Source organism: Trifolium pratense, linkage group LG2 (assembly GCF_020283565.1).
Source record: "Trifolium pratense cultivar HEN17-A07 linkage group LG2, ARS_RC_1.1, whole genome shotgun sequence".
In the NCBI taxonomy this organism is placed as follows: Eukaryota; Viridiplantae; Streptophyta; class Magnoliopsida; order Fabales; family Fabaceae; genus Trifolium; species Trifolium pratense.
In genome coordinates, this window is record NC_060060.1 from 1,780,363 (window position 1) to 1,852,444 (window position 72,082).

The 72,082-nt window shown below is 31.2% G+C and overlaps 4 protein-coding genes, 2 long non-coding RNA genes and 1 pseudogene across 8 annotated transcripts; 4 read left to right on the plus strand and 3 right to left on the minus strand.

The window, feature by feature from the left end:
• The first annotated feature begins 630 nt into the window (after nucleotides 1-630).
• Nucleotides 631-10,702, plus strand: LOC123910931 (ultraviolet-B receptor UVR8-like). The gene is made up of 11 exons (XM_045962225.1): nucleotides 631-875; nucleotides 963-1,107; nucleotides 2,406-2,516; nucleotides 2,921-2,981; nucleotides 3,548-3,666; nucleotides 4,668-4,753; nucleotides 5,574-5,775; nucleotides 8,347-8,400; nucleotides 8,923-9,036; nucleotides 9,256-9,312; nucleotides 10,217-10,702. Exons 1-11 carry the CDS (start codon nucleotides 844-846, stop codon nucleotides 10,418-10,420), a joined length of 1,185 nt encoding a protein of 394 aa, XP_045818181.1. The 5' UTR covers nucleotides 631-843; the 3' UTR covers nucleotides 10,421-10,702.
• Nucleotides 10,703-11,188: 486 nt separating this feature from the next.
• Nucleotides 11,189-11,686, plus strand: LOC123910932. The gene is made up of 2 exons (XR_006810343.1): nucleotides 11,189-11,446; nucleotides 11,550-11,686. It is a non-coding gene; the product is annotated as an uncharacterized LOC123910932 (long non-coding RNA).
• A 4,755-nt stretch (nucleotides 11,687-16,441) lies between these two features.
• On the minus strand, nucleotides 16,442-21,024 carry LOC123909585 (annotated as a pseudogene).
• Nucleotides 21,025-21,174: 150 nt separating this feature from the next.
• On the minus strand, nucleotides 21,175-31,519 carry LOC123910933 (wax ester synthase/diacylglycerol acyltransferase 4-like). The gene is made up of 5 exons (XM_045962226.1): nucleotides 31,165-31,519; nucleotides 27,727-28,305; nucleotides 26,674-27,030; nucleotides 25,934-26,071; nucleotides 21,175-21,756 (listed from the first exon to the last, which is right to left on the minus strand). The coding sequence occupies exons 1-5, from the start codon at nucleotides 31,348-31,350 to the stop codon at nucleotides 21,601-21,603; spliced, it is 1,416 nt and encodes a 471-aa protein (XP_045818182.1). The 5' UTR covers nucleotides 31,351-31,519; the 3' UTR covers nucleotides 21,175-21,600.
• A 26,247-nt stretch (nucleotides 31,520-57,766) lies between these two features.
• On the plus strand, nucleotides 57,767-59,946 carry LOC123910934 (60S ribosomal protein L30). The gene is made up of 5 exons (XM_045962227.1): nucleotides 57,767-57,917; nucleotides 58,020-58,125; nucleotides 58,680-58,781; nucleotides 59,588-59,656; nucleotides 59,741-59,946. Exons 1-5 carry the CDS (start codon nucleotides 57,897-57,899, stop codon nucleotides 59,779-59,781), a joined length of 339 nt encoding a protein of 112 aa, XP_045818183.1. The 5' UTR covers nucleotides 57,767-57,896; the 3' UTR covers nucleotides 59,782-59,946.
• Nucleotides 59,947-63,807: 3,861 nt separating this feature from the next.
• On the plus strand, nucleotides 63,808-67,629 carry LOC123910935 (RHOMBOID-like protein 9, chloroplastic). The gene is made up of 7 exons (XM_045962228.1): nucleotides 63,808-63,965; nucleotides 64,621-64,924; nucleotides 65,088-65,298; nucleotides 65,944-66,109; nucleotides 66,606-66,776; nucleotides 66,942-67,093; nucleotides 67,197-67,629. The coding sequence occupies exons 2-7, from the start codon at nucleotides 64,627-64,629 to the stop codon at nucleotides 67,405-67,407; spliced, it is 1,209 nt and encodes a 402-aa protein (XP_045818184.1). The 5' UTR covers nucleotides 63,808-63,965; nucleotides 64,621-64,626; the 3' UTR covers nucleotides 67,408-67,629.
• Nucleotides 67,367-70,704, minus strand: LOC123910939. Of its 3 annotated transcripts, none has more exons than XR_006810349.1 (3): nucleotides 70,110-70,704; nucleotides 69,455-69,518; nucleotides 67,367-67,708 (listed from the first exon to the last, which is right to left on the minus strand). It is a non-coding gene; the product is annotated as an uncharacterized LOC123910939 (long non-coding RNA). The 3 variants fall into 3 exon arrangements; XR_006810347.1 differs by lacking the exon at nucleotides 67,367-67,708 and adding an exon at nucleotides 69,274-69,363; XR_006810348.1 differs by lacking the exon at nucleotides 69,455-69,518.
• Between the last annotated feature and the right edge of the window lie 1,378 nt (nucleotides 70,705-72,082).

The following is a 72,082-nucleotide window of genomic DNA, read 5'->3' on the forward strand; positions in this document are numbered from 1 at the left end:
GCGCGCCAAACAATCTGGGGGTGCGCTAAGCAATATGGGGGCGCGCTAAAAATCTGGGTGGCACACTAAGCATATGGGGGTGAGCTAAGCAATTTGGGGGGAGCATTAAGCAATCTGGGGTATTTATGCATAGTGCATAAAACTTTGCCCGTTGGATAAGTTTAAACATGGATGGTGCTCTGCAACATGGAGTAGCCGGATGTGGCGGTGTCTTGCGTGGTCAACATGGAAACATAGTGGGTTATGTCTTGCAAGATAGAGAGACCTCAACAATACAGAGCTCCAAATGGATTCCTTGCCAGTGGTGAGAAATCTTGGGGGTGATAAACTTAGCAGCAGTGAAAGAAGTAGTTTAGTTCGCCGTATACGAAGTTTACCTCAAGCGGTGTGGAATGTTAGAATCCTACATGTTTATCGAGAGACAAATAGAGTTGCCGATGCCTTAGCTTTTGTGGGATGCAAGCAAGATGCATTTACTTTGTTTGATGAACCTCCTTTAGGAATGGACCAATTGTATTCTTATGATTCTTCGGGAGTTTCTACCCGTATTATTTCCGTGTAATTTTTTTTGTGCCTAGCACTTTTTCAATGCAAAAAAATAAAATTTATTAGTAGTACTTACAAAATTCTGTTCCATAAATCACGGTATAGATTATTTTTATTTCATAAAAGAATTTATAAAAAAAAAAAATAGAAAAAGAAAGATAGTGAGGTGAGTGAGGGTTTTGGTGTGTCCTGTTGTTTTCAAACATCATCATCATCATCATCATCATCATCATCCTCATTCACTACAAACTCAACTCAACCCTTTGTCTCTGTCTGTCGTTCTCATCCTCTCTTCTCATGGATTCCTCCAATTCCCATATCATTGCCTGGTATCTCTCTTTCTCTCTCTCACTCTATTCATCTTCTTCATCTTCTTCTCACTCACTCACACTTCAAAAATCCCTTTTTTTTTGCAGGGGATCAGGTGAAGATGGACAATTAGGAATTGGTACAAACGAAGATAAAGAATGGGTTTGTACTGTCAAAGCTCTTCCTTCTCAACGTGTTCGCTCTGTTGTTGCTGGTAGCAGAAACTCCCTCGCCATTTGTCATGATGGCAAGGTAAAGCCTCCACTTTTCACTCACTATAATACTCTACAGTGTTCCACTCCACTCACCATAATACTAACAATACTAATCAGCTTTTAATTTTTTTGTGATACCCCTCCGGCTTTCAGGGAGGGACTCTGGTAATCGGAGTTTGTCATGATAGTTTATGAAAAAATAGCTTAAGAAGATTCAATTTTTGTTAGTGAGAACTTATAAATTAACATAAAAGCTTATTTATTTGCATAAGTTATATTTCATAAGCTCAAAAATAACTCAATCCAAACAGGCCCTCAGGATTTGATCTCGGGTTGTCCTGATCATATGTCCTTTGATGGAACTCATTAATCACTTGAGCTCAATTTAGCTATTTTTTGAGTTTACTATGTTTGTAGTCTCTAAAAATTACTACATCTATTTTTTGAGTTTAATCCCTTTAACAATTTTATTCATTTTTATTAAGGCCTGCCTATAACAATTTTGTTCATTTTTATTAAGGCATGTTTGGATTGGCTTAGGGGTACGGTTGAATTGACTTATTTGGGCTTATTTACTTATATAAACACTTGTGAGACTGTATGACAGAGCTTATGAAAATAACTATTGACATGTTTATAAGCTGTTTTCAACTTATTTATATGCACTCCACGATAGGTTATGAAAACAACTTATAGGTTGTATGAAAATAGTTTGACTTTATTTAGCATTTTGTTATAGGAATAGCTTATACATAAACACTTATATGATAAATTGTTATGTTATAAGTGGTTAATTAAGTTGTTTATCCAGCAGAGCCTTTGATCTTGTATATTGACATAATAAACACTTGTGAAGTTGTGATACTGTTTGGGAAAGCTTATAGAAACAACTTATGACTTGTCCATTGGCTAATAAGTTGTTTTCAACTTCTCTGAGATAGCTTATAAAAATAGGATAAAGCTTATAGAAAAAACTGACTTTATTTTATGTATTATAAAAATAGCTTATACACAAGCACTTATATGATAATCGCTTATGCTATAACTGCTTAATTAAGTTGTTTATCCAAATATGGTCTTAATCCTATATTGGGTTCTTTCGTATAAATGCTGAATTAAGTTGTCTATCCACATATGACCTTAGTCCTATACTAGGTGGATTTAGTCGTACATAGAACAAAAAACAATTTGTTTTTATAAATGTTGAAGACTAAAACTGTTTAAATTTTTTGTAGGACTAAAGTTGAAAGGATCAAGAGTTTTATAGGGACTATAATCATATTTAATCCTTTATTTTTTTTACTCGCTCTCTTATTTTGTTATTGCTTGGTGTAGTTGTTTACTTGGGGTTGGAATCAAAGGGGAACACTTGGACACCCAGCTGAGACCAAGACTGAAAACATTCCTAGCCAAGTCAAAGCACTTTCCCATGTTCACATTGTTCAGGTATTTTTTTATTTTATTTTATTATCTTGCTTATGTTGTTGTTTTCTTTGGTGTTATGTGAGGATTTGATTACTGAAAAGTGAACAATTCACTTTAGAGAGTAAAGTAGCAAATCTCAACAATTGATGAGGAAATCGGCTGTTGGTGGTATTACCAGCACATTTTCTCATCAATTGTGGAGTAGGTTACTTTATCGTTGTCTAAAGCACTTTTGTTAAATGAATGGTAGGGCCATAGGCAGTTTATGAAGTGTCACCCACTATGGCAGAATCATTGTTTGTAATCCCATATTTATATGGCTGAATTTTGGCCATCCGCCTTAATTGAATTGTTCACTTTAGATGAGCTAAATCTGTTATGTGAATTGATTATTGACTTGTGGTTTGTGTTTGAAATGATGTTAGGCGGCTATTGGTGGGTGGCATTGTTTGGCTGTTGATGATCACGGCAGAGCTTATGCGTGGGGTATTCATATATTCACACCATCATTTTTTGTTATATCCTTTTCTTCTCTCATTCTCTGATAGCCTAGATAGTCAATCACGACCAATAGCAACGCAATCACGGCCATCTCGCTACATGTTATATTGCTATCCCAATTTTGGGATCGGCCGCTCCGTGCCTCTATCAAGGATTAACTACCTAGTTGACAATACAAAAGATGTGTTTTTTTCTTAGAAGTGACATGATCCACCAAACTGACAATTTTATCAAACACAATATGGTCTTCTCATTTTCCTCTTCGACTATGTTATACACTTTTCATTATTGTCTTATCATTAGTTTAATGATCTTTTAGACAAAATTAATTGCATTACACATTTTGAAGAATGAGATGAGCGTTGGATATACATATATTACAGATATTTTACTTTTGAAAAATCAGAGTATCAGTGAACTTCTATTGATCTATATTGAGAAAAGTATTGCGAGTGAATACTCTTCGAAAATCAGAAAGTGTGTAAATATATTTTATTTATGCATAATGCATATATTATCAGAATGCTGAGAGCAAATATAATTGATGTCAGGTGGAAATGAATATGGTCAGTGTGGTGAGGAACCCGAGCGCAAGGATGACAATGGTCGACCTTTGAGGAGAGATATAGTCATCCCTCAGCCTTGTGCTCCTAAGCTTTCTGTTCGACAGGTAACTCGTGTATTCCAATGCCATGCAACGATGGAAACAAAAATGATCTACCTTTGTTTTGTTTCTGAACAAATATTTAGTTGCATACAGTTTTTAATTTCATCATTATTTTCATGTAACTAGAGTTAGTATGTAATTCTTCATCTACCTTTATCTATTGAGATTTCCTCCTTTATCATATGTCTTTTTCAAATCAATGCAAACTTTGTGTAGTCTTTTCGATTCCTCCAATATCTCAACACCAGTCTTTATAACAAGAATATTATTTCAATGATCAATATCCCCAGCATAAAGCCCAATAGATTTTCTGTGATGCGAGTCTTTTGTCTTAATCTCCACTCAACTGCTCTCTCAAAGCTTCATAGTATGCACACTAGTTTAATCCCGTTATGATTTGTGCAATTTTGTATGCCGCATTTGTTCTTACATAAAGAGTATTTCTCCATCCATTCGACATGTTTTCCACTTCATAATCTCGTTAAACAACTTTATGAGCTATCTTATGCATATCTATCCTATTATAACTTTGACTCTCCTTTATGGTGTCAACTTTTTAAGAGTTCAAAGAATTAATTTATAACTCATGAAAGTTTTACTTGTTCATTATTGTATATCTGTAGATGGTGCATCAGTGTTGTAAAAAAAAGTCGCTATAGTGATGCTATAGCGTAGCGTAACTTTAACAAATTATTATTGTTCTGTGATACACAATCTAGTACAAAGTGTTGTCAATAATGGTTATAGCAACTTTATAGCACTCTAGCATAGTGGAATTTGAGCAATCCGCTTTTTTAATGATACGCTATTGACATTTGACAACACTGATTGAATTTGATTCTTTCTGTTTAGTCATTATACAATAGATATAGTACTGCAGCGTTTGGTTTTCTAATGGAACGTCTGCATCTCTTATAGTTATTCAATTACAAATCATATGTATATTTGATATCACGACTTTTCTATATTATTGTTTGATATTTTTGTAATTGCCTGCGGTGCAGGTTGCTGCTGGAGGAACTCACTCAGTTGTACTTACACGTGAAGGGCATGTTTGGACATGGGGTCAGCCGTGGCCTCCTGGTGATATGTAAGGTTTTATTTTCAGATAAAAGAAATAAGTTATTGAAATAAAGAGAATGACTTACAAGGAGAAAGTAGGATATGAAATTCTTCTAAGCAGAAGAACAGAAAACAAACATAAACATGCTTAAAATCATTTATGTTTTATTAAGAAATGAACTTGAGCATTTTTAGCACTGATATTAAAAACTAAGAGCAGCTTTTATCTGTGGAAAAGCTTCCCAATCCCTACTGATAGGCTCTATTTGGTTAAGCAACTTAATTAAGAGCTTATAGCATAAACACTTATCATATAAGTGCCTATTTCTATAACAAAATACAAAATAAAATTAAACTGTTTTCATAAGCTATCACTGAGAGTCTCACATCCCAAAAAGCTTAAGGACATGTCATAAGTTGTTTTTATAAGTTCTCCCAAATAGTCTCAAAGTGCTTATGCTAGTAGATAAGGTCAAATAAGCCATTCCAAACAAGATCATATTTGTTAGTCAAACTCTTTCTATAAGTAAAAGATGCCAAATGAACAATCTTATCGCAAATCAAGATACATGCCAAAAACGCCTTCTCAAAAGTACTGATAATTCACTACCAACTAAATGCCAACAATCTTATAGATTGCACAGTGCAACACCTTTTTTCTTTACTTCTCCAAAAAATTAGTTTAGGCGGTCGAGTATTTTTTATTTCCGGTCTTTACATAACTATACTACTATAATCTAATTATGAATTTATTTTACATATTAAGATAGGATGCTTATCTGTTCATTAGTTGACTAAACAGCTTCTGCTTTATGCCAATTATAATTTTTTTTTTTTTATTCTTACAGTAAACAGATTTCAGTCCCAGTTCGGGTGCAAGGTCTTGAGAATATAAAGCTTATAGCAGTAGGTGCATTTCATAATTTAGCTCTCCAAGAAGATGGAACTTTGTGGGCATGGGGTAATAATGAGTATGGACAACTCGGAACTGGAGATACACAACCAAGAGCACAACCTATTCATGTGCAAGGGCTTTCTGGACTTAATTTGGTTTGTATCTCATTTTCTAAAATCTAAGCTCATGTGGATTTCCGGTTCATTGTCTCAATATGCATAATCATGTGCATGTATGATTGTATAGTCAAAGTTTATTCCTCTAACTTCCATTTCAAAATAGTTCTCTTGCTTGATACACTCCCTAGTTTGAATTCGAGTTTTCTATCCTAGCTAGGAACATGAAATCTAGTGTTTAACTTATCTACCTCATGGCTGTCGATCCAAGGTAGGAATCTTATCATGATACCCTTGATCCTAAAAAAACAAGGTTTTGAATTAGGCGAGGTCAAGATTGGAACAGAGAAATAAGAGTTTTATGGTATAAAGTGCTTTTGCATTCTGCAAACATATAAAAGGAAAATGGGTGAGAATAAATGCTTTTAAGAATCTTGCATGAGAGATAATAAGAGATCACTAAGCACTGCCTTTGTTTACAGATAACTGTTAAACCTTTTTTTTTTGACACACGATAACTGTTTAACCTTAGTTGTTCAAAACTTTGTAGAAGTTCAATGCTACTCATCTGATGCTTACTAGAATTCAACAACACAGTAAAAATATAAACTGATATCTATAAGTGGAAGTATTAAGTGAAAGCCATAATAACGATGAAGTATGGACGCACCAATTTGGTACTACATATTATCAAGGTTGTCAGAACCGGACCGGTCATCGAAACGGTGAGCTTACTGGTTCAAGGTTCAATTGGTCGGACCGGGGTTCAACCGGGTCGGACCGTTTTTAATTAAATATATATTTTTTAATTAATATATAATAAAAATATATAAATAATTGCTCAATATTCCCTAATTTCACACATTGAAAAGATAAAATGTCATAAATATAAAATAAAAAATTTAGTACATTAGTATAAAAGAAAATACATATATTTTTTTTAATATTTTGTATATAAAAGAAAAAAACAATTTATTTTTTACAAATATAAGTGGGCTGTTTTAGACTTTTAGTATGCGTTGGTACTTGTACATTTTAAGGGCAAGCCCACTATCTCAACCCTAAAATGTTACTAGAAAAAATGAGTAGCAGTGTTAAAGCCAATAATAACAGCCGCCACCCTCTCTTTCTTATCTCATACATTCAACTTCTCAGCAAGTGGCCTCCACCCTTTCAATATTCTCTCATCACTCATTTTCTCTATTTCACTAGTAATGAATACAGATCATCCTTCTTCATCTTCTTCTAGTGACTACATGTTTCTCCTTCTTCTTTGGTACTATACATATAAATGAGAGATTTCCATATGTGTATGAGAAACTCAATCTCTATTGCCCTTGATTTCTTTTTTTACCATAAAACGCTTCCAATTCTTTCTTTTATTTTCTTCCCATCAAAATCAGTTCTTTTTTTTTTTTCAAAAAAAAAAAAAAAATCTGGACTCAAAAAAACAAACGCCAGAACCGCTAAACCGTTCCGGCCGGTTCGCCGGTTTTTCCCGGCTCGGCGCCGGTTCGTCCGTTTTTCTGCCGGTTCGGGTGCTCCCCGGTTTTCAGGCTTAACCGGACCGGATTGCTCCCCGGTTCACGGTCCGACCGGTCCGACCGGCCGGTCCGGTCCGGTTTTGACAACCTTGCATATTATTACTACGTGTCAAATATGTCCTACAAATGTAGTTCTTAATATAACAGGCTTGTTTAGGAAATATTTTGAACATTTCTCCAAGAGGGGCTTACAAAATAGCAAGTTTTTCGTTACATGCTGGCCACCTATTGATAGGGTGGCAGTGGTATATTGGGATAGTTTGCTTCCATGATTCAACATTATTGTCAAAAGTCGCTTACAAAAATCTGTGTACATTTGGGTATGCTGAAATAGAATTACGAGTTTGAGGTCGATTAAATGAGTAGTTCACAAAACATTAGCTTCACAGTTGTAACACTTGACTCTACAAATGCATCTAACATTTCAACGCAAACCCATATGCAAAGGAGGTGAATGATGTATTGAGTCTTATTCCCCTTGATCTCAACATATGTGAAGTCACGAACAAACCATCTTTGCAAGCAGGGATGAATCTACTTGTGGTAAATTGGGGGCAGCTGCCCCCCCGCCAACAGATTTGATTTTATTTTTTTTGTTAATGCTTGGATCCTATCAGTTATTTTTGGTAACTGATATGATACCTCAAGTAGTGCTGCCACTAAAGTCTGTTAGTGATCTTTGTCATGTTTTGCATTCTATCTGCTATTTTTGGTAACACGAACCCGAGTTATGTTTCCCCTCACTAAGAATTAAGTATTGCGTCTACAAATTAATGATCTTTCAGATATGTTGATGGAAATTAAAAAGCATATTGCATATCCAATGGTATAATTTTTGTGTGTGCTTGTGATTTGTTTTTGTGAATTTCATCATGTTTGAATTGTGACGCTGTTACACTTATACAAGATGTCACTGGTCGTACTGAAAGGGTTCGACGGGTTTAGTATTGGAAGAATTTAGGAATAAACATTAGGCCTCTGGTGGTGTTATGTTGTTATTTATGTTGTTCATTCATATCTAAAATAGCTTATCTAATTTGTTTTCTTAATCTGTTTGAAACTGTAGGTAGATATTGCAGCTGGTGGATGGCACTCTACTGCATTGACAGACGACGGAGAGGTGCTCTTTCTGTTTTTCAGGGGATTCTATTATGTTTAAATATATTTTCAAGAAATCCATGTAGAATATTTGAAGCACGTGTTTAACTATTTTTATGATCAATTAAAAGTTTTAATTTCCTATTTATTCTTCTGAAACTAATATCATCCGATGTGCGTGGAATAAGAAAAATGAAGTGGCATAGATTTTAGGTGGATTTTTTTCCCCCCACATTCTAATGTTTTAAAAATCAGACTATAGATCGAACCACTGAGACATGAGTCATGGTTTAATCACGGTTGAACCGGATGACAAATAAATAAATAAATAAAAGTATTAAAAAAGTGCATAAAATAAAAACCGGTTGAGCCGTGGTTGAACTGGTTCAATCCAGATCAATGTGGTTCAGCCAGACTACAGTTCAACCGCGATCAAACCATCCAGTGAACTGGTTGGTTCCCGGTTTGGTCCGTTTTTAAAACATTGTGATTTTCGAGAGTAGACTATAATGCTATCTTTGCTCTTGTTTTTTTTCGTTTTCAGGTATATGGCTGGGGAAGGGGAGAACATGGTAGGCTTGGATTTGGTGATAGTGATAAGAGCAGTAAAATGTTACCTCAGAGGGTTCAACTTTTAGCCGGCGAAGATATTGTTCAGGTATTATCTCTGCAACTATCCATCGCATGATCAAATTTTAACCGAAATATGCTGCAAAAGTATCATAGCTAGGAAACAATAGTCACTTTCATAGTGGAAATGATTTCGTCTTCACGACTTTTTTTCTTTAGCTATTCTTACCATCTCTAATTAGCTTCCATTGGTTACATGTTTATGACTAGTTTATGCTGAAATATCTGTTTATTGGTTTGATATCAGGTGTCTTGTGGAGGTACTCATTCAGTTGCATTAAGTCGAGATGGTCACATATTCTCTGTAAGTAGTTGTCTTACCATTTCAATTTTCTTTGCCATGATTTAGTAACTGATAGGATGCCTTAGTTACTGATTTACTGCAAGTCCGTTTTTAAAATAAAAGTGATTATTAGATAAATTTAGAGATTTTTATGTGAAGCTGCGAGATTGATTTGCGTTTGTTTATAATAGTGAAAATTACTTGCTTAATCCTCTCTCATCTACCACACTCATTAATATCAGTGTTTTTTCTTTTTTAAAGCTACTAAAATGGCTTCTCATTTTAAACAGAAAACAATTTTTTTTTTAACAATAACAGAAAACTATTTTTTAGTATCTGATTAATTTAAAAAGCTTGAAAAAACACAATTAAGAGCGTGTTTGTTATGGCTTTTTTGTGAAAAGAATGTGTTTGTTACGGCTTTTATGTGAAAAAACAACTATTTCTTTAAATATAATATTTTTAAGAGTTTTCAGTTGTTTGTTATAATTTTTTTTTTTAAGAATGTCAATCTGAAAAAAATCTTAAAACTACTTCAAGATATTTGAGTAACTTCTCATGAAAATTATTTTCGATAGATGATTCTTTATTAAAAAGTGATTTTTCTTATGGTAAACAAATACAAAATAACTTTAGCTTATTTTAAAAATGTCTAAAAATTAAGTTCTAAATTATGGAATATCAAAACCATCTTTTGATAATCTGAACTTGCCCTAAAACCACTATACATGATATTTGAAGTTAAAAAAAATAGTTTGAAAAGTGATTTTTCTCTCGTATAATCTGTAACAAACAGGTTTTATATTGAATATTATTACCGATCTTCATTATGTGAATTTATTGGTCAATGTTATATTAGCCCTTCTGAGATGTATTTATTTTCATTATTATTTTAAAATATTTATTCTAATTTTGATGTTTGCAGTTTGGTAGAGGTGATCATGGACGTCTTGGATATGGGAGGAAAGTTACTACTGGTCAACCAGTCGAGGTACCTATAGAGATCCCTCCTCCACAGAATCTCAATGACGGCGAAGCCGAGGGAACTTGGATAGCCAAACTCGTCGCTTGTGGTGGCCGCCATACTTTGGCAATAGTAGAATGGAAAGAAGACGAATCTAAAGATTGAATTTAATTATAAATAAATTTGAAACTCGGAAGTAGATTAGGCTAATGACATATTTGGAACTCAATCTAGGTTGATATGAGGTGTGTTTGGAATTTGGATAAACAACTTAAACAAGCGGTTATTGAATAAGCGACTATTGCATAAGAGCTTGTGTATAATTGGCTTCTAGGATTGAAGAGCTTATGAAATTTGAAGCTAAATTTCACACAAACTCTGATAAGCCATTTCTAAAAGCTATCATAAGAGTTTATGAAAATGAGCTATTGTAAGTTATTTTTGTAAGCTCCCTCTAACAGACAAACTCATACATAAGTACTTATAAGCCATAAGCTTAAGTAAACTCAAATTAAGCTCTTCCAAACAAAACTCATGATACATTAGTTTTCCTATGATCTAATGATGGCACATACATGTTATTCATCAATTTAGTATTCAGTGTTTAATGTCCTTTAAATAGTGCAGTAAAAAAAGGGAAACAAAAAAATTGAGGGACAATAAAGGGATTTAAACAATGTATTATTTTCTTTAGATTATAGTAGATAGATATTCATTTTTTGTGAGTTTCTTTTTTCCTATCATAAAATGTTATAAAATAATGGAAATTTCGTTAAAAAAAAAAAAGAGAGAAAGCGAATGAATTCTTAATAATTGGTAAATTTTTTAGATATTTTCTCTCCCCACCCCCCATGAATCTTTTATCCCCCTTGAATTTCCAATTTTGTCCTTAAAAAAAAAAAAAAAAAAAAGAGAAAGCGAATGAATTCTTATTATTGGTAAATTTTTTATGTGACCTCTTTATTAAGTGTGCTAAAGGAACAAACACAACATATTTAGTAATAATTTTTTATAACTTCATAAGTTCTAAAAACTATTTAATTGATGTAAGGAGATGACAAACTTTATAAATTATAAAGTGATAAAACCATTTGTGAGTTGTAAACAGGGAAAATATGGTTAAAATTTTCAAGTTTATTTATTTTATGATTATCTTTCATTTTCTATTTTTTGTTGCAACGAACGGTGTGGGTAAGCTGCTTTTATCTTTGTCAAATTTATTTATTTCTTTACTTTATCCTTAATATTTTGTTTCTTTTTAGTTACACTCTTCTATTCTCTTTTTTCATTTCAGGTTATAAATGTAAAATAAATGATGATTGTCCAACAAATATATGTTTGCTTGGCAGTAAGCCGTTTTGTAAGTACCGTCGTTGTAAATGTTTAACAGTGTGGAGCCAGTAAGATTTTAAGCCTATGTGATTATGTAGATGTTTTCTCTCCCCATCCGTGATTCTTTTATACCCCTGAATTTCCAATTTTGTCCTTACAAAAAACTTCGGTTTGTAGAAACCGAAGTTTTTTTTTTCCTTGAAAACAAATTTCGGTTTATAAAAACCGAAATCTGCTTTGAAATTGTACTAGAAAAAATTTAATTTCTGCGAACCGAAGTTTTTTACAAGGGCAAAATTGGAATATTGGGAAGTATAAAAGAATCACGGGGGTGGGGAGAAAAAACATCGATTATGTATTTGGTTTCAGACCCAAGAAAGTCCACAACATCTTGCTAGAATATTACATGAGAAGTTATTTAGTTATTGTGTTGACACCTGATTTTTTGATTTTTTTTCTTTTCATTTTCAAATTTAAAGAACCATGTAGTTATGACTTTATACTCTAAAATGATGATAATGAAATGAAACAAAGAACATTTTTACATATACAACTCAGGCATATCATATATTTTTGCAAATCCTACCCAATAATTTCATGTTGATGTCATAATATTTTTTTTTACACAATGTCATAATATTGTTAAACATGTTTTCTCACACTTCAATTTACATATATTTTAATTATTTTAAGAGGCTTTTTTCGCTTTGAAAAGATATAGGAAAGTAAAATGTCACTACCAATTTATTGTGACCTCCTGTCCTGTATTATAAGAAAAAAATCATTTTTTTTAATCCTAAATTATAAGTAAAAATAGTTCACTTTTATCATTTTAAAAATTTATTATTACTTATTCTCATGAAATTTAATGCAAATTGCATTTAATTTATTATCTCCCTTCTTAACCAATTAAAATTATTTTTACATCATTCAATGAAACTTATTTTACAGAAAACACAAAAAATCATACTTCAAAATATTATATTTAACTTTTTTTAATAAGTGTGATTTTTTTTTTACTTATAAATAATATTTAGGACAGATGAAGTATATAACTATGTAGGTCTTAATTAATTTTAGTGTGTGATCTTCAATTCGCAGATTTGTTTTTGACTCTACGAACCAATAACATTGAAACACCAATAAATATTAAAAGATTCAAACTTTAAAAAATTCCAAAAAAAAAAACAAAAAAACAAAAAAAGTAACTTTTGTTGTTAGAGAGAAGATCGAAGAAGAAGAAGAGGAGGAGATTGTTGAATGTTGATGAAGATAATGAAAGTTGGTCGCACTTTCTTGTCTCATTAAAATAAAATATGTTCAATTTTTTTAATTAAAAATATCATCTTTATTACATGGCATATGCCACATCATTTAATGAGTTCATGTGACATCAGACATCCTATGTGTTCAACTACATGGCAATTCTGTTTTTCCAATCAACAAAAGGTTCCCGGTGTGTAAGTAAATAACATAACTGAAGAAGAAAATAAGTACAATCACAACACAAGAATATAAATTCAAAGCCGGAGAAAAAACTATGACAGTTGTCTAAACAGACAACTAGAAAATTATTACTATGTGAAAATTTAAATATTCTGCTTCCATTATCTATACCGACAACATACACCACCATAAAGAGTACACACCACTTGGATCTGAACCATTCCAAGAATTTCTTCAAGTCGAAACCTTGCTAAAAGATTATGGTGCAACTCCCATGTTGATTTTCAGGAAGTTCTTTAGCTAGCCATCGACACATCTCACCACACACATTGCATCAATGTCAACAAATGTCCGTGTGTTGTTATGAATTCGCTAGTAATAACGTGTTTTTTTGCATGGTATAGCGGAACTACCATAAGTACACGCTTTATCTTCTAGATAAGATCACCATCAACTTTCATAACAAGGGAGACATTGCTAGCATTGCCACAAAGTCTTTTTCAAATACTACTCCACCTAGAAAATTTATCTCTACATGCCCAAATTTTCCACACTTGTCGACCTCCGTACGTGTTGGAAGTGTTTCTTTTTAGCATATTCTTGTGTAATCCTAATTGCATCAATACATCCTTGGTTTTTACTTTCCACAAATCAAAGTTGATTCTTCCATCAAACTTCATAGCGCTTGAATAAGACATAGCTACACACATCATAAACCATGCATGCACCTGGTAAGTTCCCAGGAGAGGTGTGTCAAAACAAACATGCTTAAATACCAAGTCTTTCCTTATCCAGGACCTCCCTAAACAACACTCACAGTACCACCCCTTCATAATATCATCCACACTTCTTTTCTGATGTGGATGATCAGACAATGCTGCAACCACAAAGCATACGAATAATTGTGATATCTCATCGAAGGATCAGATAGATTAACTACTTCGTCTTCGTTGTCCTTGAGTTCATTCATGCAAGAAACATTTTGTATTGGTGAACAAGACGCTTTTGTCCGAGCAGACCAATGGACAACAAAACTCAACATCGATCATCCTTCTTGCATATTGATGGTCAGTTTTCTCTAATCTATATAAGAAAGTTGATTGTTCTGGAAAACTCACAAATAACCTTACTTCAAATGCTGCTATGTGTCTAAAGTAAAGGTATTTAGTGTCCAAAATTTGTGTAACTAAACTAATATTGCTGCAAACCGGGCCATATTATGAGCAAACCAAGCCAATTTTTAAACTAATGAGAGAAAAAGTTGTTTTTTCGCAAGCCATGGTTACATGGAAACAAATCTGGTTGCTTTTCAAACCAAGCCAACCAAGCCATTTTTTATATCAAATGTCACATGTCATTGTCATCTTTTCAACTTTGTCATACATTTATCCAATGAGTCATAGTCATATTCAAGTCTTTATTTTCCCACCAAAGAACAATTTGAAATTTACATAACATATTTCATGAATCATAGTCTTTATAACTTTTCCATGATAATATTTTTAAGTCATGTACGACATATACTATCACTGATATAATTTTTTCAGGGGTAAGTTATAACTGACATAAATTTTAACTATCATATGTGGTATAAGCTATCACTGATAAATATTTCAAAATAATTATCATATGTGAGACAAGTTATAACTAATGAAAATTTCAAAAAAAGTATTTTACATGACATAACTTATAACTGACATAAATTTCCAAATAACCATTATATACGGGATAAATTATCACTGATAAAAATTTCAAAAAAATTATCATATGCGAGATAAATTTTAACTAATTTTTTTTTCAAAAAAAATATTTTACACGGGATAAGTTATAACTGACATAAATTTTAACTACCATATACGAGATAACTTTAATATCAAAATTTACATTAATCCATACTTAAATATTTATAATGTACTAAATAAATCAAACACGGTTGTACAAAAATAAAAAAAATAAAAAACTGGATAAAATATGCTATCAGATACAAGATAAATTATAACTGATAAAAAAATTGAAAATAATTATCATATATACTAAAATCATACGCGGGACAAAATACGATACTGATTCAAATACGAAAAAAATTATTTACAAGTACAAAATATAAAAATTGGTAAAAAAATAAAAATATCTTTTCACATACGGGATAAATTATAACTTATAAAAATCTAAATTTTTTAATTTTTTTTTCTTCTGCAGAATAAAAATCTCAAAATTGCTATTATATATACTAAATAAATCATTAAATATTAATGAAAGTTTTCTGTTTTTTTTTTCAAATGACTGTCTTAATACAATATTTTATTTTCTTATTTTTAATTAACAAAGTGTAACTTAATTTTACTAGTCGACTTTTGATAATAATTAAAGGTCAAAGACCGTGACCAATTTTAATTGGCCATTAGAGTGGTTCTTACCTTTCTTCAAGCAATACACAATTAATGCATAAATTAAATATGTTTTACAATACTATTCATATTTTTTCATAATAAAATATTCATCTTTTGTGAGTTTTTCTTTCTTATCATAAAATGTTATAAAATAATGGTAATTTAGTTATAAAAAGAAGAAGAAGAAAGCGAATATAAATTCTTATGATTTGGTGAGTTCTTTTATGTGACCTCTTTATTAAGTATGCTAAAGGAACAAACACACCGTATTTAATAATAATTAATAATAATAATAATAATATTTTACAATTTCATAAACTCTAAAAACTATTTAATTATTGGTGTAGAGTGAGGACAAAGTTTATAAATTACAAAGTGATAAAATCATTTGTAAATTGGGGAAATATGACTAAAATTGGCAAATTTGTTTACTTTATGATTATATTTCGTTTCCTATTTTTTGTTGCAGCGAATGATGGGTGTAAGTTCCTTTTATCTTTATCAAATTGCTTTCTTTATTTCTTACTTAATATTTTATTTCATTTTAGTTACACTCTTCTATTCTCTGCAGTTTTCATTTCAGATTATAAATGTAAATCGAATAATGATTGTCCAAGAAAAATATGCCAGCTTGGCACTAAACCGTATTGTATTTACGGTCGTTGTAAATGTTTATCTGCATGGTGGCCAGAAAATTTTAGGCCGACGTGAATTTTGTATTTGGTTTCAGACCTAAAAGAGTACAAGAGCAATCTATTGAAATTAATCAACCAAATAGAAAGATAAATATATAACATCTGGATATATATGAGAATTGATAAAGTTTTTTACAAGTTTGAGAGGAAGAGCACCTCTTTATATATCCTAAATAATAGAACCGTTGATGACTATATAAGGCAAAAGATAATATTTAATTACAAATTAAACTAATTTGACTAATTGACAGCTAATAACATTAACTAATACTAATTACAAATTAATTGATTTGATCAAGTAATATCAGTAGGTAAAACAATCATTTAGAATAGGATTTAATTTATATGCACTGCAGTGTCAAATTATTTTACACATGCATCTAATAATATACTGATACATCATGTATGGTATTTAGAATATATACATATGACACTTAATCAAGTTACAAGATAAACCTTATATAATTTATTTGGACAGAAAAAACTTAATATATATATCAATAAGAATGTAGTTGTTTATATAAAAAAATGTAGTGGAAATATGTTTTCTTTGATTTTATTTTGAAATCTTTCTTGCTGCTGAAATTATCATCTCAAGTGAGCTTTCCATGCATGATATGAATTTTTGCTTGTCAATGAAGTCTTTCTCCAATCCAAATGCAATTCTTAACTTTCCCATGTAGCTCATGATGGTTATGATTAGACTCTGCAAGTCCCAAAAAAAAATTTTTTTTTTATCATAATAGTCAAATTTCCATGCTTCAATTCATTGGAATAAAAAATATTGTCTAAATAGTTAATTTATTTGTTCCTCTTTATCAAAGTATTATGAAAGAGGTTCAAAATTTGATTTCTTCTACCAACAAATTTATCCCACCATAACAAATTGAGCACTAATATAAACATTTTTCCGAGCATAGATCCTCTTCTAAAAATTTCATTCTTAAAATGGATAAGTGGGATGATCAGAGTTCACCTTTTATATATATAATGCAATATCTTTCTCATTGGTAACACTTAAAAAAAAATTGGCCACACTTTAAATTACATTGATCACACTTAAATAATTGGTCACACTTTAAATTACATTGATTGGGCTCAAGTGATATTTCTCTCATTGTACTAAAAAAACACACTAACATTGATGGCAAACGCATGTGAAATATTCTAGATTTAATCAATCATCGCTTCTTAATTATGGTGAGATCTACTCCACTATTTGATAATTTGGAGGTATTTATCTAACAATCAATAAGAACAAGTACGTAGATTTGTTTGTGGTACTCACAACTAATTTGTAATCGACATTTATTTCGCATGCATATAGTTTGTTTTCATTTGTTGTTGTTGGGTCATGAGGGATCCGAGGATCATCACATTGAGCCTTGAACAATTACATAAGTGGGTTGAACACCATATCTTAACTCAAAATCTTAAGGCATTATATTTATGGTTTCTCAAACGAAAGCTATTTCATACACTTGCTCCGCCGTGGTAGCAATCAACGGGACTTGCCACCTGACTACCTTTGTAGTGAAAAAGATGCATATCTACATACTTACCTCTGGTGGGCCTACAACCATAAAGTATAGTCCTTTAACCGGATCATTTGCCAAAGCCATTTGCTCCACTGGCCCAATTATGTTAGAAATTGTTGCACTTGAATTTCTAATGTGTTGTATACAAATCTAGCTGTAGCCTAGTAGTATTAAAAATATTCAACTAAAACAAAAAAATAAAATTCAAAATAATTGAAGAGACACATGATTAAAAACAATTATTAAAAATTGTGGCATTCATAATGAGACAAATGAAGCATTACTCATTCTCTTATACAATGAAATTTATTTAGATCTCATACCATTCTGAAAGTGCGTCACACATAAAGTGAGTTCTATATAAATTTCATCCCACGAAAAATATCGAATGTTCCAAAAGAGTGTTACACTGAATGTTAGTAGCATTAGTTACTAGTTTGTACAAGTATATATTTGTCAAAAAATATTTTTTGAAAACGAAAAAAAAAATTGATCAAATATTTAATGACGACATCAATATGATTAGTTGTACTTTTGTAAGCATGTAGTAATGACATTAAACAAAACATAGACCTACCACCTCTGGGCCTCTCAGTTTTTTTTTACCATATTTAACACCATGCCACTAAGAGGTGTGGCCAAAGAATTTTTCTTCCTATTGATTTCTCTATGAGCTTCCCAAATAAACTCAAGTGGATTTTCAATTTTTTTACCACTTAGCTCAGGAATTGAAACATGCAAAAATGCAAATTGATTTCCCCAAATAGAATATTTATTATTGTTCTTAATGTCAACCATCTCCTTAACTGACTTATAACCACTAATGTTTCTTGATTCATTTGGTGCATATATAATCGAATTCCAAAGAAAATTAGGCCAGCTATCACATCATTTGTGCTCTGCAATTAATTTTATGACAAAGAAAAAATTAATAGGCTAGCTAAAGTAACAAAAAATAAAGTAAAATCGTTGACATTTTGACAATCAATAGTGAAAGAAGACCACAATTGCATCTTACATTCTTACCTAACCAATGAGACCACAATTGCATGAACCTACCACAATATCACAATTTGAAATATATACTTAAGTAGAAATAAATATTAGGTTTTTTTTTTACAAACGAAATAAATATTAGGTTAAATTACACATTTGTCGCTTTCAATATCGTGAAAGTGCAGTTTTGGCTTTCCATTTTTTTCCCGAGTGGTCATGGTGTCGTATATTATCCTCTTTGTGGTTTGATAGTGCCCCCTTTGAATTTTCTACAAAACTTTTTTTTTGAAGGAAATTTTCTACAAAACTTATACTTAGAGAAAATTATTTATTGATGTGACACTCAACTCTCATAGTCAGCATGATTTTTTAAAAATAAAAAATGCCAAAAATCAACCATGCATGTCCAGAACGAATGAAATCCTTAATTAGAGTTTCAAATTTTTGTTAGTTTAATTTTTGACGTTTCTGGCCGCTTTTGACTGCCGTAAATGCTGGAAATTCTTGCAGTGATATTCAATTTGATGCATATATATAACATTTTGTTTATATCGATAGTGCATATCAAATAAGCTCTTCAATAATACTTAGTTAATTAGAGATATCATCATCACAAAAAAAGAATTTAAGTAGAGATATGTCACATACCACTCCAAGTCTTGATTTCACTTCTTTGATGCAATTCATAGAGAATGAGACACTTGAGATATTAATTTTTCTAAGCTTGATATCATCCCCACAAGACCTAATTGGTGTCACATCATCTTCATTCAAACTACTTTTTAACATACTCCATCCAAAATCAAATATAGTGTTGAATACTTTAGAGAAAAGTGTTGGAAATGATCTCTTAAAAAATGGTTTGGTATTAAAATTTGATTTAAGTCTTTGACTTGATGGAAGTGTGAATGGAAGAGAAGGGTTATCAGCTCTTTCTAAACATGAGAGAAGTGCTCCCATTAGAGAATAACCATCACCAAGTGCATGATGAAATTTGAACACTAAAGTACCAGCTGCATTTTTTGTTGGATATTTAATTATATGAATTTCCCAAAGTGGTCTATTTTGTGGTAAATGTTCCCTTGCTATTGTTGACATATATTCATCAAGATATTCATCATAGAGTGATGGTTTGCAAGTGGGAAACTTAGGAATGTTTACACGTTCCTCTAGCTTCACATCAACTTTCCTCCATTTTTTCTCTCCATTTTGGTCCTTAATCTATTCAAGAAGCAATAGGTGATTACTTTTTTCCTTTAGCATAATTTAATGTAGAATAATCACATAAGTATATTTTAGAGAGTGTGGTGTTACTATAATACTCTCTTTGTTCCTTATTACTTGTCATTTTTTGACATTTTCCACCTATCAAAGACAATTAAAAATTTAGATCAAACATACTTTCTTTCATATTGCATACAATTAAAATTAGGAGTAGTTCCCGTGAGCATGACTCAGTTGGCAGATACATTGCATGTAGTATGCAGGAAACCAACAATCGAATTATGGTATTCCCACTTATTCACCTTAATAGAGGTGAAATTCTAGCTACTAGGCTACACTTAACAAAAAATAAATCAGAAAGAGTAACATTTTTTTCACAAATTGAGCATAGCAAATTTTTCCTAGAGCATTACCTAAATCAAGAAATGGAGGACTAATTAAGAACTAAATTTGAAAAATATATTTTACTAAAATTATATTTAAACCTTAAAAAGTAGGGTAGACTATGCATGAGTGAAATGAGCAAGATTTGATTACCATGATGGAGGAGAAACGTGTGTTAATATGTTGAAGAAGTGACATGGTTGGTTTGTCATCTATTGGAATCTCAGATTCTAAGACACCTAAAATACATACACTAAGTGAAGAGCTATTCAAATATTGCCCTGTGGGACTCACTGGCTCTTCAATTTCATCATCAAATAATATTATCTTTTAAGTTTTGCTATAGGTTCATGATTTAATTTGTTATATAAAGTGAGGTATATATATACATGGGAAAGGAAGAGTTAGCTGCATAGATAGTTTTGTTGGCATTTATAACTATTTTATTGGTTGGTTTGGTTTTCTTTTTAATGGTCCACACAGCCAACTTTGTTGGTAGCTCAATTTTTATTACTCTAATTGTAGTGAAAAAATAGAAATACAGCTTTTTTTTTTGTTTACAAAATGTGAAAGTCATAAAACTACTTTTTTTTTTCTTCTCAATGTGAGATACACATTACTTTTTTTACTTTCTGAAAATCATTTTTGATGATAGAAGTGCTGAGGAGTGATGTTAACCAGTGACGCGTCTTCTTACATTTGCAGGGACGAAATTGATTGATTTTGAAAAGACAGTCAAAATATTTGTTGCTGTTTATGATCATTGTGCAACGATTTTATTGTTTTCTTCCCCAATTTAAACCCTAATTTCACAATTCTATTAATAATCTGAAATGCCTAATTAAGAGACATTCATTATATATATTTTTAAAAACTGATGCATTTTCAAAGGTGTATTTTTCTTACACACATCATTGTCCCAAAATATTAATTTCCAAAGCATTTTTGCTGGCTGAAAATAAACCTACTTAAAACTTGATGTAAAATTAGCAAAAAATGGATATGCTAATAGTACTTTTCCAAGCAATATGATGCAAACTTAGCCCAAAGAAAAATTCAGTATTATAGGTCTGGCCCATTGACAAACTAGCATTTGAAAGGAAGGAAAAAAACTACACATGAGCTTTTTTTGACATAAACATCCTTAATGATCGCACATCTTCGTCCTTATATGCTCAAATCTGTCAAAATAAACTACCGAAAAACTCAGATAAAATATATTATCGGAAGCTTGCTTCCAATAAAATGCCGCATTTTAAATGCCACATTTTATGGAGTATGGAAGATTAATCACCAACATCCTTTTGCTTCAACTTCTTAGACTAAACAATGTATTCCTTTTATTCTTTTTCTGAAGTCTTTCTTGAAGCTTTAATTATCATCTCAAGAGATTTCTCCACACAACACTTCATTTTTTGCTTGTCAATGAAATCTTTCTCAGCACCAAATGCAATTCTTAACTTTCCCATATAACTCATGATTGTTACCGTGAGACTCTGCAATTTCACAATAACAAAAAACCAAAATATATGATAAAAAAACCTCAAAAATAAACCTTTTTGATTAAAAATGTGCAAATAAATCATTTAGTTGCTAAAGTTCACTAGGGATCAGACAATTTGATGTAAAATATACAATTAAAATTTCAACGTGATATTTTTAAAGTGAAAATCCTCGATCAAGTTAATCTTTCAAAAAATATCGGCAACACAATAACCAAATTGAAGATTTCAATTTTAGAAATCATTTTAGCATTTAGTTTATTTCTATGACCAAATTGTGTGACCTATACGACTTCATAGACGAAATTAGTGATTAACAAAAAAAAAATGGAATTTCTTAAGAAGCATATTAAAAAAAATTAATAATATTAAACATAAATTTGAAGATTTCAAATGTTGTTATACTAAGGGGGTGTTTGTTTCACTTCTTAAAATAATATTCCCAGGATACTGAGGCTGGAAATAAATAAACCCACGTTTGGTATATTGGAACAAAAAAAAAAGCCTTGGAATAAAAAGTACCCAGGAACCTCAAACTACCCACTTTCTCCCCACCTTCTTCTCCAATTTATTCCCATGAGATGAGGGCTGGAAAATTTTGTTCCCAGGAACCATGAACCCATGTTCTACTATGAAAACCCATTTTTACCCTTTGATTTACCCGCTCAATCTTCCCTCCAAAACAATTTCCACGTTGAAACAATTGCTTTATATTCTACTAAATTGTTTGTTCATCACCAACTTTTCCAATTTTTTCCTGGTTCTGGGTTTCTCCTTGTTGTTCCAGGTAATATGACCTACTTCTTTTAAACTCTTTCAATTTTTCCACTCTCAGATTTGTATGTTGTTGTTTGCTACTTTTTTTTCGATAATTTGCTACTTTTTCCACTCTGACGTTGATTTTTTTTTTTTAATATAAATTAGTGTGGGAGTATGGTGAAAGAAGCAAGGAGTGGAATAAGGGAAATATGGTTTTAGTTGATTATTGATATATTTTTCTTGGAACAGAGATGACTATCATTTGTTTGTTTGAATTTTTTTTATGAGATAAAGATACCAATAAATTACACAATTTTAGGCTAGAAAAAAGCAAAAAATCAAACAAATTTTAGACATTGATACAAACAGATTTTGAAAATAAGGTGATAATCACGAATAGATTTTGTAGATCCCCAAGGTAATATGGTTGGTTTCATTGTATATACAGCAGGGGGTATTTTGATAATTTTAATATTCATTCCCAGGAATATACATCCAAAACCAAACATAGTTTAGTTATTCCTTGAAATTTTTTAACAAAAAATGTCCAGGAATAAAGTTACTAACCAAACACTTTTTTCCCTATTTTCCTGGGAATAAGGTTCCCACTTTCATATTCCAGAGAAAGATAAACCTGGGAATCAATTGTGTATCCATGAAACAAACGCCCCCTAAATGTTATAAAAAATGATAATCACTCTTCTCTTCTCTGTGTTTTTTTTTTTTTGACAAATTCTCTTCTCTGTGTTGTTCAAACATATAAAATACATTATAAAAAAATTCATATAGAATATATCCTATTAGAAAATATCTTTCGATGCATGCAATGTCTAGGATGAATGGTAAAAAAATGTTTATGTCTATTAAAATTGATTTGGAGAAGGCTTACGACCGTCTCAATTGGAATTTTATTGAAAATTGTCTTTCTGAATGTAAGTTTCCTCCTAAGGTTATTAACATCATTAAACATTGTATTAATTCTCCCTCATATAAAATTCTTTGGAATGGTGAAAAAACTGATACTTTTATCCCTTCTCGAGGCATTAGACAAGGGGACCCTCTATCTCCTTACCTTTTTGTTATATGTATGGACCGTTTGTCTCACATTATTGCTGATCAGGTAGAGGCTAAGTATTGGAAACCGATGCGAGCAGGTAAATCTGGCCCTCAAATTTCACACCTCCTTTTTGCTGATGATCTTCTTCTTTTTGCAGAGGCTTCTATTGAACAGGCACATTGTGTGATGCATTGTCTAGAGCTTTTTTGTAAAGCATCTGGCCAAAAGATTAATAATAAAAAAACTCAAGTTTTCTTCTCCAAGAATGTGGATCAACAACTTAGGGAGGATATTTTGCATCATACAGGATTTGCTCAGGCTACTACAGTGGATACCTATTTGGGAGCTAGTATTGCACCTGGGAGGACTTCACGGGGAAAATTTCGTCATATTATTGATAAGATTCAAAACAGACTAAGTGGATGGAAACAACAATGTCTGAGTTTTGCTGGTAGACTCACTCTATCTAAATCTGTTCTCAGCTCCATCCCTTACTATCATATGCAATATGCTAGAATTCCTAAGACTCTGTGTGATGAGATGGAGAAAATACAAAGAAGCTTTTTATGGGGGGATACTGATCAACGTCGCAAGCCACATCTGATTAATTGGGAAGTTTGTTGCCTTCCAAAAAAGAATGGTGGTCTAGGCATCAAGAGCCCCCATCAAATGAACGAGGCGTTCCTTATGAAAATGCTCTGGAACTTGATCACTAATCCCAATGATTTGTGGTGTAGAGTCCTCTATAGCAAGTATGGTAGGAATAAAGACCTCCGATTCAGCATAAATTCTCAACCTTATGATTCCCCTCTTTGGAAAGCCTTAACAGATATTTGGGATAAATTCCAAGAAAATATGGTTTGGAAATTAGGCGATGGCAATACAATCAACTTTTGGTTGGACAAGTGGATTCCAGATGGTACCTCGCTTATTAATTCTAGCAGCCAAACTATCATTGACACTACTCTAAATGTGCGTGATATTCTGAATCCGGAAGGGGACTGGAACCAAAGCTACTTGAATGAAAATTTGACAACTAGCATGACCTACCAGATTTTAGCCATTCCACCCCCTAATGAGTTGGATGGTCGAGATATGATAGGGTGGGGAGGAACGAACACGAAGCACTTCACGATTCAAAGTGCTTAACAACATACAGCGTGGTCATATTCACTCTATAGAGGGGGAGTGGCAGGCCATCTGGGCTTGGAGAGGACCTCATAGAATACAAACTTTTATGTGGATGGCAGCGCATGAACGTATCCTCACAAATTACCGTAGGAGCAGATGGGGTATTGGTATTTCTCCTTTATGCAATATTTGTGGAGCAGCAGACGAGACAGTCATCCATGTGCTACGAGATTGCATTAGTGCAACACAGGTATGGCTTAGATTAGTGCCTTCTAATCAGAGTTCTAATTTTTTTTCTTTATCTTGCAGGGATTGGATATTCAAAAATATAACCAACAATTTCCATGGAACTCATGACCTAAATTGGACTTCGACTTTCATGGTAGCATGCTGGAACCTGTGGAACTGGAGAAACAAAGAAATTTTTGAAGAAGGTTTTCAACGTCCAACTGACCCTACCTATGTTATTCTCAAGATGGCAACAGAGACTGACAACTGTCTCCACAATATGTGGAGTGATAATCAACATGAAACTACGTTCATTGGATGGAGAAGCCCTAGGGAAGGGTGGGTGAAACTCAATTGTGATGGATCTCATAACGATAGACTGGAACTTGCTGGTTGTGGTGGTTTGTTGAGGAACTCAGATGGCACTTGGCTAAAGGGTTACTCACGAAAACTAGGAAATTGTGATGCTCTCCATGCGGAAATGTGGGGCATGTACCTGGGACTAGACCTTGCTCGTAGAGAGGGGATCATGCATCTTCATGTTGAAAGTGACTCTAAAGTCTTGATTGATATGGTGACAAAGAAAAGCAACTTTAAAGGAAACATACCCACTTTGGTCAGTCGTATCAGACAACTCTTGGAATTAAATTGGCAAGTTCATTTGTCACACATTTGGCGCGAAGGAAACAGAAGCGCCGATTGGCTTGCTAATTTCAGTTACTCTCTAAGTTCTTTTGATGTTCATTTTATCGAGTCTCCCCCTAGGGAGCTTCAGAGAATTCTTTTTTACGACATATCTGGGGCTTGCATGCCTAGGAATGTTCGTTTAACTATGTAGTTTCATTTCCTTTGGGCGTTAGCCCTCTACTATACCAAAAGAAAATATCTTTCGATGAAATTAAAGGAGATTATGAACAATAGAGAAAGAGAATGACATTTAGCAAACAAAATGAATAGCATGTACCAAACAAAATTAAATTACAAGCAAACACATACCTCTGGTGGACCAACGACCATAAAGTATAAACCTTTAACAGGATGATTTACCAAAGACATTTGTTCCACTGGTCCAATGATGTTTGAGATTGTTGTACTTGAATTTCTTAAAGTACTGTGTACATATCTAGCTGCAGCCTGAAAAAACAATTTATTACACCAATTAAAAAATTCAGAGTTTCATACTTGTATTTTTCATTTACATGTTTATTTAATTAGTTTTTTTTTTATAAAAAAAAAAATAGTTTTTTTTTTTGAAAAAAAAAAACCTCATTTATTGAAGTTCTAGAGACCACAAAAAGGTTCAAATAAAATATGAAATTAAATATAAAGACTCGAAATCCAGCTCACAAATTGTCTAATTTGAGAGATATTCTCTCCGGTCTCATATATAAATAAATTTTTAGTTTGTAGGTTCATTCAATTAGTAATGTATTTGGTTAATAATTAATATTAAAGATCAACTATATTAATTATTGAATAAATCTAAAAAGTGAAAATTTGCTTATATATAAAATCAGAGGGAGTGTTAATCTCACTGCCCACTAACATGAGGCTCATTTGAAGCCGAATTCTTATTCTGTATGGACTGATCCAATACAGAAAATCACGTCGAAAGAATTCAAATCTAAGACTTTAAAATAAGCACACTCGAAAATCTCAAATTACTTACTTGAAATTCTTCTTAATTAGACATAATAAAAAATAATAATGACATTTAATTAAAGCTAACAACCAACCTCAGGACCTCTAATTGCTTTCACCATATTTAAGAGCATGCCAGTAAGAGGTGTAACCAAAGAATTTTTCTTCCTGCTAATCTCTTTATGAGCTTCCCAAATAAACTCTAATGGATTGTCAAATTTAGGATCATTAAGCTCTGGAATTGTGACATGCAAAAATGCAAATTGATTCCCCCAAGCAGCACCACTATTGTTCTTGCTAACCATTTCCTTAACTGATTTATAACCTTTGATGCTTCTTGTATTAAGCAACACCAATGCTGTTGAGTTAGCTTTTCTTGATTCTTGATTAATTTCTAGCATGTATAATCGAATTCCATAGAAAATTAAGCCAGCAATCACATCATTTATGCTCTGTAAAAAAAATGGTGACAAATATTAATCAAGATAATGTGTGGATGAGAAATTAATTTATAAAAATGAACATTGTTACCGGTACTGTCACAAAATATAAGCAAAATTCATATTTTTAGGTTTATTGAATAATTATTGTATTTGGATAAATCAGATTCATTAATTATGTAATTAAACTAAAAGTTTTACTTGTATTTTGAAGAATAATTAATATTTTTTCCTCACGTTTTTTTTCTTTTTACTCTCCAACTACTTTACCTATATTTCTATCTATGATTTGACAGTGTCATAAATTAATGAATGCAGGGGTAGATGTAAAACAGAGAGTGTGACAAAAAAAACTAGGCAACTAGGTACTTTTATGTATGGGTGAAAAAAACTAGGCATAAAATTTATATGCACAGTCTTTAACAATTTTTCATCTATTTTAAACTCTCAAATTCTTACACTACTAATCAAATAAAATAAAAAAGTTACTGCAATTTCTTTTGAAAAAAAATATTCAAAATTTCACTAAATGTTTAATGAGCTCATGAAAAAGAAAAACAGTTTAAGACCATTTTTTTTTTAATATTTTAAGTTGAAAAATTTGATTGTCTCAAAAAAAAATTGAGGGACAAAAATTACACACGATCCGAAATAGATAACTTCAAGTTGAAAAAAAAAACAAAATCTAATTTGAGATATTTCACCTACCACACCAAGTTTTGTTTTCACTTCTTTGATATGCTCCATAGTGAAAGAAACATTTGAGATAGTAATTTGTCGAAGCTTGACATCATCGGCACGCGACCTAATCGGAGTTAGATCGTCTTCAATCATACTACTTTTAACAATACTCCATCCAAAATCCAACATAGACCGAAGCGTCGAGGATAAAATAGAAGGAAATCTTTTGATAATTGCTTTGGTATTAAAAATTGACTTAGGTCTTTGACTTGATGGAAGTGTAAATGGAAGTGAAGGATTATCAGCTCTTTCTAAACATGAAAGAAGTGCTCCCATTAGAGAGTAACCATCACCAAGTGCATGATGAAGTTTGAACACTAAAGTACCAGCTGCATTTGTTGTTGGATATCTAATTATGTGAATTTCCCAAAGTGGTCTATCTTGTGGTAAATATTCCATTGCTATTTTGGACATATATTCATCAAGACATTCATCATAGTATGAGTTTGTTGATTTGTCACTAGGAAATTCAGGAACTTTGATGTGTTCCTCCAAATTAACATCAACTTTCTTCCATATTTTCTCTCCACTGAATTGGTCCCTAATCTATTCAATCAAACATCACATCATTAGTTGTGTGCACATTCAAAGGAATAGTCCATTTGACCATGAAAGCAAATACTTCTTTAAAAAACTAAAGATAAAGAAATATAAAAAAAAAAAATAAATGTAAACTATAGGTAGGATTTGATTTGCATGTACCAATGATGTAAATCTATTTAGACATGTCATGTATTATATATATTAATGATTATATTTTATAATCTAATATAAAAAAAATTGTGTGATTTAATTGAATGCATACAAATCTAAAAGAGTACGATACTTTTGATAATGAAATTTAAACTATTTTTTAAGGCAAATACATGACAACTAAGATGTTTAAACTATTTTGATGGAAATGAATCTAATGTAGTCACTTTTTGTGAAGTCAAACTGCAATTAACAGTTTTCAATCGTTTGATTTGATCAACATCAGGTCACTAAATTTTAATGCAATTTCAGTTTTTTATAAATATTCTGACTTTAAAATTTAGGTCATCTGATTAAAATCAAACGATTGTGATTACTCCGAATGTATGCAGTCACACGTATTGAGTATTGAGTACGTGCACCCAATCCACATCCCTATTTTGACACTCCAAAGATGTGACCTATCACTCTAAAAATATTATTAATAATATAAACAGCGAATCTCAAAACAGAAATGAATGAGCTTCTTTTTCTCCTTTGATAATGAAATGGTTTATCTTCTAGTCTAGACTAAAATTCTCACACAATATCCATTACCCACATAAAAAATATAATTTAAGAAAAACACAAATAATATGTACGAAAACGACTCCTAAAAAAATGTATTTCATCTGTCCCAAAATATAAGAGAAAATTGGTCAAAGAAAATTGATATATTTAGTTAAAAATATGGACTAGATACAAGGACGGATCCAGAAATTTATAAAACGGGGGACCGAAAAATGTAATACTTCCTCAGTCTTTAATTTTTTTTGTCTTTTAAACTTTGAGCACACATGTTAAAAAAATTACATTATAAGGTTAGAACTTTTTTTACCCTTAATTCATTTGACGCGTACTTTTAATTTTTATAAGTATACAAATTAAAGGAAAAGTTCTTAGTTAGATTGTTTGAGAGAACTTGAACTTAATTCATGTGTGTAAGACAATTTTTAGTTAATTTTTACTTACTTTTTGACTGAACTTCAAATTACTAGAATCTCAAAATAGTTAACAACCAAAAATCAATTAAACTAAAATATATTATTGATTAGGGAAACCAAAAAAGGAAATTTTTAAATTGAAAATAATACTTTTTAGACTTTCGAGGCGTTGACTGCACAAAGTTCAATGTCATATTACTATATTTGCTTCTTAAACAGTGCCCCGGGGGCACTATTTAGCATTTTCCTATTGATTATTATACACACAAAGTTGGACACATTTAATTTAATTTAATTCTATCACTAAACAGAACAATTGCAAGCTTGGAATCATGGTTGTATATTATTAGTAGTATTATATATCATTATCATTATGAAGTATATGATAACAAGAGGGAGGGAGGGGCCCAAGTCCCTGCTTGCCCCTCTGTAAATCCGTCCCTGACTAGATAAATAAACTTTCTTTGACCAATTTTCCCTTATATTTTGGGACGAAGCGGTAGCTTTCATTCATATATTCTCTCTCATTTCCCATTGTACGACTCAATAAAAAAAAAGCATACATGAATGAAACAACATAACCATTTCATATCATCAGATAATTTCTAATTATAGTTTTTGTTTTGGTCAAACTAGGTTCCTATATATAATTGTTTTTAGAGAAAATTCTTATACTAGTTGAGAAGCTCTTTTTGGTGAGTATTATCACATAAAGATATGAGGTCATGCCACCTATAAAAAATTATATTCTTGTATATACTTAAAAATACTTTTTCACAATAAAGTAGTAAGATAGATGAATGAACCCACAAGTCTCATGTTGCCGTTTATTTTGTTATTTCTTTTTAAAAAATATTATATTTGAAGTAACTTTTTTTAACAGATTTTAGTGGAATCTTACACTCCAAATCACATTTTTTTTTCTATCTATAAGACTTGAACTTAAGACCATAAATGGGTTACAAACTTACAATTTTAAAACTAAAATAAGTTAAATTCTAAAACTAATGTGACACAATAAATGCTCAAAATACACACATTTCCACATGAACATATGTAACACTAATATATTTTCATGGGCATGCTAACATGTGCCGCACATGTTCAAGATACATTTTTCATGGGCATGCTAACTAACATATGCCGTGCATGTTCAAGATACTTTAAATAGGAATTACTTATTGGATAAAACAATTTGTTACTTCTAAAAATATAAAATATACAAATTTTAATAAAAACTTATTGTCTATGTAAATTAATAAGTGTTTTAAGAGCACATGTTAACTTTTTCATATTTTCATGAGAATAGATCTTCAAAGAAAAATATTACTCCAAAGTTATCTATTAACAAAAATAAATAAAAGAAAAACAGTGTACTATATACATAAACAATATTGAGATATAGAATGAGAAAGAAAAATACATATTTTGAAAAAATAAAAAATGTGAGTGTTATACTAATCAGCCCTATTCGGCGTGGTATACCAAAATAATTTCACATTATTTGAAAATTGAGAATAAAGATAGTTTTTAAATAACACTCACATTTCTTAATCAAACAAAGTGTCTTCTACAAAAAGACAGATACATAAGGGCTCATCACAGGCCCAAAACAGATAATACCTCAAAAGTGCAATGTTACAGACTGAAGTCGGAACATGTACCTAATAAACATGATTACTATATATGGAAAAAAATAAAAATAATAACAATAATAAAAAAAGATTACCATGATGGAGGAGAAACGTGTGTTGATGGGAAGGAAGACATCTTGAAGCAATGAAAGGGTTTGGCATTCATCAAGAGAAATTTCAAATTCTAAAACACCTAAAATGTATATACAAAGAGCAGAGCTATTCAAATATTGTCCTGTGGGACTAACTGGCTCTGTAATTTCTTCTTCAAAACCTTCCATTTTTTTTCCACTATTTAACTATAAAAAATTAAATATTACTACTAAGTTAGTTGAATGGTAGAATATGAATTTTGTGTTGCACTTGAAATTTGAGTTGTTGGGTTGGGTTGGTGTAGATATATACAATGGAAAGCAAGAGAGAGAGGTGAAAAGTATTGCTGGCATTAATTAATGTAACTTTAGGTTGTTTGCCCTTATTTAATGGTCACACAGCTAGCACCTTGGCGGTTTCTTAATACTAGTATAGTACTTTCACTAGTGCAGTGAAATTGCACATTTGTTGGTAGCTATAGCAATCAATTTGTATACTTTTTCTTAACAAAGCATTCAATATATAGGGTAACTCTATGTGCACAAATTTATATATATATATATGGGGGCTGCTAACTTAGACCCAGTTGGGTCTAAGTTAGCAAGGTGCACCTTTTGAGTTGGACAAAAATACCCATTCTTTTAATTTTTGAAAGAATAGAGTAACAGGGGCATTTCTGTAATTTTCAGCAATTTTGCCAACCATATACACGCGCCCCACCTTTTTAAACCATTAATAGACGCGGATCCAGTGTCGCGCGCGTACCGAAGGACCATGGTTACAGACCGTTGATTTCCATCAGACAGCCAAGATCTGATCTCATCAAGACTGTCTGATCAATCAGACAGCCCAGATCATCCAGATCCATCATATTCAAGCGCCTGCGTCACACTGGATTAAAACCTGGAGAGAGAAAAATTTGCTTTTTAAAAGTAGGACACGTGTCACACAATGGTTGGCTGGGCGTGATTTTTGTTCATTTAATACTTTGAACTCAATTATTTCGTTGTAAATTAATTTTTTATTTTTTTATTTTTATACCAAAATTCATAATTTTTTTTTGTCTACAAATAGAGACTTGGTTCGTTTGATTTGGACACCGAAAAAAAAACGCAATTTTTCACTACCTTAATCTCATTTTTTGTCTACTAAATACGTTACTTGTGTGTTGTAATTTAACACGCACCACTCAACCAACTCACTGAAACCATTATACCAGGAAAATAGTAGATAATATTCTGGAACTTTTGGTATATTTTATGAAATTTTTGGAGACCTGAAACTATTTTTAGTTAATTAAATGAGATAAAACGGTAATTAAAAACTAATGTTTGCTTCTGAAACCATTTTACTGGTAGAATGGTTGCACATAGTTGTATTCTGAAACCATTTTACTGGTAGAATGGTTTCAATGAGTAATTTATTAATTGTGTTTGCTTCTGAAACCATTTATTCGGTACAATGGTTTCAGAGAGTTGTAATCTGAAACCATTTTGCTGGTAGAATGGTTTCAGTAAGTTGATTATTAGTTATTTGCTTCTGAAACCATTTAGCTTGTAGAATGGTTTCACATAGTTGTATTCTGAAACCATTTTACTGGTAGAATGGTTTCAGTGAGTAATTTATTAATTGTGTTTGCTTCTGAAACCATTTATCTGGTACAATGGTTTCAGAGAGTTGTAATCTGAAACCATTTTGCTGGTAGAATGGTTTCAGTAAGTTGATTATTAGTTATTTGCTTCTGAAACCATTTAGCTTGTAGAATGGTTTCAGAAATTTGTACTCTGAAACCATTTTCCTGGTAGAATGGTTTCAGTGAGTTGATGTAAGGTAGTGAAAAATGAGATTAAGGTAGTGAAAAATTGGGTTTTTTTTTCGGTGTCCAAATCAAACGAACCAAGTCTCTATTTGTAGAGAAAAAAAAATTATGAATTTTGGTATAAAAAATAAAAAATTAATTTACGACGAAATAATCGAGTTTAAAGTATTAAATGGAAAAAAATTAACGCAGCCAATAATGGTTTATGCGTTTTTATTGAATACCGTTAATCTTGATCTATCTCAAAAGCATATCAAACGATTTTAGATTTTTATACAATTCAACATGGATGATCTATACGATATAAGCTTTCAATCCAACGATGGATTTTGTAAAATTTGTATTCGTTAAAGTGTTATTAAGCGGTGTAACATTACTCAAATGTTACACCGGTGTAATTTGATCCCTCCCCTATATATATATATATATATATATATATATATATATATATTATATACACCTAATGTGTATTTGATTACGATAAGTTATATATTACATACTAGTTTAATTTTTAGGAGGTGAGACTCCATTAAAAATGATCGGTCAAATTTGTATATAAAGATTAATCATCTACGAATTTGATAGATTATAATTTATAATTCACCTAAATTATATTCTCTCCGTAGTTAATTATAAGTATTTCTTACTTTTTGTTTCAGGTATATTTAAAAAAGAAAAACAGGTAGTGATATGAATGTGTCCACTTTGTATGAAATTTTTTCTAAAATACTCCCCTTATACTATATTAATGTGTATAACTTTAACTATCGAACAAAAAAATGTGTACAACTTTATATCTTTTGTTTATAAGACTTAGCTCAATTGATAAATGTTGATATTGTTAGGTTGAACACTTTTATCCGAATTCGAAGCTAAAATTTTACATTTAATTTGTGTGTGAATTTTTTGTGGTACTTGTCACTATTTGTCTATATATACACCCAAAATAAAAATTTTAATTTTTCTCATTCAAGATATGAGAACTATTAATAAGGGATATATGTTTTTGAAAAGAATATAAATACACATAGTAAGGAATGCTCTTGTTTTTCTTTCTTTTGTTCAAAAAATTTAGTGGTAAAACTCATATATTAAGTGTTATTTGGGCTCCAACCTATGCTTATTTCTATTATCCTTTATAGAAGGAACTAGAGTTTGTTTTCCTTGGTTTTATTTAAAAAATTTAGTATTAAAATTCATATACTACGTGTTTTTTGACTGAGCTGACCCAACACTAAATAAGATCTAAAACAAATTTTAAAGTTGAGTCTTTTGCTTAATATTTTATTTAAATGATTATATTCTTGGAAACAAATTTTATTATTTCATTATTACTATGATAAATACCTATGAATTACTAGTAGGTAGTAAATGAGTCCTATATGAAAGTATGAGGATGGTGACATGCATAATAATATATCTTTTAGTTTTAAAAAATATGATATCATGTAACCATAGTGTGTTTTCTAATAAATACAAAAAAAATAATTTTTGCTTATATACACAAGTATGAGACAAGAAAGAGTATATTTGCCGTGGAACATAACATAATGATAATATGATTATTTGGATTATTTACCTAACAACTAATGAGAACAAATTTCATATGCATATATGAAGTGTGTCAAAAAAAAGAATCATATGAACGTGAAGTTACAAAGTTGTTGTCTTATAGAGATGTTGTTGATCTAAAATAAAATTTAATTATTTCTAGTTTCAATACATAGAGATTTGAATGTTATAGTTACTTTAATTTATTCATTATTTTTTTTTTTTTGAGTAAAGTTACTTGAAATCTTGAGAAGTTATAAAGTTGTTAATTTTATAAAAAAAAATTCTCAGAGGTTTTTATATTTTTTCCTGAAATTTTTTTCCTACAGGAAACCAATGAGTTTATCAGTTATGAGACTTTTTTCATCATAAATTGTTTTTATTTTTTGAGAGCCTAAATCCCTTTTTTGGGCTACGTTTTCTTTAAATCGACCTTGCTATTTGGGCTCAAACATACTAGTATGTTTCATATCAAATATTCAAATATCTTTGTCATTTTTATAATTTCAAATGTACTGACAAATTTATTACTATTAACTAGAGGAGAAAACTTAGGTACAATATTTTAAGTTTTAAGTAGTTTTCACTTTTCAGAGAAACAGTTTTGATGAATATTTGTATGTGTAATCAAACTAATTGTATCTTTCTTAATACCTATGAATTACTAGTAGGTAGTAAATGAGTCCAATATGAAAGTATGAGGATGGTGACACTAACATTATATAATAATATTTTGGTTTAAAAAAATATGATATCGTGTAACTATAGTATTTTTTATTTTAATCTTTGTAAGTTTTTTTTTACTCAATAATAATTGTTGTTTTTAGTACTTAAAAATAAAATCACATTAGGCGACTTCTATCATGAACACTACAACGAATACGAATTTTACAATAACCGTACAATGAATACAAATTTTATAAAATCTACCGTTGGAATTGGATTGAAAGTTTATATCATATAGATTATTTATATAAATTTTTTAAAAAAAATGAAAATCATTTCATGTGTTATTGAGACCCGTCAAAATTAATGGTATTCAATAAAAATTCATAAACCGTTAATCTTGATGGGTCTCAATAACACATCAAATAATTTTCAATTTTTTTTTTAAATTTGTATGGATGATCTATATGATATAAACTTTCAATCCAACGGTAAATTTTGTAAAATTTGTATTCTTCATATGGTTATTGACAAGTGGTGCACCATGCACCACTTGATCAACATGATCATATTAGCCAAAGCCTATTATATCATGTTATAATTATTATATTGTTGTATGACGTCAAAAATTAAAAATTATTATAGCATTCTTTAACTGTTCAATAGCTCGTGATAGTTGGGGTGTAGTTGGTCTTTCTTCAATTTTGCATAATAACATGTAACAGCAAACTTTTGTTATGGATTGTATTTTTACTTTGTGCAGTAACGAGAATACGGTTGGAAGAGTGATTATGTTACTATGGTGCATTTGGCATAACCGTAATGATAACACTTGGAATGACAATGTCTAAATGCCGAGCCAAATGGGAAGACAAACCTTCAATGCATGGAATAGTTAGTATTCGGTTCATCATGTCTAGCGCAACAATGTGAATATGGTTGAAGAACCAGGTTTGTTACGGTGGAAAAAACCAGCTCTCGGCTAGATAAAATGCAGCGTTGATGTTGCTTTCGTTATTGGCTCCGAGACAACCTCATTGGGATTGCGTTTTTTGTAATAGTAATGGTCAGTTCATGGCTGGTATGACACAATGACAACAACATGTGATTTCAACCTTAGAGGGAGAAGCGTGAACTTTACTTTTAGCCATGAAAGAAGCTAGACATACATAGAGGATTGGATCGAGTTCAATTTTAAAGTGATTTGAAGTTGTTGGTTGATGCTATTTGCAAGAAGCATAGAGACAGGGCGACCAATTATTGAGCTAGTTTCCATGGGTTCGAAATTATTCTCTTATGTATTGAACATTTAATAGTTAATGAAAAGCATTAAGTTTGTTTGCTTAAGAAAAAAAATCTAAACAAAATAATGTTACTCTCTCCAATCTTCCATTCCATAGTTTGGATATTTTAAAAAGGCGAAGAACAAAATTGAAGGTAAGTGGTGGTATGAGATGAAATTCATTTCATCATATTCTTTTCAATTTCATTATTATTTTTTAAATCCAAACAATAAAACATTATTCTATTTCATTCTTTTCCATTCCATCCAATTTCATTTTATCGATCCAAACATAATCTAAGAGTCAAGATACAAATTAATAATAACATTATATTTTATTGGAAAATGCTAAACAGTGCCCCCGGGGCACTGGTTAAGCATGTTAAAATAGAAATTCTGTCTCGAAATACGTGCATTCAATGTCTCAAAAGTACAAAAAGTTGTCTTTTCAATATAAACTTAATTTTTTATTTCTTTTTTAGTTATGCTTAACAAGTGACCCGGAGGCACTGTTTAGCATGACCATATTTTATTTTATATATAAGAGTTAAGATACAAACTCTAAACACTTAAAAGGTAAAATTTTTCTACTAGACTATTTAAAATTTTTGTTGGACATTTTTAAACATAGTGATCATAGTCATCAACGAGACCATGAAAAGTAGTGTATAGCACCGCTTCACCTATAGTTACAATGGAAATTATTACTAAGATTTATGAAACGGTTGGAAAGTGACTAATGAGCAACATTTACAAAGCCACTTTTAAGAGTGTCATTAAAAACCTGGTAATGGTTCATAAATATTTAGTGAGGTCCACTAAGACATTAAATTTAAATAGTTAAAGAGATTGAATTGTTTGAGAGAATCCGAGTTTGATTTTTAGTGAAAATAATTTTTCGTCAGATTTTACTTAACACCTTAACGGTTACTGTAAATTCTGAATTACCGAGGCCCTTTTTTCCTAGAATCAGATGGTTAAAAACCAAAAAAAGTGAGGCCTACAAAACTACACTACTCTTTGATAATTCGGATCGGAGGTATTTACGAGAATAAGTCACGTATGTAAATTTGTCAAAAGAATTTAAGAAAACCATGTATGTAAATTTGCATGCGGTATCAATAATTAATTTTTTACTAGTTTTTTTTTTTGTTGGTTTTTCACCACCAGTTGAATCTGGTTCGGGAGTCAGTTCTTGCATCAAGTGGTTCCAGTTCCCTCCCGATCGTAGTTGCGGGGGATCGAACCGTGGTCCTCCCTACCAAGTTCAGCGTCAATCACCACTGAACCAACTAATAATTGGTTAATTTTTAACTAGTTTTTACTTTACATGTACAGTATATAGTTTTTTCTGATTGATTATTTGGTAAATATCTCAAATTATCGATGGGTAGCATAGAAAAAACATATAATTATTTCCACCATAAATAAGCTATCAATATATGTACGATGTTTTTTTTTTTTGATAAATAATATATGTACGATGTGAATATTCATTGTTTATACACTCTATTCCTATATATATAAATGACATGACATATGTTATTATGTGTGAGTTTATAATGATTTTGCTATTTCGTCTATCTAAAAATAAAAATAACATATGATATTCAAAATATAATACTTGGTACAGACTGCATCATTGAATTGTTGTGCAAGCGGATCATAAAAATTCCGTTAAACTGTTGAATCAAATCAAACTGAAAATTAACCGATTTAGCTTGGTTCGAATCAAAAACCGAATTGAAGAAAACCGAACTAGTTTGGTTCAGCTCTCGGATTTTAATTTTAAAAGCCGATGAACCGAACCGCTTACTAATTAATAATATTATAAATTTTAGATTAAATAATATTTCCACCATAAAAAAAAAAAAACAAATTCTAAATAGTGCCCCCGGACACTCTTTAAGCCTTTAAATAGTAAACTTTTTATAGAATTTTTATTGAAATGCGTAAAGTCAACGCATTGAAAATTATAGTGTTTAACTTTTTGAATAAAAAGTTTCTTTAAATGAAATGCTTAAAGAGTGCCCCGAGAACTCGTTAGCAAGACAAAAAAAAAAAAAACCTATCGGTAACATTGAAAGAATATATGAGGTGATCGAGTGGTGACCACCATATATGAAATGTCATATGCAAATAATATAATATTTGATGAGGAAATAGATCCAATTAACTGTCATTCGAATTGCATCCACACCAATTTTTTTTAACAACAAAATATTATTAATAATAATCAGGTCTCCGCACAAGATGGACAGAGACTGGCAAGAGAAGCTACAAAATAAAGGTGTCGTATATAAACGGAACACCAATGAAAAAACCAAAATAAACGTTACCTAACAGAGGTCTACTACTAATCCCATACTTAGAGAGACACTCTCAGTTTCAAGACCACCAGAGAAGACATCAACCGACCCATAAAACTGCCCACTAGACACTAACTTCGAATCAAAAGTGATCGCCCTATCAGAATCCAAAAAATAGCTCATTGAGTCAAAGTTGATGGGACAACGGTAGAATGAAAACCTAGGCAGATAAGTCTCAGCTCGCAACTCGCCTCGCCTCCAAACAGTCAACACCGACGTGGAAGAGGTCAACCAGATACAAAGAAACCTGCAAATCTCAACAAATTTGGAAACCATCCGAGACTCAAAAAGAATCCTGCAAATCTCAACAGATTTGGACGCGGTCAGCGAATCTAAATATCAAAGAAAACCAATGACACACGACATCAACCACACATCGGCGGCACCAAATCCAACCACCACCACATCAACACCTCACCACCACAACACCCCTTCATCACCACCAGCACCATCAAAACGTTGCCAGCCACCAACCAACTGTGAACACCAACACCAAAACCATCGCCGAAAAACCGACACTGATTCCAAACCACCACTACATCCATACAAAAATGGCGGCTGACAACAGAACCAACCACAACGAAAACAACACAACCTGAGACAGAATCAATCGCCGCCGAAAACCACCACTGACAGCTCCGATGAAGGATGTCACAGTAAAAGATAGAGAACGAACACAGAAATGAAACCAAAGAATAACGAGAACGCTCCGGCGACGGAAACTTCGGCAAGATCTCCAGGACCCAAGACCAAGAGGACGCGAAAAAGCAAGACTCATCGGCGAACAACTAGTGGTGACGCGAACCTTAAGGTCAATCGCACCACCAAGCCAGGTTGCTACGTCTTGAACACCAATCTGTCCTCTTGTCGGGTCATATTTAGTTGCATATGATATGTGCTTCTAGTAGTCAGCTAACTCATCTCTGCCAATGTCGTTGAAGTGGTGGTAGATCTAAATTAACATGTAGATACGATATTTAAATAATTAGAGTATAAGTAAATAAGACTAGAGTCATGTGTGAATATATAAAAAAAAAAAGAGACTAGAGTCATATACAATATTTTAAACAACTAATTAAATAACATTGAATATGGTTATATGAAGTAATGTCAAATGATCTGCCAAATACTTCGTCTTTTGTATGGCGACACTGCTCAAATCCCAATATTGGAATGCCAATGGAGCAAGGGCCCAAGCATAGGTGCCAACAATCTCAAGGTCTTGAAAGTACTGCAGAAAGGTGACATCGACATAATTTTTGACCTTGCTGGAGAAGATGGTGGTGCCAACCAAGAACAACAAGTATGTTCTGACGGCGTAGTCTTGATACACCCTGTCCCTTTCACCTTGATACACAACTATCATGGTGGTTGCCAATGAGGCCCTTCAGGTATGTAAATCTTTGTTGAGCCTCTTTTATAGATGTTTCTTCATAGTCAGCGTTGGCGGGATGATCCAATGTAGTTCACCATCATATCAACATCATCAGATTTGTACATGATGTCATGGTGGTCCAGGAGACGTCCCTTAATGGGAGATGCAGAAAAAATGCATATCATCTATTATGTTGTGATCTCCCTAACAGATATGGAAGTTGTTGGTCTTCCCAGACCACCTCTCTACAAAAGTAGCAAACAGTCCCGAATCAAGAAATGTGTAACCGGTGTTAGCAAGTCTCCACAACCACGTGGCCCTAATGGTTGTCTCCAACCATTCCTCTTGAGTCGACACTCAATTTGTACGGCTTGTTCCAGTTGCTAACGATTTAAAGCAAGTCAAAATTCTGCAAAACAAAAAACCATAACAGACAGAGACAAAATAAATAAATCATAATGAAACAATTAAGAATCAAATAATTAATTAATTTTGTAAGAAATAATTTTGTAACTTACATATCTTGAATATATGCATCGACCAATATGGCCATTGTACTTAGTCAATACAAACTTATTAGATGGGCCATCTAAAAAATACTAGGCTCTCGATGACACTTAAATGGATTACGGAGTCAAGCTTTGTCTGACCCTCCTTCTCTGGCTTAGGCCGAGTCTCCTGCATCACTTCACCCCTTGCTCCTCCTCTAGCTCCAAGGGCTCAACCTCGATCCAAACGCTCGGCCTCACGCTCAACCTGGGCCTTTGCCGCCGTTTTCTCATAGAAGAGGCGACGACCGTTTCACCCTTCTTCCCTTTCAAACGGATCAATATGCTATTTATCTTATCCATGGTTAAAGAACAAAAACACACAGGTCCAACCAACATGCTTAATAAATATGAAGAACAAAATCAACAAACAATCATCCAAACAACACTGTGGTTCGCAAGTTAACTAGCGAACCTTCCATTTGGTTCGTACTTAACTAACGAATCACACTAGTACAAAAAAAACGAGTGTAGTGTCAAGCAAATGTGCACTAACCTTGTGTTTGTTGTCTTAAATATGTACTTACGACGTGATTTCGACCACAAATGTGAAAAATATTGTTGGATTTGATTAGGTTTTGTAGTTTTGAGTGTGTGGAGGTTTTTTGGAAATATTTATTCTTTTAAGTAAATGTTTAAATGAGGAGGATGATGATGGGGATTCTATTATATAGGGCAGATGTTCATATTTTAAAATTTGAACTAGTTGAATGGATATTTGCATTTTAATTAGTGAACCAATGTTTTATCAAACTAGGGTGTTATTTCATCTGAGGGGCATAACAGGTATAGATGTTGGGGTTGGGATAAAAAAAATTGTCATTCGCTACTTAAGGTCCGAACTGAGTTCACCACTGAAATAGTAAGAAGTGTAAAATTGGAAAAATAGGGGGTGTGCGAGAAGTAATAGGTGACGCGAAAAGAAATTCTCAAATATATGAGCTATATGAGTTAATAAGTCGGCCCGACTCATTTTATTATTATTATATGTCACTTTCGTATATTCTGAAATAGATGTCACTTTGGTATATTAATTTTCACAATTATCTATTTAGGAAGATGCGGGACATACAAGTGTAATTTTTTTTTTTTACGATAACATTCAATATCAATTAGACTCAGATTTTATTCCTTGATTCAAATTTATAAACATTAAAATTATAGTTAAATTTATCTCTTTTTATTAAGTTTATATATTTAATTGTATATTTTTATTAATAAAAAAAAATTTGACAATTTTTTTTATAAATATTTAATTAGTTGAAAACTTATTAAAATTTTACTAATATAATTTCTTTTTTAAAATCACATGAAGATGAATATAGTGCGTTCACCCTAAGTTCAATGAACTAGCTTGCCCTGACTCACTTTTTTTTTTCTTTCTTTTATGCAGCATAGTGGATTAAACAAAAAAAAATCTTTATATGCTAAAATATGGACTAACAAACTGAACGACTCTTTATATAGTGAGTCATTCATGAATGCTGGGAAAGTTTGTTGTATGGATCAATATCTGATCATGATTATGTAGTCGTTAATTCTCACTAGTCTCACACCCGTGCGATGCACAGGTATTATGTGGTATTTTATGTTATAATGTTGAAAAATTATTCATATAAATTGTAACAATAAGTGTTGTGAAAATGAAAATAATAATAATAATAATAATAATAATAATAATAATAATAATAATAATAATAATAATAATAATAATAATAATAATAATAATAATAATAATAATAAAGTGATGTACTTATCACTTCCTCCAACCAATATATTTTCAACCTTATATGTTGATCTTCGTCAACCAATTTTTTTATCTTTGAAACCAAACTATTTCCCAAAGTAGCAAGAATCTTATCACATTGAATGATCAAAGTAAAAAAAAAAAGGGAAAAAGTCAATAAAAGAAACATCAATAGAGATTTTGTGAAAATGTGAGAAGTATATCAAGATAGTACATCACCTTTTCATCAACAAACAACATATTCATAGACGTAACCTCAGTTTGATTTGTATTTGTCTGTTACATTCTACACATTAACTTTTCGAACTTTCAACTTTAGATTTGCTTTTCCAGCTACTATAACAGATACGTGAGGGTAGATAGGAGCTATAGTTTGAAAGAGTAATTTGTTTTAACTAAAAACTAAACTCAATAGAAATGTAATTAAGTCAATAATGTATACACTCTTCGTATTTTTTTGTGTGACTAAATTATAAACTCTTTGTTGTTTCTATGAAAACGGTTGACATTTAAATTTGATAAATGTTGAAAGTGAATCCAAATATGTTCATCTTCATTGTCACTAAGGAATGTTATAGTAATATAGAAAAGTGTAACATCTTGGGACATCAATTTTTGGATAATTGGAGAGGTATAATTCAATAATAATGTAGAAAACTGTAACATCTTGTGACATCAATTTTTGGATAATTGGAGAAGCATAATTCTTTATTATTTATTATGAGATTGATATAATATAAAAAAAAAATAGAGATGAAAATGATATAATATAAGGAAGTGATGTGGCATTATTGTGTGATTTAATTGGATGTAAGTGGATGATGTGGATTAGGGTTAAGATGGATAGTAGGAGAACTATCTAGGAATTATATATATAGATATTGATTTTTCACATGTGATGTTATGCCTTCAAAATTCAGTATACCAACATTTATAACGGTCACACATATTGTGCACCAACCATTTGATTCAAGTCTTGGCAGTGTTGGAAATACATATAACTAGAGAATTTAGTTGGTGTTGTGGTTAGAACTTAGAAGTCTTACAATAGATAAAAAAAAAAGTGAATGTTGAACAATACTCCTCCTCCCTACCAAATTATACGTAATTTGAAGAGAAAAAAAATTTGTACCAAATTATAAGTCACTCTACATTATATTATCTAAAAAAAAAGTCACTCTACATTACCAAATGTTGGAAATATAATTTTCACTATTGTGAACTTATAAAATAACATAAAACATAATTTATATTGTATAAACTGTTTGTATAAGCTCAAAAATAAGTTAATCCAAACGGGGCCTAAGTATAGACGAAAATGTCGTGGGTAGTGAAAATTTACTTTTTACCCTTACCAGCGGCCATGCCGTGAGAACCATTAAAAAAAAGAAAATTATATTTTATACTTACATATAGATATGCCGTGGGTAGTAAAAGTTATATTTTCTGTTTACCCAGAGATTTGCCGTGGGTACTAAAAAGTACATTTGGCACCCAACAATTCTTTAGGTGGGAACTATATTTTCGTGAAAAATAAATAAAAAATTGAGAGGGAAGCAATAATTTCCTTATTTTTACCCACGGAAAAGAGCCTTGGGAAAAATGTCATGGGTATGGACAACTTTTCTTGTAGTGCAATCAAATATTTAATACTATTTTTTCTATTATACTCTTAATTATTTATTTCTCATTTCTTTTCATTCTTCAATTTATTTTTTCCTAATCATAAATAAAGAATAATTTTGTAAATCAACTCATAATTTCTCTTTTCCATATAACATTAATTACATTTCTTAATATGTACAAAAGTGACAAAGTGACATATATTATGGTACGAAGGGAGTATATAAATGTGATGACTAATAAACTCAATAATTTTGGGTAAATCTCTCTCTTATGGTTATTCTTGACCCAATGTGGATGAACTCCCAAACTCCTCTCATGACCTAACAGTTGTATCAGAGTCAATGGTTCGACAAAAGATTCAATCGACATTGTGTCGAAAGTCTTTTTGACAATAATGGTGACCAGGCACCGTCTCCCATTGTGTGTAGCTGAAACGACGGTGCAAGTGTAAGCGTATGAAAATGGTTTTCGCTTGAAGAAAAGTTTAATCAATAAAATGTAACTCATGTGATGTCCAACTCATTTTTAGCCTAATATAGATGATCTTCAGATTCTCCTCTTGACTAGGGTTGGGAATAGGTCGGGCGGTCTACAGGAGCCTTCGGCCTGACCTGTTTAAGCCTGACCTGACCTGTTTATTAAAAATGCTAGGCTCGGCCTTTGAAAATAGTCTATTTACATAAATAGGTCAGGCTCAGGCTTTTAAAAAAGCATACAAAGCCTGATAGGCCGACCTGTTTATATTTAATAATTATTATTTATATAATAATTGTATTGTAGCATACTTAATAGACTTTGTCGTAATCATATTTGTTATTTTATTAGCTTTTAATTCTTGTGCTAATCATTTTATTAGCTTTTTCTTGATGTTGTGGAAATTATAAAAATTTAAATGTGAAATAGGTTTTAAGACCTGTTTAGCCTATTTAAAAAGACTATATAAGAAGTATTTATGGAACACAAACTTTTAAATATGCTACAAGGTCAGACCACAATTTAAAAAGGTTCAGGCCATATAAAAAAAATAACATTTGATAAGCCGTAGACTAGACTTAGACTTGTAGAAAAATCGTATGCGAGACTCAGGCCTGTCAAAGCCTGGCCTAACATATTCCCAACCCTAGTTGACCCAACGGTTGGAACTATACTTATAATAAAAACGTCTGTTAGACAATCGGTTGGTACCATGATATTTATGGACTGCACCTTTTACAAACTTCAAATCTTGTTCTACAGTACAAAAGTCAGATTTGAGAATCACATTCACTACATGCAAGCAAGCAAGGCCAATAAAATCAGTTACCTTTCATTCAATGTTTATGATGGACTGATGGTCATGTTGCATATAGTAGAATTTGTTGGTGTATTGTATGACATATTTTATTGCTCTTAATTATACTGATTTTAAGTTGACACTTTGATCCCTCCCATTGCTTGCATTGGTCAACACCACAGAAAATCATTGCTTTTCATTTTGTTGAATGCTACGAGCTTACCGTGAGTTTGTATAGAAAATGAGCAGATTGCAATTGCTTCTCAAGGAATCATTGCAGGAACAGAGCAGAGTGTTTACTCAATTGATTTTTTTTTCTACATTGATAACTATTCTTTTTATAAGTATGAGTCAGAAATAGAACCTCTCTCACCACTTGGTCAGGAGATTCAACACCCTTACCACTTAAACCAATTCATTCCATCGAACTCTAAATATTGTATCATTATATTACTCTATAAATTTTTTTTTTAGCATGAATCACGTGATCTGTATGCTTAAATGTAGAGACTAATCCCTCGAGTCTTATGTGACTCAAACAAGTGACAAACTCTATTTAAAAATTTTAACGTCGTTGCGTGCTCAAATCATAAATCGAACCCAAAGATTTTTTTTTTAATGCAAATATATATAACATCAGAAATCAAGATTTAGTACAAATATTTTGGACTACATGCAATACAACAAAAATAAAAATATGCAAAGATAAAGAGGCAAATGAGAAAAGAGAACAAGAAAACCTTTGGGCATCAGACCAGGGCTGGTCCTGACTATTTGAAGGTCCGGTTTAAATATTGAAAATAGACCCTAATAAAAAAATGTTAAAAGTCTATACCAAAAAAAAAATGTTAAAAGTTAAAAAAATCATCATCTATTTAAATTATAAGTAACATAAGAAATATCAATAATAAATTGGTCTAACGGTAAATGTTTTGGTCCTCTTAAACATGTGATCACAAGTTCGATTTTATGGCTCGTGCATATGAAGAAAATTCGGTTGAGAAGATAAACAATTTCTAGTAAAAAAACGTGTAATTATTATTTTTTGTACTTGATTAAGATTTTTTTTATACTAAACATGTGATATTTTATGAACATTGATAATATATAACTATTATTATAGGGTCTCAAAATTAATATTTTGAGTACATATGATATTTTATAAACACTAACAATATATAACTATTATTATATAGGACCTCAAAATTTTGAATCGAGGCCTCCAAATTTTTGAGACCTGGTGTCGTTGCTCACCCTGCACCCCTATGGGGGCTAGGCCTGCATCAGACTATCATTCGACTTTGATTAAGATATAATGAACTCACGTAATCTTATCTAAACGCTTTTGAATATTACTACTTTATAAATTTTATTAGTGGAAATGACGGGGTTAGTGCGTCTCATTCAACCTTAACATTAGACCACTCAATTTTTAAAAATTGACTTTGATCCTTAACCCGATCAAAAACTCGATGAGTAACGGGTTCAATAAAAACGGAATGATATAAAAACATGATCGGATTGGTCAGAGAAACAACTCACTGAATAATAATACACGAACATTTCATTAGAAAAAGAAAATATAATCAACGAGTAACTAATTATGAAACACTAGATAGTACTCCCTCCGTCTCAATTTGATTGACACATTTGACTATTTTACGCATGCCGATGCATAACTTTGACGAATAATATTTTTAATTGTATAATAGTAAAAATTATAAAAATTTGATAATTTGACAATACTCATCGATACGAATCAAACAACATCTTATATGCTAATATTTATTTATTTTATTAGTAGAAAAATAAGGTCAAAACAATATGTGTGGATAGTGCACAACAGTCAACTGTGTCAATCAAACTGGGACGGAGGGAGTAAGATATAGTAATGCAGTTGTTAACCCAATAATCAAAAGCTTAAGATGTCTACCAACATGTAGAGGCAGTAGTAGAGCATACTACTATACTCCCTCCGGAGACAAATATAAGAAGAAAAAAAAAACTGTTTACGCGGTGTTTAAGAAATTTAGTTAAGTGCAGTAGAAAAAAAAGAAATTTAGTTAAATGTAGTTAATTTTCTTAATTTAATGCAAAACATAAATTAAGTTTACTATATTACCCATTTTGAAAAGTGTAAAAGTATAAAAGTGAAATAAATACCTAAAATAAAATAGAATTAAATAAGAGTATATTTGGAATAGTAGTATTATGAAAGCACATTATTCAACTACAAAAATTCATACCTAAAAAATTTCTCTCGATAATCGATACTGCTATATACGTATTTTTTGGAATATTGTTATATTATTTTGGAAACATGACTTGCTCACTTAAACTATCACATTCTTATTCTTTATTATTTCAGCGGTATTAAATAAAGAGTTTAATGGAGATGGATTATTTGTGTAAAATAGTTTTACACAATAGTTTTATACAATCATTCAATAAAAAAAATATGAATTTTTTATGTTATATCAAGAAACTGATGTGAAGTAGCGAAAAATATGATTGGTGTTGATTAATAGGAAAAATGTAAAATTAATTTACATTGTCGATGCATATTCATTCTTCTCTTACAGAGGGGCATCTCAAAAAAGTTGGAGACCCTGTGCAATTATTAAAAATAGGCCATAATAAAAAAATACAAAAAAAATAAAAAAATTGTCATCGATTTAAGTTACGTATAACATCAATAGCACTAAAAAATAATCATTTTATCACTAATATAAAAACAGTTTGATAAACAAGACGATCTCTATTACACGTCTCTCCATTTGATAAAACTATAGTATAACAACTAGTAATAGACCCGTGCTATCGCACGGGTCGTAACGTTACGTGTATATTTTTTTAAGTTACACTTTGCTAAATCAACATTCAAAAAGTAATCAGTATATATTCATTAATAAATGAAGTAATATGATTAATTTAGTATATATGATTATTTGTCCCATGTATGATTTATTTAGTATATATGATTATTTATTTGAGATTGTTATGAGTTCCATGAATCAGTAGCATAATTTGTCTCATGTATGATTTATTTAGTATATATGATTATTATTTTGAGATTATTATGAGTTCCATGAATCAGTAGTATAATTTGTCCCATGTATGATTTATTTAGTATATATGATTATTATTTTGAAATTGTCATGAGTTCCATGAATCGGTAGCATAATTTGTCTCATGTATGATTTATTTAGTATATATGATTGTTATTGAGATTGTTATGAGTTCGATTAATCAGTAGCATAATTTGTCCCATGTGTGATTTATTTAGTATATATGATTATTATTTTGAGATTGTTATGCGTTCCATGAATGAGTAGCATAATTTGTCTCATGTATGATTTATTTAGTATATATGATAATTATTTTGAGATTGTTATGAGTTCCATGAATCAGTAACATAATTTATTCCATGTATGATTTATTTAGTATATATGATTATTATCTTGAAATTATTATGCGTTCCATGAATTAGTAACATAATTACATGTATGATTTATTTAGTATATATGATTATTATTTTGAAATTGTTATATGCTCCATGAATTAGTAACATAATATGTCCCATGTATGATTTATTTAGTATATACGGTTATTATTTTGAGATTGTTATGAGTTCTATGAATCAGTAGCATAATTTGTCCCATGTATAATTTATTTAGTATTTATGATAGTTATTTTGAGATTGTTATGAGTTCTATGAATCAGTAGCATAATTTGTCTCATGTATAATTTATTTAGTATATATGATTATTATTTTGAGATTGTTATGAGTTTCATGAATCAGTAGCATAATTTGTCTCATGTATGATTTATTTAGTATATATAATTATTATTTTGAGATTGTTATGAGTTTCATGATTCAGTAGCATATGTTGTCTCATGTATAATTTATTTAGTATATATGATATTTATTTTGAGATTGTTATGAGTTTCATGAATTAGTAGCATAATTTGTCTCATGTATAATTTGTTTAGTATATATGATTATTATTTTGAGATTGTTATGATTTCCATGAATTAGTAGCATAATTTGTCTCATGTATGATTTATTTAGTATATATGATTATTATCTTGAAATTGTTATGCGTTCCATGAATTAGTAACATAATTTGTCGCATGTATGATTTATTTAGTATATTTATTTAGTAAATACGATTATTATTTTGAAATTGTCATGAGTTCTATGAATCAGTAGCATAATTTGTCTCATGTATGATTTATTTATTATGCGTTTGGATTCACGTTTGCAGCCCTCATAAGCACGTTTGCAGCCTTGAAACGTGATTTCTTTCCAAAGTGTGTTGTTTGGGTTTAAAAAAGTAAAAGTGCTTTTTGGCTTTAAACGTGCGTTCAGTTGAAGCTCCAATTCCTAGCTTATGCGTTGAGCAAAAATCGATTTTCAATTTTCATGCCAAAAGATTTATATATTGGACGAAAATACCATGGAGTGTGCGACCCATTTTTCCTTCTAAATACCTGCGTTTTTCCCATTCTGGTTTTGAACAGGAAGGTTCTAGGTTAGGGATGAAGAGATATTGGGCTAATGGGCTCAAATGGTCCTTTTGTTACAATTAAAATACCCATCAGATTTTTTACTATAAAATAGGTTTAATTTTTAGTCAAAAAATGCACATAAAAAAATATTATGTGTTCAATAAATTTTTTTTTGACAGAATGTGTTCAATAAATATAAATATTTATATATAATACATTTAAAATAATAATGATCAGATTATTTTTTAGGTACACTATTAGATTTTATTGAATATTTTTTTTAACTAATCTTTGATTTATTTTATTAAATTTAAATAATTATCTATAATATAAATGAAGGCTTAATTAATAAAATGGTCCCTTAAAGACATTTTTGGTTTCATATTGGTCCCTTAAAGAAAAAAAGGTCTAAATAGGTCCCTTAAAGAAAAAAAGGTCCGAATAGGTCCCTTAAAGACATATCCGTTAATCAGTTTGGTCCTATTTAGACCTCTTTTTAGGGACCAAACTGATTAACGGAGATGTCTTTAAGGGACCTATTCAGACTTTTTTTTCTTTAAGGGACCTATTTGGACCTTTTTTTCTTTAAGGGACCAATCTGAAACCAAAAATGTCTTTAAGGGACCATTTTATTAATTAAGCCTATAAATGAATTATATATTTTTAATAAGGGATTTGGGTAGTATGTATGAGGTCCTAGGTTCGATCATCGTTGCCAAAATTGTAAACCAAAAAACCACGTCAAAAAAAATAATTAAGACCCATTTTGGTCATTACACATCTAAAAGTAATTTTGATCCAAACTATCCAAACAACATAAATTGATAAGAATCACTTTTACATAAAATTATCCAAACATAAATCAATTCTACTCAACTCACTTTTAACCAAAATCAATTCTGTCAAACTCAATTCTACCAAACTCAATTATAACCACCACTAAACCAAACACACACTTAGTATATATATGATTGTTATTTTGAGATTGTTATGAGTTCTATGAATCAGTACCTTAATTTGTCTCATGTATGATTTGTTTAGTATATATGATAATTATTTAAAATTGTACGTTATGAGTTATATTTAGTATATACAATTATTATTTTGAGATTGTCATGAGTTCTATGAATCAGTAGCATAATTTGTCTCATGTATGATTTATTTAGTATATATATGATTGTTATTTTGAGATTGTTATGAGTTCCATGAATCAGTAACATAATTTGTTCCATGTATGATTTATTTAGTATATATGATTATTATCTTGAAATTGTTATGCGTTCCATGAATTAGTAACATAATTAGTCTCATGTATGATTTATTTAGTATATATGATTATTATTTTGAGATTGTTATGAGTTCTATGAATCAGTAGCATAATTTGTCCCATGTATAATTTATATTGTATATATGATTATTATTTTGAGATTGTTATGAGTTTCATGAATCGGTAGCATAATTTGTCTCATGTATGATTTATTTAGTATATATAATTATTATTTTGAGATTGTTATGAGTTCCATGAATCAGTAGCATATGTTGTCTCATGTATTATTTATTTAGTATATATGATATTTATTTTGAGATTGTTATGAGTTTCATGAATTAGTAGCATAATTTGTCTCATGTATGATTTGTTTAGTATATATGATTATTATTTTGAGATTGTTATGATTTCCATGAATTAGTAGCATAATTTGTCTCATGTATGATTTATTTAGTATATATGATTATTATCTTGAATTAGTAGCATAATTTGTCTCATGTATGACTTACCAAAACTTGTTGCTTTTTTTTGTCAGCATATGCCTTGCTGACCTTAAGCTTCCAACTCAAAATACGATCATTATCAAAATAATCATCAGAATCATTGGCCGAGTCATGTTCGCTATTATCAAAACAAAGTAAAATGCGTACATTGTGGATAAAAATGTCAAGTTCAACCACTCGATTAGAACTTATACATCACTAAACAGACGAAACTTAATTGAACTGAATTACAACATGTTGTCGAAGTACTGAACAATGTAAAGGCAAAATTGAAACTGATAATGAAACATTTAAGTAGCACATATCAGAAATAAGTTTTAAATTAAGTTGTAACCTTAAAAACTTGACCAACATTCGGATAAACTTGTTTGAATTCAACTCGAAGCCTATCACCGAATTCTATTCCGTTGTCAAAACAAAAGTTTTTCCATCCCCCAACATGGACATTTTCCGAACGATTTTGTGGATACTTCAAGTTTACTTTTGTAACGTTACACGATATTTTTAGAAGTAACACTTTGCTAATTAAAATTGAAAAAAAGAAATTATTTAATCAGTATTATGAGTCAGTAGTATAATTTGTCTCATGTATGATTTATTTAATATATATTATAGCTATTTTGAAATTGTTATAAGTTCTATAAATCAATAGAATAATTTATCCAATGTAAGATTTATTTAGTATATATGATAGTTATTTTGAGATTGTTATGAGTTTCATGAATCAGTAGCATAATTGTCCAATGTATGATTTATTTAATATATATGATTGTTATTTTGAGATTGTTATGAGTTATATGAATGAGTAGTATAATTTGTCCCATGTATGATTTGTATAAATCATTTGGAATTGCAAGTTTTCTTTTTCTTTTTTTTTTTTAATTTAGAACTTGTCTCACGTTTGATAATTATTTGAAATTTTTACCAATTAGAATTTGTTCCGTATAGATAGTTAATTTGAAATTAATATAAGTTAGAACTTATACCGTATAAAATAATATTTTATAAATTTTTATTAGTTATAACTTGTTTCGCATGTAATAATTATTTTGAATTTTTTATCAGTGATAAATTATTACGTATACGATAGTTAAAATTTATATATCCGTTGAAATTTATCCCATGTATAAATCAGTAGCATTATTTTTGTCCCACATATTTAATTTTTTTTGAATAGTAATATATTTAGGCTATGGTTTATTTTCTAAAAAATACTAAAATATATTTTTGTGCAACATCATTATGAATTCAGGATCACACAAAGGTTGTAAATGTGACAAAGGCATAAACAAACAATTTTTTTCCTTTGTTACTCTCTTCCTATGTGAACCTTTTTGACTTCTAAGATCTAAATTATGAGAATTACTTATTAATAACACATCAATTTTTATTAATTATTTATTAATTAGTACTTATACAGTACGTTACTTTTTAGAGAGAAGTGAAAATTTTCTTTTCTCACTTCTAATCATAATCTGTCACACGGTGATCTATACACTTAACCATTCACCACTATTTTCATTCTTTCTTTTTTTATGTAATGTGAAAAAATGTCTCCTTTCCCCAATCAACACACCACCACCTTTACCATTAAATTTCTCTTTTTTTCTTCTATTGAACCTACTTTGTCTTTTAGATCTGAAATTTTGAGCCACAACTTTCTTTATTTCTCTCATTTTGATCTCAACTCACACAAGACTGCAACTTCCTCCAATTCTCCAATTTCAAGTACATAACCCACCTTCTCACACCGATTCCCCTCATCGAAGCTCATAAATTACCTTTTTTTTTACAGTAAGCTCATAAATTTCCTTGTTCCTCCAAGATCTAGTAAAAACACACCATTTTTCTAAACACAAAGCTCAGATCCAAACACGTACAATGATGACAACTTGTGCGATGAGAGACAAAGCTGGAAAAACAACAGCAGAATTAGAGGCAAAAGAAAAGATGAAAACAAAATCAGATATGTTTTGGATCTACTATTATTTCTTCTTACCGATAATTTTGTTTTATTCTACATTTATGAGTAAATTTGTTGTTAGTTTCATCTATTTTTTTGGATCTGAGAAAATTCATTTCTAAGAAAAAGCCACTTTTTTTGTTGTGTAATATTTATTTTTATTGAAATATTTTTAATGTATTTTAATATTTATTTATTAAATTATTGTCCTCTAATTTAACTACTTTTATCACGTGCGCAAGCAAGTTGTACTATTTTACCGTGCATCTGAATCTGAATATTAATCATATTAAAATATGTAAAGTTCTCTTGAGACCCACAAAAATCAGTCTTCCAAAATTACTCATCCCTCAAAACTTAATTAAATTCATTATTATTAATTTTTCACTATTCCAAAACTCTTCTCTTTTCCATGGTTTGTAATGTTTATGTTTTTTCTCATTATATTTTTTTTCTTTTTATTTGTAGATCTATATATTTTTCACTCATCTTTTTTCTAAATATATACAGTATTTAATTTTAATCTGAAACTTGATAAAAGATGAAATTATGTTATAGAAAATGTTATAGAAAATTGTACGATAAATAACATGAATGTTATATGATATACCTGTTTCTTCAAGTTCTTCCGCTTTTTCTGTGTTCTTTCTTAGTATGTGTTTTATTTCTCCGTTTTCTTTCTTTATTTTTCAACTTAACTCTTTTATGCATTCTGAAAAAGAGACACATAAGATAAAATTGTTAGTATGAGATCAATGTTGATTTTTAATATAATTTTTCTAGATGTGATAAATAATAAAGAAACTCATCAAATTCAAATTCAAAGCTTACCCGTTGTTTTCCGCGTTATTAATTTCTCCTTCTAAAAAAGATAGAACGAAATTAATATAACATTATATTTTGGATTTTATGTTTTTGTATGAATCAGACAGATCTTACTCTCTAAAGGATGTTTAAAATCAAATAGTTCTTTGTTTTATTTTATAAAACATCATATTTTTTGTTTCATATTTCTGGAAATTGATCTTTGTTCCATAACAAAGTATTTTTTTTGGAGTCAAAGTAGAGAATATCTTTTATGAGTTGGGATGAAATAGAACAAAGATATAAAAAATGAATGAAGAAAGAATATAAAAAAGGATAGATGTATCTGGGATGTCTTCTTCTACTACTTTTTTTAGATCTCATAGATGAAAAGAAATAAAAAGAGAATAAGAAATAGCAAGTTATTCAACAATGTGTTCATGATCTTAAGATAAGAATACTATAACAAAAAAATAGTGATATATTGCAAAAATGAGTTTGATCTTCATACTTGAGTTTGATCTTCTTTTACTTAGTTGGATGCGATGAGTTCAAGAAAAAAAATCATTTAGTAAACATGATGTGAAAGAAAAAAAACATAATGAAGAAGAACAATGAGTATAGAAAAAAGAGTTTGATCTTCATACCTGTTTTCTTATTCTTGTTAGATAGAGATGAATGTCTTTTAATTTTTCTGCAAAACACAACAAAATAAAGTTATTATAGAATTGTAGTTAAAGATGAGGAGAGAAAGAAGAGAGAAGTGATGAGTTCAAATATGAGGATGAATATATTAATGAAATGTAAATTATAAAGTGTGGGAAATTTTGTGAATTTGAATTTGAATGGAAAGGGAGAATTTGAATTTGTGAATTTGAATTTGAATGAATAGAGGGAAAAATGTTTTGATGAAATCAGTTTTGTCTTTTACTTCACAAAAAGTTTGATTTGACATAAAGTTGATATTTCATTTTCAATTGGTTTAGTTCAATTGCAACCATGGCTTGATGAATAGTTTGCTTTTCTCTCACAAACTTGGAATCTGGCTCAGTTAGTGAGCCATATGGCTCAGTTACACATCAATTTAGTTCAGTTAAAAGTTTTTTGGACAACAATTACCCTCAATAAGCCACTTGGCAATTTATGAAGCAAGGGCAAAACTGATTTTTCCATAGTAATGAAATTTCTTATATTGTAATAGATTAGCTATAAAGTGTCTAAAAAATTTATTCATAATAAAAAATCTCTTTTAAGATATTTTGTAACTAATAAACCATCATTTTAGAATAAAGAGAATCTCAAGTATTTGAACTCCACAATCTCTCATTTGGAAGCTTGCAATGCCTAGGTTTATACCTGTCATTTACTAATATTACCATCCTATAAAATTTTTTTAGAGGCCCTTATTTTAATGAGGCCTTATGTCATCGCACATGTGGTACATGAGGAAAAGACGCCCCCACTATTACATAAATATCATAAATGAAATAAGGATACTAATAATTGACTAAATTATTTACACAAAAAACCAATGAGATTTCGCAAACATGGTACACAAATGCATAATTTCTTTTATTTAAAATTTGATAAACATGATGCGGTAGATGAAAAAGATGTGTATTGTTCATATAAAATAAACCATAGTCTATATATGTACCCAAAAAATAAAAATAAACCATAGTCTTGAACTTTTTTTTTTTTATTTTTATATATTACCATAGTCTTGAACTTTGATGCATAAGTTCAATCCCTACTGCCGAAATTTAGAAACTCGTTGATGTCCTTTGAACTTGAAGTGATGATGTAGCAAAGTGGGAAGACTTATGTCAACAAAAGATCGATTTTTTGGTTTCCTTTGGAATTAAAGCAGTGGATGTTGAATTTTGATTCTCTTTAATTTTTTCTCTCATATTATCTCCCGTTTTCTTAATTAAATGGTTGGTAAATCACAAAGACCAAAAAATAAACACACTTAAGAAGAGAGTAAAGAAATGTGAATGAATGACTAAGATTACTATAACATAATCAACACGCGAGAAAAATTGGAGAAGATTCAAATAAGTGGATGCTAGTGTAAAATAACATTACGGTGACAATACATATTTATTAATCTCATATAATTTTATCAAATTAACATTTGTCAAGTACTAATAACCTTTTTTTTTGAAACGACAAAACAAAGAAATTATATTAATGAGGAACATGAAAATAGTATAAGAGGTACTCTATATACCAAAGAAGGATAAGGAGAAGAGGTATTGACCTTTAAATGTTTTTATCCACTAGTGTAAAATAGTACAAGAAGTACTTACCTTAAAATGTTTGAGTAAATAGCCAAATACCCACCCTGAAATTGCAACAATCATCGAGTACCCCATTGAAATTTTAGAAATGTCTAACACCCCTTGAAATTATGTTGCTTCTGTCAAATTATTCATACCTCTCATTTACTTCGTCAATGGTGATGACGAAATTGTTAACTGTATACGTGACACTTGTCAACGCGACCTCACATCACAGGGGGTAATTGACTAAAATTTATAAAATCAGGGGGTACCTGACTGAAATTTATAATCTAAGAGATCCAAATGAAACAATATTTTTTTCAAACAACCTAATTGAAACCTAAAAGTAACTCAAATGATCAAAAGTTTAATTTAGCCAAAGAAAACACAACCAAACCTTATATGTACAATTTACATTTCTCTTCTCAAAAAATGTTTAGCTTCTGTAAAAAAGAAGGAAATGGCTAGCTTAAATTTAAAAATGGTTAAAAGATAAGGGGGCATATTTATTGGTAGACAAATATACATTCACCCAAAAAATTAGATCAGATGACACAAATTTTTTATGACTTAACCAAAGTTTCTAGTTTAAATTTGAACTTGGATATTAACGTTAAAACTTTTAGGGATAATTTTTAGCTCATTTGAGTCGATAATATTCATACGATTACTTTTTTTTTGTTCACCCTCTGCTTTCTAAGAGAAGAGAGTCCCAGTAATCCAGAGTTAGGCCTCGAGGAAGCTAAAGTCTTGTCAAGAATTATTCCCACAAGGAATCAAATTCAGATTCCCCCAAACAATTTATCTTAGGAGTAACTCAATTTATTGGTTCGAAAAATTACTATATTCAATTGCGCGTGGAGATACAGGTTGGTATAACAAAAATAGAGACAAATATACACCCCCACCACTCACACAAATTCTCATTAATCTCTATATAAATGGGCCTCTAATTTGAAATCAAGCTAAAAAATGAAACAAATGTTGAAGCCCAATTAAAAAATCCACCGCAAAAAAAAAAAAACCCAAAACCCTAATTCGACACTGTTGTTTATATACATTTTCCTCTTCGCAAAATTTAGGGCTTCTTGTTGAAATTCAGAAATCATCTCTCCCTAGTCGCAACCCTAACTTCATCTCAACCATGGTTGCCGCAAAGAAAACCGTACTCATTCTCTCACTCTCACTCTCACTCGATTCATCTTAATGGTTTCATTGTTTCTGTTAATTTTTGTTTTGATTTGGAATTGTGATTTTGATTTTGCAGAAGAAGACCCATGAGTCTATTAACAACAGACTCGCTCTTGTGATGAAGAGTGGGAAGTATACTTTGGGGTATAAAACTGTTCTCAAATCTCTCAGAAGCTCCAAAGGTTGGATTTTTATCGATCTGATTTGATTAGTACCGTTTGTTTTGTTTTTTCAGCTCGATTGAATTCATGGGTTGTTTTTGAATTTGTGTTTTTTATGTATTGATTTGAGGAAAATGAATTTTAATGGTTTTTGTTTGGATTTGGGTTACTGAATCTGGCTGTTAATTTGATTTTTCTCAAGTGTTTTAGGAAAATGACTTTTGTAGTTTGTTGAGATTTTTTTAGAATGAGGACTGTTTTTGGTTTGGGAAATATGGTTTTTACATGATTAAATTTGATGGAGAAATGTGGTGACTGGTATTTTGTTCCATATGTTGTAAATTGAAATCGAAATGTTGTTGGAGTTCATCACTATGATTTCAAAATGTGGTGAACCATTAGTATATGTTGGAGATTAGATTTCCCAATATTATAATATGTTCTTTTTTTTTTTATTAACTATTGTATGTCCATTTTGTTTGTGTCTTGTGACTAATGAGTGCTTTTCTAATCCCATTGATTATCATTGTGAATGCTTATTTTGCTTGTTGTAAACATTCTTCGATTGTTTGCAGGAAAATTGATTATCATTGCTAACAATTGCCCACCATTGAGGAAGTCCGAAATTGAATACTATGCTATGTTGGCTAAGGTTGGAGTTCATCACTACAACGGAAGTAAGTCCTCAATCTTATCTCTGTCATTTTAAAATTTTATCTGATGAACTTTAAGTGAAATGTTCTATAGTTTAGTCTACCCTGCCGTCGTCACTCAACTTACTAGCTCATTTTTTAGCATATTTCTTTTCAATTGATCTGTGTAGTCTTTGGCAAATTTACATGTTTGTGAGGCTAGCTTTATTATCGTCAATGCAACTTTATAATCCTATTGTACCATCGAATTGGTTGGTCTGAAGCGGCTTTGTGATTTCTTTTGCGTAGTAGGTTAAATGGCCTCATGTATAGCTGTCATTGAATTTTCAATAGTGATAGCTTGCCTAGATAATTGTTTGATTAAATGTCATTAGTAGATGATAGAAGTAATTTTTTTTTAATGGTTTACTACCCAAACCCCTCACAACTAGACCACACCTAGTGGCTTTATGTAAAAAAAAAATCTAATTTTTTAATTTGCGTTACCAATAAGTATTATCCTGCTCTACTGAAATTTTTAGCCTTTAAAATTTCTGTTATTTGCCGCTACTCAGTTTTGACTTGAATTTTCAGTCAGTGGGGTCTTATATAGATTTTTCTTTCCTATATGAAGTGCATTATGTTTCGAGATCTTGGGATATTCCTTTTGGCTAATAATAAAATGTTCACAACAGTTTTGAAGATTTCACTTGATTAGTTAAGCTGTAATTGCAAATTTGATATTTCTATAATTGCATTTTTTTTATGGTATTGATTGTTATCATTGATGCCTTTGTTGCTGTTTTATATAAAACACAATTATGTTCTAAGCAACGTTTTCTTCCTTATAGACAATGTGGATCTCGGCACTGCTTGCGGAAAGTACTACAGAGTGTGCTGTCTCAGTATCATCGATCCTGGTATGATATTATAATATTATTACTCTAGCATTAGTAATGAATTTATGTTTTTCATTTTTTGAATTTTTTTTAATCTGTTTTCAGGTGATTCTGATATCATCAAGAGCATACCTGGCGAGCAGTAGAGTTGTTGTATCAAGTTCTCGATTTTGGCCACTTTTTCTATCAAAACTGGTTTTATGTTTGCTTGTTTTTTGCTGATTAAGACATTGTTAGAAGAATATTTATGTAGACTTCTGGATGTATTTCGGTATTTGAGTATTAATCGACTGCAAATTTTTTTCTTAAAACTAGTTTTGATGGTCCGTATTAAATTAGTTGGTTTGTCAAATGCCATTGCTTTCCCAAATATTGATTGGAAAGAGAAGTGAGAAGTTGTTTTTGTTTCAGTTTTCAGTCCGTGTTCGATCAAAATGAATGGCTGAAATTCATTCACTTTGTAAAATTGAGTTGAAATATGAACTGTTCGATATTAAATTAACAATAACTGCCAAAATCCTATAGTAGTCAATCTCAATCTGAGACATACACCCACAATTGAGAATACGCTGCTTCATTTTCTTAAATTTGACCAAAATATCATTTTCTTTTTTTTCTCATCCTACCTTTTTATGTTTCATAATCTAAACTCTGGAATTTACACACTGCACACTAACCATTTATGATATATACAGTTTTGTTAAAGATGAAAAAGTTTTTGAAAATTGCTCTTTAGCCCCCCCCCCCCCCCTATATTACCTCAGGCCCCCCAAACTGACCAAATTACCCTCCAGAACACTTCGGAATGCAGTTTTTTTTTTTTTTTTTTTGAAAACTTGGTTTCCGGTCTTCGGAATGCAGTATTATCTTTGGAGCACAACCATAGCCACAAACTAACATCAAAGCATTCACTAAAATTTCACAAAGAATGATGTTGTATGTGAAAAAACTCTTTCCTGCGTTTTTGCGTTCCAAACCCTTCACTATTTCTGTGTTGTTTATGCTTTCCTGCAATTTTGTTCTTAAAATGTTGTTTCAGATCCTGCGATCCGAACCTGTCCGTTTTCGGATCCTAGATTCCAAATGGATTTGATCATGGCCATTAGGCTGCAGAAACAAGAGTTCTTACAAGTGAAAATGGATTTGTGAAAATGAAACAAGTTTTGAAGGGATTTTTGGGTAAGAAACACGTTTTGGTTGCTTTGAGAGCTCAAAGTAATGTGATATTGTGAAGTACTTTCAATCAACTTATACAAATTTGCCAATTTGCTGCACTCCAATCTTCTATGTATCTACCAATACCATGAATATATATGTACCTTTTTTTCTAAAACAACCAAATCCTTCTTTAGTTTAGAAATTGTTGTGTTCTTCCTCCGTATAATGTCTTCTAGTTCTGCAACCATCTGTTTTAAATAGTAAAAATGATAACCGGAAACCCACTCGGGGTTGGTCTAGTGGTGTTGGCTTGGGTCCTTGGAATATGCTCATCTCAAGATCTCAAGTTCGATTCCTCCTGGTGCCAATTTCGGTGAGCTAAGTCCATACAAAGAAAAAAACTTTGGCTTTAAATGGGGCCCCCGCAAGTGGGCGATAGGATTGGTCCCCTTGGATTAGTCGGTCCTAGGGCTGAATATCAAGTTCTCAAAAAAAAATAAAAAATGATAACTGGATTATTAAAAGGGAAAAACAAGTTTCCCTTTCCAACTTCCTTTATTCAATTCCTTCACCATGAATTGAATTCATGGAACACATATTTATGTTAGCGCAACAATCGGGGAGGGTCGAGTGAGGAGCATTCACTTTTGTAGCACTTGTTCTTTTGAGCAACACACCTTTGTGGGAGACACACCACTTGTTCACCCAAAACCTTAAGGTAATAGGTGAGTGGGTTATCCCACTTATAAATCTCAAGTCACCACATTCCTATCCAATGTAAGACTATTTCCACAAACTCACACTTGCTATATTTTCAACAATTTATCCTTCGAATTTGGTGGTTGTGTTTGATAATAGTATTGTGATGATGCTTCCATATATAGAGAGAGATTTATTCTATTTTGAATAGACACAAATGATATAATGATGAAAATTGAAAATTCTCTTACAAGAACACAAATGATATAATGACGAAAATTCTCTGCAACTTCTGCTCCCTTTCGTTTGGTTAAACTACAACTTCAGACGTATATTGCATTTCAGCTTGTATCTATTACAACAGAACTGCTAATAGTTTTAGAACTTTCTAGTGAAAGCCATTGAACTGCATTTTGCATTAACATGTTGTTTGTTGCTAATCAGAACTAACATCAATGAAAATACATTGAACTGCAAAATTTCCAAAACGAATGACCATTTCCGAAAGCAAATTCCGAAATCTGCTAAAAAATGTGCATTCCGGAACACAAATTCCAAAATCAAGGGGAAAAAAGTGAATTTCGGAATGTACAATCTGAACTTAAGCGTTTTCAGAATTTAAATTCCGAACCTAAATGACTTTCGGATTGTATAATCCAAACGTCTCTAATCCCAAATTTAGAGATATTTTTAGATTTTTGGGGAGGATTGGAGGCAACAAAGGAGGCTAAAGAGTAAATTTATAGTATTTTTATCTTGTAGAGTCTAGATGCACTAATTTCTTACCGTTCTTAGTTAACACCTTCGTGTATCAGCCTCTACAAGATAAACTAAGGCATTTTAATCATTGCTGATTAATTAACAAACAATTGATCCCATAGATTTACTTTTGTCATCCTATCTATTTATCAAAATGCCCCTTTTCGTTAGTTAAGTAGCGGACACTCCCAAAAATACCCTACCACCCTACCTTTATAACGTCAACTACTTATGTAGCGGATGCTATTTTTCTAAAAATTCTCATCTTTATAACGTCCGCTACTTAAGTAGCGGATAATATTTTTCTAAAAATTCGTATCTTTATAATGTCCGCTACATAAAAATTCTCGACCTCTTGATATTATGCATGTTGATTTAATCAAGTGATGCATTTTTTACTTCATAAAATAAATTGCTCATCTGAGTCTAAAGAGTCCAACAATTTTTATGGAAAACACTATGTCTTACTCTCATGTAGAATAGCAATAAAACTTAAAAAGTTTCTGCAAGAATGACTTAGACCCAACTAAAAAAACTCAAATTATAAAGAGCAACACTTACACTCTTTTAAGGATGAGCTTATAAATATAAAAAACTCTTAATTTTACATTACTTTTTATTCAAAACAAATAATGTAAAATTGTTGTTAAAGAAATATAATTCCCTTCCATACAATTTTCATTTTTAGAAAATAAACAATTGTGCATATCATTATTATCCCCTATTTTATTAACCAATTATCCCAACTAAGTTTGAGGTACTTAAGAATGCAACGTGTCAGTGAGAGTATCAATAAGTGGGTCCATCTAAATCCTATTAGTCTCACTTATTGGTTCTTCAAGTTTACATATCTCTTGTTACAAACCATGAATGGCTAAACAAAGATAAGGGAAATTGACCATGGAATAAGCTGTCACTATAGTTCACTATATTAGGACATACTTATTTATGCAGCTATTTGATCTTTTTTAGATATATTAATAACATAATTAGCAACACTGATATTATTAAGTTGAACATTTTTATTTGAGTTCGAATCTGAAATATTTTAGTTGTGTATGTGAGTTTTAGGTTGTAAATTTCACCTTGTTTGCATAACCGTAAAAAGAAAAAGTTATAATTAATATGTGCATTCGGTGATAATGAAAATTAGTTTAGTTGGTAAGAAATTCATTAATATTCAATGATGTTTGAGCTTGAGGTCAATCCTAACTTTAGTGAGCTTATAAGACTCAACTCATCTAAGCTATTTTTATAAAAAGAAAAATGTGTATATTTGGTACGCGACTTTACAAAATTTTCCTTTATTATGTATATTATATATGTGTCTAACATTAATCTACTAAATAAAAAATATATTTTAAATGTACGATATAATAATAACTGCGCAAAATCAAAAAAAAAAAAACGAATGATCCGAATTTCAAACACAATATTTTAAATTTATAAAAATTAAATTTTACATTAAAATTTAGCCCGTTAAATCTTGATCGGACGATCTAGATGTTCAACACCACACAAAATCCAAATTCCAAAAAAAAAAGTTTTCCAAAGGGCTTATAAGAGGTAGCATCAATCAACCATCCCCAAACATTAAACATTGATTCTATTAATAATTAATGCAAGTACCAAGTAACAGTTATCTTAAGCTTCATTTGAGAATCTGAAGCTCATTCAGATAAGTGAGTGATAGTAACCAAACAAACTTGCAGAGGTAGGTCCAATATTGTACTTTGTTTCTCAATTTCTTGGTTTTGTCATTGTTGTACTTTGGAATTTTCAGAAAGTATCTTCTTCTTCTTCTTCTTCTTTTTTTTTTTTTTTTAATATTGTGTTCTTTATTTTTCATGTGTTTATATCTTCACTAATGTTTCAAACAATATAAACATGGCCTTTTATGGAAATTTTGTTCTGTTTAGGTTCCAATTGTTATGTTTCTGTTAACTAGAATTAAAAAAGGTTAATATTTTTGTTAACAGTTAAATTTGTTAGTTTTCAAACAATAATAACAAAGACATTAAGATAATCTTGTGCTGTTCTTTCGGAACAGAACATAAATTCTAGTGCAAATTTTGAAACATAATTATGCAGAAACTTAGATAATTAATCTAAGCTTGTGTTGCAGCTCTTGAATTAGGAAATGAATAGTGTAAGTTTTTTCCCTAGTAGTAATCGAACTCGTGTAGTTTACAACACTCACACACTCTATAGTCGATAATATAAATAGCTCGAACAAATCAATTGTTGATATTAACTATTAAGTTTACGTTTTCAAAGCTTGATGGCTATATACACTAATTGGTCGAAATCAATTGTCGAAATTTATTTCTTTAGATGCTTCTAACGCTTTTTTCTTTTCCTTTCTTCAGATTTTCATGGCTGCATTTTCGATATGTTACAGAACACCGTACAAGAAAACATGCATAGTTCTTGGCAGAGATTCTTTGCACAAGGCCGCGACAAAATTTCGTGTTCATTGTTCGTCAGAGTCTAGTTCTGTTGAGAAGAAACTAAGATCTTTAGATTCTTATTTTGGTAAACTCCAACATAATACAAAGTTACCTGATTCTAATGCATCAAATGAGGTGTTAAAGGTGCACCAAAGAAATGATCAAGATGAATCAACACATGAACTTGAGTCTCTTGATGAGTATCTTGGAAAACTAAATAATGGTATAGTGAAATGACTTTTTAGTATTGTACGTAGTTCATTCTCGTTTAGGTTTAAATATGATTTTAATCGCTGCAAATATACTGCTATTGTTTACTTTTAGTCCCTGTAGTTTTTATTTTTAGTCCCTGCAAATTTACAATTTTTCGCTTTTGGTTCCTGTAGGCATAAACCAAGAGTCTCTTGTGGCATCTTATATTGAAAATCATATGGATGAAAGTTTAGCTCCAAAACACAGTCTTAGCCAAGATACTCAAAGAACAAATTTTAGGAAACCAAGTACTTATGTGAATATAAGAAGATTAAAAGGTTCAAGTGGTTCAATATCTGCTATAGATTCACAACAGCAAAATGATACATCCAGTCTTTACCTCATGTAAGTCCTTATCTGTCATAAGTTCTTGCTGATAACTTTTATACTTGATTTACCATATTAATTGTTTAGCATATGATATACTCTCTCTGGTCCTTTTTATAAGAAACGATCCACTTTTTAGGTTCAGTGCATATTTGATGTATCTGGTGTATATTATAGACCAGATACATCAGTTATTTAATAAACCTAAAATGTCAATTGTTTCTTATAAAAATGATCGGAGGTAGTATTATAGATAGAGTTTAATTTTGATATACTGTCATTGTAAAACTTTTTACACTTGTCAAACAATTCTGATAAGAACTAAGAATTATCAATAAATGCTCAATGAATGCGGCCAGAGTTCATGGCAGAGAGGATGTCCGATGGTGGGAGATCTCCGCCATGGATTATGGCCAAAAACCACTATTCATTGAGCATTTCTTCCATCAGTCCACCATCACTGCGAGATCCTTCATCTTTCTTGATAATTCTGAGGTCTGATTAGAACAAATATATTTTCAATGATTAGACAGTAATTATTTTTTTACATTGGCAGTATATTTTCAATGATTAGACAGTGAAATCATTATAAATGACTATTTTTGAGCTTTCTATGTTGTTTTTATGAACAAGGAGCTTTCTATGTTGTTATCTTTGGTGCAGTGGTATATTGGCATCAGTAAACATTGGAGTGTTTCTATTTGAAATTGCAAGTCCTATAAGGAGTGATAACTTAGAGCTGTTTTCACTTCCGCAACTATATGGCGCAAAGATAAATGATTTGATCATGGTTGGAGAATGGTGGAGGCTTATAACACCAATGTTTCTGGTACAACATTGAGAATTGGGTCTGTGTTTCCATTCCACATATATATAGTGCACTACATAAATGACACTAGCAATCACCTCGGAGAAAAACAGACATCAATTAGTTTTACGCTGACCTCCAATGAAAATCCATCATTCTGCAGTTATTTTTAACTTGCGGATATATCATGATTCTCATTAGATGTTGGTGTAAAACTATTTTACACCGACAATGTATCTCCATTAAACTTACTCCCTCTGGTCTCATATATATTTAAATATTCCTTTTTCATGTTCATTGAATAACTGATATATCTGGTACATAATATGAGACCAGTGAGAGTAAGAGAGATTAGTTACTAACTCTGGTTCGTGGATCTGCCACTACATTCACTCACTTCTCAAAACCATCATTAAAAATTAGGATCGCATTAATGCATCATGTGTATACTATGGGAAATCTAGAAACTCTTTATGATACTAAAGTGATTAACTTTTTAGCAAATTTTTATATGCAGCATGCAGGAATATTTCACATTGCTCTAAGTTGTTGGGCCCTTGTATCATTTGGGCCTCAAGTTTGCAAAGGCTACGGTTCATTTACATTTTTCTTGATCTACATATTGGGTGGAGTTTCCGGCAACTTGGCAAGTTTTTTACATACACCAGATCCAACTGTTGGCGGGACCGTAAGTATCAATCGTCAACTCATAGTCAACATTCACCAAATCATCTCTAAAACGATATTTACAATTAATTTGAGATCAGACAACTAAAATCAATAACAGTGTTACGTACACAGTTACTGCGTGGAATCCAAATTTTGCAATGTCTAACATGAACTTTCTACTCAGGGACCTGTATTTGCAATAATTGGTGCTTGGCTCATGTACCAAATTCAAAATAGAGATGTTGCAAATGATGATTCTGACAATCTATTCAAGAAGGCAATGATTATTACAGCTCTTGGTTTCATATTATGCAATCTTGGCCCAATTGATGAGTGGTATGTATGGCATTTAGATTGTTGTTGTAAAAGTTATTAACATTTCAAAATGTTCATCAAGTTGTAATTAGAAATCTTTATATGGTGACCGACTCATTTGTAGGTCACACTCGGGCGCAGCTTTTACTGGAATGGCATATAGCTTTCTAATTAGTCCAACTCTTCAGTTGGATGATACATCACCTGGGACCGGCGAAGAAAGACTCAAACTTGTTACAAAATACGGTTCTTTCAAATCACTAATTATATTCTCCATATTCATCGTTGGTTTAAGTTCATTACTTTTTTTTATGGATCCCCTCTCAATGCCTTAGCATCTGTTGATGAAGTAGCATGAGTGAATTTCATATTTATCACTAAGATTAGCTTTTATTTCTTCTATCTTTATCAAGTTATTGTAGGGTTACAAAGATATATGATTGTATAAGCTTAGTCCTTGGCCATAAAGAACTATAATATGTGTAACAAATTATTATGAATTAGTAGTTTTTCTACATATGATTCCTAAATACAATTCAACATGAAGCTTTCTCTTATTTTATTTGAAGCATTGTATTGTTTCATTCAAATCAAACAAATTGAGGAGTTCTTCAATTCCAATTCCAAAGGTTTAACCTGCAATTTAGTCAATAAATGGAATTTTTTAAGACAGAACTAAATAACATAAATCTTGTCTAATAAAAAAAAACTACGGATTAGCAATTCAGACAAATGCATAAGTTACTAAATCTTAATAATACTATCATAATGTAATGGGATTACATTCATTCATAGGTGTTTTCTCGGGTTTTCTGACATTATTATTCCATGTTTAATCAGGCTGCAATAGGAGAAGCCAAAACAGTTTTCTTAGAATTGAGAGTTGACCACAACCCTACTAAATTAGCTTGAAAAATGAAGATAGTCTCTTAAATATAAATTTGTTCAGACCAACTCACATCCGATGTGGAACTTCTTAATCTTAACACAACCCCTCACTCACGTCTAGCACTATTAGACTTGGTGCGTGGATATAAATGGTGGGAAGCCCGATAACGAAAACCGGATAACAAATGGTCCAACGGATCAATCCGAGCATGAGACTATGAGAGCTCTCACCTATCTCAAGAAGTCTCAGACCCTCAGGAGTCCTAGAGCTCTGACCCTTTGAGCTTGACCCCTTAGACCATTGTTTTAAAATGTTCTTTAGACCCCGAGGGGTAAATGAATGGAATGTCATAGCAGTCGATTCAGACCATGCAAATTTGTTGGTTGACTCTGGTTAGTTGAGCCTCTGTAGGACAAATTAAGTACGTGTTTCGTGAGAAGTGGCGTCTTGTCTAAGAACACAACAATCACACTTATATCATCATGAAAAGTCCTCTTGCTAAGATTTTCAAGGCCTAACTCCGAGGAAAATATGAACAGGAGGACTTTTCATGATGACATAAGTGTGATTGTATTGTTCTTAGACAAGACGCCACTTCTCAAGAAGCACGTACTTAATCTGTCCTACAGAGGCTCAACTAGCCTGAGTCAACCATTAGAATTTGCAAAGTCTGGATTAATTGCTACGATGTTCCATTCATTTACCTTTTGGTTTCTGAAGAACATTTTCAAATAATGGTTTAAGGGATCAACCTCAAAGGGTCAGAGCTCTAGGGCTCCTGAGGGTCTGAGACTTCTTGAGATAAGTGAGTGCTCTCATGCTCGGATTAATGCGTTGGGCCACCTATTATCAGGTTTATGTTATCGGGCCACCCACCATTTATATATGCACGCATCAAGCCCAATAATACTAGACGTGAGGGTGTGTGTTAAGAAATATTAAGAAATTCCACATCGGATGTGAGTTGGTATTGTTGTTCCGTTTTTATTGGCTGCATTTGCTAAAACAACATGAGTAGTACAAGTTGCTTTGTTGTTCTAGTGCAACATGTGAGACAAGATATTCCAATATGTGTGCAACATCTAGTCGCGTCTACAAGCCATGGTTCATGTGTCATCAGTGACACGTAATTGTTATTATCCAAGCAAATTTTCGGTAGCTATTTCTCTGAGCGAGATTACTGGTTATTTTTAAAAGATTGGTTAGCAAGTTAGCTAGATTTGTTTAAAGAATAAAAAAAATCAAATCTAATTAAATGAAAATTTAAAATAAATCTAATCCTGGTTATTTCTAAAAAGGCTAACCTTGATGAAATGTACTTATACATCTCATCTTTCTTCTCAGGACCATAAGAAAACCATTTTTCATCAGCAACATCATCTTTTTGTCTTTTAAGTGGCATCTGTATATTATTATCTATTAGAAAACTTGCAAAAGCTAAATTCTTAATGGTATTATTCAAGAAAATTAAACTAATTTGTTTTGAGAACTACCTTTTTGACCACTACTATTTGAGTACTAGAAGTACAGTTCTGATAGCATCCGAACGTTGTTTCACTACAATATGAAAACAAGAAAAAATGTCATCGGTAACATTTGAACTAATGAACTCTTATAAAAAAAATAGTAAATGTAGATTTATAGTATGATTTATGTATTTCTCTAATTGATTACATTTATTTTATTACCAAAATAGGTCAAGTTTTAATGATAAAAAATGATTTATGTATTTCTCTAATTGATTACATTTATTTTATTACCAAAATAGGTCAAGTTTTAATGATAAAAAAAATTACGCGTTCATGCAACAATCACATTTTTCTTACGAAATTGTAAAAAAAAAAAAAAATTAAATATAAACAAATTAATAGATGTGAGAATTAAAAATTGAATATTATGGGCATATAACAAGATGTAAAATATTAGTAACATTGAAATTCACTGTAATATATGCAATTCCAATTTGCAATTTATTTTATATCAACAGTAAAGATGTCATTCTCCTAATCCTGACACTTCCCTATAGTGTTTTTGATTATTTTTTTAGACGTTGATGAAACATAAATCGCAAATTATGTTTTAAATTAATTTATTTTCTTTAAAGAGAGACAACAATTGCTCTTTGATTCAGATCATAAATCATATTACCTGTTGATTTTACAAACAATGCATATTATGACATTCGTTAACAATATACTTGTGTACGAATGTAGTCAAACACATCAGAGGCAATGAACCCCAGATCTAAGCTAGAAAACATCTTAAACGGAAAACCCACTCCATGAATAGAACCACCATCTAACCAACTCCAAAACCACTGGCGCGGTGTAGGCAAATCTAAAACGTTAAAACCTACAGATTGCAACAAATCTAGAATCAAATAGAGAAAAAAAAAAAAAAAAGGAAAAAAAATACAAACCACACACTAGTGAAGGATAATTTAGAAATATGGTGGACCAAACTGATATTGATCACGAGGGAGGATGGCTACACTTATCCACATGAACCAAAAGAGGAGACACGAATGATAACACCATATGGTTTCGATGCCGATGGAAACAAACCCTTTCAACTTTAAACCACAATCGTTAGACTGGATTGGTTGAACAGTGGTGCCGCCAACCGTGAGGGCTAGACACACATCACCACTACCTAAGCTACATCATAGAAGGATGATTTGGATTTAGGGTTGAGGAGGTTGAGAGAAGGTGTGGACAATGGCTGGAGGATAAAGAGAGTGAAAGCTAGTGTTAATAGAAAAAAAAGAGTGAGGGTTGATATGAATTTATATGAATTTCACCTATTCAAAAAGTGGATGTTAATAGAAAAATCACGTGCTTTTTTTCTTTAAAATCTATTTATTTTTCAGTCAAATGCAATATTTATTGTTTTCAACAATACTCTTAAATTTGGTCAAAAAAAAAAAATAGACTTGATTATCTATTACAAAGATAGAAATTGGTGCAAAATAAAATATAATAAATATTTCAAAGCATTAAAAATAATACCAATTTTGTTTAAAGTAACAAAATTTATATTGCAATTTTTTCTACTAAGTGAGAAAAATTTCTTTAAAATCATGTGCTTGTTTTTCTTTAAAATCTATTTATTTTTCAGTCAAATGCAATATTTATTGTTTTCAACAATACTCTTAAATTTGGTAAAAAAAAAAAGACTTGATTATCTATTACAAAGATAGAAATTGGTGCAAAATAAAATATAATAAATATTTCAAAGCATTAAAAATAATACTGATCGTACCTGATGATCAGAATAGATTGATGGCCGGTCCGTTGAGCGAGCGTCCACACCGAAGGGGGGGTTTGTACCTGCAGGTGCTCCGATGCCTAAGTCAGCAAAGTGAACAGAGAGATACAAAAGAAGAGAGAGAAAGAAAGTGTAGAATGGTTCTGAATACCTGGCTCTCCTGTATAGGAGAGCTTATATAGTGCCCCCAGCGCTGGGCCAAAGGTTGGTCTATTGGGCCTGGATAACCGGCCCAATAGGTCCAACTGCCAGGATAGCCCCTGTATCGTAGGGGAAGGCAGTTATTTGCCTCTATCCTGGTTTGGAGTCGTTCCGCTATTGGCGGATAATGGATGACTCCGTGACGGATATGGTTGGTCAATGGAGCACGTGTTAAACGTGCTGCTTAGCTGTTAAGCTAAGGCTGAATGAGTCGTCGTGCACGGATAGCCGAGCACGTGATTAGCGTGGAGCTAATCTGTTATGTCGAGCAGGACACGTCATTGGCTGACGTGTCGGGGAAGTATCCCCTTATTGGGCCATGCCCCAAATGTCGGTCATAAGTGATTGGGTCAGCTCTTGGCCCAGTCCAGAACAGGAGCCCCCCAAGTCGTTGCTCCTAGGTATAGGGGTAATGACTTAAGGTCCATGCCCGTATGTCGAGGAGTTGTTTTCCTCGTCGATCCTAGGAGGAGTTCATAATTCATTGATTATGTTTGTTGCTCGTTTGCGCGAGGAGCGCATTTGTATGTTGCTCGTGAATTCCTCAGTGGTATGACGAGGGGGATTTTCCAAGGAGGGAGTTTCCCTTTGCTCGCATCACGTGCCACGATGTTCGAGGAGGAACTTGCGGGGAAGAGGTTTTGAAAGTCATT

Excerpts from the sequence above, each read along its gene's own strand:
- LOC123910935 (XM_045962228.1), top strand. The coding sequence starts at position 64,627 with ATGGCTGCATTTTCGATATGTTACAGAACACCGTACAAGAAAACATGC. Across the intron at positions 64,925-65,087 it reads TCTTGGAAAACTAAATAATG|GCATAAACCAAGAGTCTCTT; the intron begins GTATAGTGAAAT and ends TGGTTCCTGTAG. Across the intron at positions 66,777-66,941 it reads ATCCAACTGTTGGCGGGACC|GGACCTGTATTTGCAATAAT; the intron begins GTAAGTATCAAT and ends CTTTCTACTCAG.
- LOC123910934 (XM_045962227.1), top strand. The coding sequence starts at position 57,897 with ATGGTTGCCGCAAAGAAAACC. Across the intron at positions 58,126-58,679 it reads ATCTCTCAGAAGCTCCAAAG|GAAAATTGATTATCATTGCT; the intron begins GTTGGATTTTTA and ends GATTGTTTGCAG. Across the intron at positions 58,782-59,587 it reads AGTTCATCACTACAACGGAA|ACAATGTGGATCTCGGCACT; the intron begins GTAAGTCCTCAA and ends TCTTCCTTATAG.
- LOC123910931 (XM_045962225.1), top strand. The coding sequence starts at position 844 with ATGGATTCCTCCAATTCCCATATCATTGCCTG. Across the intron at positions 2,982-3,547 it reads CGGCAGAGCTTATGCGTGGG|GTGGAAATGAATATGGTCAG; the intron begins GTATTCATATAT and ends AATTGATGTCAG. Across the intron at positions 9,037-9,255 it reads CCGGCGAAGATATTGTTCAG|GTGTCTTGTGGAGGTACTCA; the intron begins GTATTATCTCTG and ends GTTTGATATCAG.
- LOC123910933 (XM_045962226.1), bottom strand. The coding sequence starts at position 31,350 with ATGGAAGGTTTTGAAGAAGAAATTACAGAGCCAGTTAGTCCCACAGGA. Across the intron at positions 28,306-31,164 it reads CACGTTTCTCCTCCATCATG|ATTAGGGACCAATTCAGTGG; the intron begins GTAATCTTTTTT and ends TTGATTGAATAG. Across the intron at positions 21,757-25,933 it reads TGGTCGTTGGTCCACCAGAG|AGTCTCACGGTAACAATCAT; the intron begins GTATGTGTTTGC and ends GTGAAATTGCAG.